The sequence below is a fragment of the Lolium perenne genome, chromosome 4 (assembly GCF_019359855.2).
Source record: "Lolium perenne isolate Kyuss_39 chromosome 4, Kyuss_2.0, whole genome shotgun sequence".
NCBI classification, from domain to species: Eukaryota; Viridiplantae; Streptophyta; class Magnoliopsida; order Poales; family Poaceae; genus Lolium; species Lolium perenne.
Genome location: NC_067247.2, coordinates 110984645 through 111056733, shown reverse-complemented (window position 1 = coordinate 111056733; position 72089 = coordinate 110984645). Strand labels below are relative to the sequence as shown.

Sequence of the window (72089 nt, the reverse complement as noted above, 5' to 3'; positions counted from 1 at the left end):
CATGGTGCTAGTACAGAAAGAACGGTTTATCTGCTGGTAAACTTACCCAAAAACGGAGCTTTCTCTTCACCTTCCAAAAAAGCAATCCAGCTTCACTTGATTCCTTTTCCGAACATAACAGCCCTTTGTTCCTACAAGGGTCACAAAGAGAATATAGTAAGCCCGCTAAATAAGATGACGTACGTAGGAACAGTTGTAACATATAAGGAGCAGCTAGGAAAAAAACAAAGTAAGGGCAGCGGTGATATACCAGACATCGCGAATGCAGCAGGTAATGACGTGCTGGATGAGGCTACGAGGACCCGGGTTACAGCCATTTAGACTGCACGTGTCGATTGGTCGAGACCAAGCACCAGTATTGAGATGGTATTGTGCAAAAGAACGATCAGTTGGATGGTTGTAGACAACAGTTTCAGACATGACAGTAGGCAGCACCTTAGAGGAGACACTGAGGCACTTGTTCGCGAGGAAGAGAGCACGGTCACCAATGCTTTTCACCGGGGTAAATGTTTCCAAGATAAGGTCCTCAAGTTTGTAAATCACAAAGTGCGACCAAGAGCTATTGTTATGGCCAACAAGCAGGATCTGCGAGTCGCACTCTACCAGATGGAAACCGCAGTAGAGCTTATCTGCCGGACATGTGGCGATCAGCTTTGGCGGCAGCGGCGGCGAACCAGGCTGCAGGGGAGGGTCAATCTGGAAAACCAATGATCCACTAGAGCTAGGATAAGATTGCGCCAAGAATAGCTTGCCTCGGAATGACAAGGTTGACCTATTAACCGGGATATCCCAGCTTGGCATGGTCCATTGCTGGTCCTGGGAGGTGGCGAAGGCCAGACGCCGCAGACGACTGAACATAAGCATGACGATGATGGATCCACCGGTGCAGGAAACGGAAGCGCATATACCGCATCTGATGTAGTACCATTTTGACAGCTCGGGATCAGGATTTGCAACAGGAAGATCATTGTCCAGCTGAGTTAGGAGGGTGGCAAGCGGTGGGAGCTCAGCAATGTCTCCTGTGAAAGGGTAGAGGAGGCGGACGGCGGTGTCTTGGTCTCTCTGGAGAAGAAGGAGGCCGTTGACAGATTCAAGAGCGCAGTGGTTCCTGAAAAGCGGGAGCTTGACTCGGACGAAGGTTCCCGTGTCAAGGTTGAAGAAACGGACATAGCCGCGCAGCTTGCCGTGCCCGGGGTAGAGACCGTGACCCTCCGGCAGCATCATCCAGCGGCGCGGGTGGAAGTGTGGATCGACGACCCCGCGGCCGCGCGGGCAGACGGTGCCGGACCTCCAACTGGTGCAAACAGCGCGGAAGCGGACGTAATCCAGAAAATCGCCGGCTAGCACGCGCATCGCTATCTGGCGAACCATATCCCCTGGAAGACGACACGCCCAGGGGGAAGAGGTGGACGGGGGTGCAACTTCATCTGAGGCCACCGCCGCGGCAAGGCGGCGCTTCCTTGCGCGCGCAGTTGTGGCCTGCGGCTCGGAAGGGCGTTTCCTAGACATCGACGGAGACACAATGCGTTCCAATCGTAGATCTGATTCGCAAATTAAGAAACAGAAGAGAGTGAATTTTACCCAGGAGAAACAAAGTTGAAGAGATAAATTACACGGAGAAGAGGTGCAGTACCACTGGAGTTGGGAATTAGAGCCGGTGAAGGCTGCTGGAAAACGTTTAAGGGGGTTCGCCGGCGTTGGCGGTTCAGTGCCATGGCTGTCTGCTGCTGACCCTGACCTGCGTCCATTCCTTCCAAAACTCTTCGGTCTCTGCCTTCATTAGAGGATTTTATGCGTCGGAAGAATCCACTCCAGCATGTTCCAAAAAAAAAACTACTGGTCTAGCTTTCTTTTTTCTGGCCCCAATTTACGGGACGATCATAAAGTTTGAGTTATGAGCATGTCCAACATGATCATTTTAGCGCCCGCAAGAGTTTTGCCTCTCCAGCTGACGCGCGCAGCATAAGGCCATCTTCAACGAGTCGATCCAAAATGGACATTCAAAATAGCCGGGCCGCTAGGCTGGAGTGCAGCGCATATTTCGACCACCCGGCCGCCAACGGTCGTTTCGCGTCCGCTTGCGTCGGCCCATTGGACATGCCCTAAAGCGGCATCGCGCGCCAAATCTCCCGCGTTGGATCCGGCGTGCGCGATATAAAAGGCGAAGTGCGCTCTCTCAACCACCGCTGAACCCTCTCCTCTTCTTTTTCCCCACCACCCCATCGCTGAATCGCCGCTCCAAATCCTTCCCATCCACGCCTACATTTCGCCGCGCCCCAAATCCTCCAGGTACCACGGCATGCGCCTCCGGTCAGTGGGCAACTTCTACGTTGAGATCTGCGCCGCTGGCTAACGCTTGACCCTCGGCAGCTTCAAAATTGCGCATGAGGCCGTGTGCGCCTACGACGTGGCAGCGTGGTGGCTCCACCGTCTGCGCCGAGACCTCAACTTCCACGATGTTGACTCCTCCACCCAAGCAGAGACGTTGGCGCCCCCACCGTGCCATCTCTACAAGAAGGAGAGGCAGTGTCACCGCCAGCGCGGCTCGCCATTGTCGAGGCAGTCGAACGCACCATGTCAGTGTGGCCCGATAACTTCCCCCAAGACGTCGTCAACGAGAATGCGTTCTTCGCGTAGCAGCGGGCGGAGCGCAAGGCCGTGAGGGAAGCGAAGCGAGCGCGCAAGGCGTTCTCCCTGGCGCACATGGACAACCCAAGCACCATCGATGCTCTAACACCTATGGGTCTTAAACCCATCTCATTTGATGCACTTTCTACCACATTATGTGAGTCCTTTCCTTAAAGGATCTACCATGTTTTTATCTGTTTGAATGTCAACACCCGGATTTTTAAGTCCAGATGCCTATTATGCCATACATCACAATCCCAGGAGTATTGTTTTTGCGAGACATAATAGATTGATATCACAGAACATCATTCATTACAACTCATAAGTGTCTTACAACAAAGGATCACATGATCCAGTCTTAATATAACATAGGGGATCTAAGGATCCAATACAAAACACACAGCGGAAATAGCGTAGTAGTAGTCCATCTGCTCCACAGGCAACTGTTGACGTCAGGAGTGGTCCTAGTTATCGTAGATGTCCTGCTGTCCTTCATCCTGGTACTGGGGCTCATCTTCATAGTCTGACGATTTGAATAGCCAGGGACACAACCATGAGTACTTTAAAGTACTCACAAACTAATACAAAGGTAAGTACTATCACTATATTAATGGGGTTCTAAGCTCTAGGTTCATTTGCATAAAGCCAGTTTTATTTCAGAAGCATTTAGTAAACAAAGACACTTCATTTGCCTAACTTAACTCAAGTGGGAACATTAGTGTCATTCCCACAACTCTGTTGTGATTCAAAGTCAAAGTCACCGTTCAAACTCAAGTCACAAGTCACCATTCAGATTTTTGTAAAGGTTCTGATGACGGAACAATATGGCCTTTCCAACTATCCATGACCGCGGACGCGGCTATTCGAATAGGTTTACACTCTGCAGAGGTTGCACACTTGTGCCACAACATTTGATTACATCCGTCAGCGATAACCCTGAATAATCATAACTCGGTATGCGGATCATCAACCATTAACCTTTCACTTACACACCCTAGTATAGGCACCTCTCCCCATGAGCTTGGCCTCCCGGTGATAGCCAACTGTTATCCCGGGAAATGCACAGGGCTTGGGTCGTACATTCACCTCATTTCACGTCATTTCACTTTCAACGGAGGCAGTCTCGGCATAACCTCTATGACGATTGTTCAGAGGGAACCCATACTAAGACACATAAATTTCCAGCTAAAGCCTTACCCCTAATCAGGTATTGCGGGGGTACTCAAAAATTGGAATGGTATCGCATCCGAACCCAATCATCAGTTTTTATCAAAATCACCATGTCATTCAAGTCACCTTCACCTTCAAAATCTTTCAATAGAATGACTCATCATTCCAAGGTTTTCAAAGTCAAGAATTCCACAAGTTCCCATCTAGAGTAGTCAATTTTATTTTTAGCACTAGCAACTAGTCATGAGGGGTGCTAACTAGCTTGTACCTCTCTAGGCTAACTTTGATGTTCTTGTACTACTCCTTATCTAGACTCAAGTTAACTATAAAAGTAAACCTTGATAATCAAATTAAAAACTTTGTAAGATAAAAGTGGGACTTGGACAGTAAAACACAAAGTAGTATGGTATTGGTGCCTTGCTCAAGTAGAGCTTGCACTAGGTAACTTGCAAGAGTATAGCTTGCCTTGATTGGGGTAGTGAGCAAAGTTCTCTTCTTCTTCTTGGTAGAATACCTCCTCCTCTTGATAGTCTCCGGTACTAGCGTCTATAAACGAATATGAGGATACAATTACCAAACAATACTTAAGTAGACTTAATTAGCCTTAATGGCTCACACAAGATGATCTAGCATCATCCTAATCATTACTCAACATTAGACTAGGGTTTCTTCTTTAAGGTTTGGAAAATGGTTTCTTCTCATTGGAAAATTCTATTAGGGTTTCTATTTATTTTCTTTAGAGAAATAATTTTCTCTCATTGAATCCTGTTAAGATTTAATCTCCTCAAATAACAAAGTATGATCACATGTTGACCAAGGTCAACACTTCACACTTATCATTTGAGCAACATGATTTAAATGAGGTTCTATTCCTCATGCAATTTAAATCCTACTTTGATTTAATATCCTCAAGTAAGAAATGATGAGGCCATGCAACTAAGGTCATCACTTTGCTTCACATTACTTGGAAAGATGATTTAAATGAGGTTGTCGACGACGGCGAAGTCAACGGTGGTCGTGGGAGCGGCGGAGGTGGATGAAATCGACGGCGGCTTATGCTACTAGCTCCGGCGAACTCTGGCTAAATTCCGGCAAGAAGGAGCTTAATCGAGGAGGGGGAGTAGTCATGGAGGCTCAGGAGGTGGAGGGGAGGCGACTGGTGTGGAGAGAGGAGGCGAGAGCGTGCTCTGTTTATAGGGGCGCGAGGTGGCCGAGGGGTGCGGGCAGGTCATCGTCGACGACGAGTCTACAGCGTCTCAGTGACGTTGGCGAGGGTGTGGTCATGTTCACGGTGTCACGGTGATCACGACGCGCTTGACTGCAGGGGAAAATGTGGACGGTGGCGTTGTGTAACACCCCAAATTTCAAAACAAAGAGAAAATGAATTTCCTTTTTCCAAAAACGAGAACCAACAAAAACTTTTCTTACATAGAGTGCTATGCATAGTGCTCATACCTAATACTTGTGTTTTGCCATGATGAGTGTTCTTATGCTTATGTGATAAACCCTAAAACCCTAAAGTGATCAAGGGAAGATCACAAACCAAATAAAATAAAAGAGAAAGAAATCAAATAAGAAAAACCCTAAACCCTAACCTTCTCAAAACTAAGTGGATCTATTTTGAGAAACCTAAAATAAAGGAAAAGACATATGTGAGCATATAGCCCTAATATGTAAATGTTGAACCCTACCTTTCTTACTTTGATAAATGGTGGTGAACCATTGCAAAACTTACCAAACCCTCAACCTCATCCCTCTTGTCACCAACCTTTGAAAAACAAAACAAAAAGAAATGATCTTAAATAAGAAAAAGGCATATGCAAGCCTATGGCTACTTTTTGCAAATGCTAAACCTTGCTTTGTCTACCTTGGTAGATGGTTTGAAATACCTCAACACACTCAACCAAGTACTTACCAACCAATTCAAGTGAGAAACAAAATAAAATCAAACATATGCAGAGAGGTATATGTGGCACTTAGCCAAAATATCAAATCTTGACCTAGGCACCCACATTGCCCCAAAATGGTTTTAACCCTTTACCCAAATCATTCTAACACCAAATAAACCTCACCCATGTCAAAGAGAAGCCATGAAGAAGAAAAGAATAAAAAGGTAGAAAATCACAAAACCCTCACATATGGTTTATGCCATTTTTCCAAATCTTTACCCTAGACCATTTTGGTCTTCACCATTAGTTGTATTATGTTACTAAACACTTATTACAACTTTTGGAATCAAAGAAACACAAATCAAATCAAATTAAAACTCAAAATGGGATCACATATGATAATGGTCAAATCTGCCATTTATAATCTGGTCCCTACTTTGAGCCTTTGCAATTCAAGTTTTTCAAACTAAACTTTCCCAATTCTTTGCACCTCATCCAAGAGCACATGAAGGAGAACAACTTTGGTAAAGACCACCTGGTAAAATTCATCTTGGATCAAATTCTATGCTCATCCAAAGTTGGAACTTTTTATCAAATGCAACAATCTCACTTTGTCAAATTTTGCTATTCTTTGATTTTTAAAATTCCACCACCACACATAGTTGTCTCTGGTCATTTGCAACTCAACCAAACTCACCATTTTCAATTTTTGAATCCATTAGAGCTCAACCAAATTTTGCAAGATTTTGAATTGGGCAAATATGGAATAATTTCAAACACTATTTGTATAGTGTTTGGCCTCACTCCACTTGCCCCATTTCACTCCACCTTGCTCCCCTGTCCCCTCTCTCCCTACACCATGCACAGAAACCCTAAGGGGACAAGCAAACCTAGCATGTGCATGGCCATGCCGGCCATGTCACAGATAGACATGCTTCCCTCCTCTCCTTCCTTCTCCAACCCTGCCCCCCATGTCTACTGGCTCCACCTCGACACCCTACTGCTCCCTAGCACTGCCACTGCCGGAGATTGACCAGATCCTCGCCGGAAAACGCGCGCCCTGGGCAATGCCGAGGACGTCGTGGGCGCGTCCACCCGCAAGCCCTGGCCACGCACCGCTCCGATGAACGCCTCCTCCCCCAGACCCCACGCCTACACGTTGAGCATCGCCGTCGCAGCGCCAACCCGTGTGACACGCGCCCGTGCCCTCGCGCAAGCTGCCGCCGACGACCACGTCGCCATTTTCCCGCAACCCTGCCGCCAGAACACCGCCGTCGCACGAGCTCGCCAGGCCGTCCCCCACCTTGCCATCAAGCGCGCTAGGACCGCACTGACCTCGCCTACCTCGTTGTGCCCTCGCCAACCCCTCTCCATCGCCGGAGCCGCCGCTCTGCTGTCGACCCTGCCGCACACCCACGGCCACCTCGCGTCCTATAAATACAGCCTTCCCCGCGCCCAACTCTTCACACCAACATTGCTCCCCTCTCTCTTCTCAAGCTCCTCGTCCACTCCTCTCACTCGATTAGCCACCGGAGCCGTCCAATTTCCTCGCTGGAGCCCGCAGAGGTGCTGAGATCGCCGCCGTTGATTTCGGCAACCTCAAGCTCCGCCGCGACTACCAGTAGACTCCCCGTCGTCGAAAACGTCGCCTCGCATCCACGCCGCTGCTCGCCGGAGCTCCAGCTCGCCGCCGACTCCCTACCCCCGCCGCGGCAGCAAGCCCTTCTCCCCGACGACGACGAGGACGCACCACCGCACGATCTTCTTCTGATCCGACGTCCCTCGATCATCCATACCGTTTCGGTAAGATTGACTCACTGACAGGTGGGGCCTGCTGTCAGCTGGCCCGCAGTGCTAGCTGGGCCAGCCCAATTCTTCTGTGCTCCGCAGCCCGTCTATTTTCCCGCCTAGGCCCAGTTTTTAAATCTTGTTAATTAATTTCAGTGTAAATTCAAATACTGACCCTTTGCCATATTTTGAATAGTTTCAAATCTACCAGTCCAAATTTAGTAAATCAAAATGTTCTGGAATCCTTATGAATTTATCTAACTAACCCCACTGGATTCAACCTTATAGCTTTTGTAGATTTTGAATAGCAAAAATAACAATCAGAGACTTTTTAGTATTCAAATAATTCTTAAAAATCAACCAATTTGAATTTGGAAGTAAATCCAATTGCTATAATTCACATTTCACTTACTCTAATTGTTTATACAAAAATATGGTATGGTTACCTTGAGTGATCATGGCCCAAATTAAATAAAGGACTATATGGCTATTCTAGTTAAGTGATATGGTCCAAAACTATTATGCAAATTATATGAAGTGCTTCACTTCATTTAAATCTTGTCCCAAGTACTTTCATATGAAGTGTTGACACTGGTCAAATACTCTCACATGAAATACTTGGTGATTTTAAATCATAATAAGCATTGTTAAATAGTATGAGGTATTCTACGTCATTTAAATCATTTTCTCAAATGATGATGATGAATAGTTGACCTAGGTCAACATGATTTCATGTATGATTGTTTGAGGAAGTTAAATCTTAAGAAGATTCAATGAGAGGAAATTATTCCTCAAGAACTAAATGGAAACTATCATTTACATATGTAATGAGAGGAAATTATTTCTCTAACCCTAAGTAAGAAAACCCTAGATTAATTCTTGGTAGCAATGCTAAGTGATGATGCTAGATCATTTGGAGTGAGCCATTAAGGCTAATTATGGTTAGTTAAGTATTGTTTGGTGATTGTATCCTCGTATTCGTGTATAGACGCTAGTACCGGAGAATACCAGGAAGAGGAAGGATTCTACCCAGAAGAAGAACAGAACTTTGACCACCTCAACAACCAAGGCAAGCTAACACCTTTGTAAGCTCTATGGTTGCAAGCTAATATTCTTGCAAAGTGCAAAGCCCTTTGGGGCAAGGCACCATTAGTCTTACCTTTCTTACCACAAGCCTATCCCAAGTTTTTACCTTACAAGTTTTTACTTGTTTATTTAAAGAGTTACTTTTATAGTTAACTTTGGTCTAAGTTAAAGAAGGTTACTAGAGTAGCAAAGTTAGTCTCAAGCTAGCCAAGCAAGATAGCACCCCTCATGATTAGTGCTAGTGCTAGATACTAAAACTTGACTACTCTAGATGGGAACTTGTGACTTGAAATGAATTTGAAACCTTGGAATGATGAATCATTCCATTGAATGAATTTTGAAGGTGAATATGACCAAGAGAAGATGGTGGTTTTTGATAAAACTGATATTGGTTTGAATGCGATACCTTTCCAATATTGAGTACCTCCACAATACCTGATTATGGGTAGGCTTAACAGGAAATTTATACATCTTAGTATGGGTTCCCTCTGAACACACATCATAGGGGTTATGCTTGAGGCTGCCTCCGTTGTTGAGAAATGATGTGAATTGAGGTGAATTGTACGGCCAAGCCCTGTGCAGTTCCCAGGTTGACAGTTGGTCTTCACTGGGAGGCCAAGCTCATGGGGAGAGGTGCTCATACTAGGATTTGTAAGTGAAAGGTTATGGTTGATTATCCGCGTACTGTGTTACGATGATTCGGGGTAATCCCGACGGATGAAATCAAATGTTGTGGCACAAGTGTGCAACCTCTGCAGAGTGTAAACCTATTCTAATAGCCGTGTCCACGGTTACGGACGGTTGGAAAGGCCATACAGTTTCCGGTGTCAGATTCTTGAAAATGTTGGTGAAATGAATGGTGAATTGGTGACTTGTGGTGAATCAGAGCAAAGGTTGTGGGAATGACACTAATGTTCCCACTTGAGTTAGTTAGCATATGAATAAGTCTTTTCTCAAATACTTGTGAACTAAAATTGGCTTTATGCAAATAGAATAGAGCTTAGCGCCCCCTTACTAGAATTGATAGTACTTACATTAGTATTAGTTTGCGAGTACTTTAAAGTACTCACGGCTGTGTCCCTGGCTATTCAAATGGCCAGACTATGAAGAGGAGCAGAACTACCAAGACGACGGCAACCAAGATGTCTACGACAACTAGGGAATCTTCTGACGTCAGACGTTGGCATGTGGACTAGCGAGTCCCTTCTACTTTACGCTTCCGCTATGAACTTTGTGTCCGTTGATCAATAGATCAACTATTTATGTAATATTGGATCATGTGATCTCTATTTGTAAGACGACTATGGTATGTAATGAATGATGACTTATGATATTCCACTGTTATGTCTCGCAACAACAATATTCCTGGGATTGCGATGTATGGCATAACAGGCATTTGGACTTAAAAATCCGGGTGTTGACAAGTTGGTATCAGAGCCATTGTTTGACCTTAGGAGACCCTAGTTAGAATGGACGTCTGCAAAACTTAGTTTCAAAATAAATGAAGTGAATATTTATGAAAACTTATTCTCACTCTTATCCTTGAGATCTTTTTCAAAATGAGAATTTCATGCTCGAGAAAGACTTGAAGCAACTAGTGGACTAGTCAGAGCTATGCAAGAAGCAATTGCCCGTCAGTGTGGACAAAATGAGAACAAGATCAAGAACACTCATTTCATCTACTACCCAAGACATGACCCCATGGGAAGACCGATGACCATGCCCCCACACACGGAGATGAACCATTATGTAGCACACCTCGACTTCATGCTGTACAAGACCCGCAAGGAGTTGGACAACGCCCTCGCCTCTCGCCAAGCATATTACCCATGAAGACGAAGAACCCACCCTGAAGAGTAGTATCACTCCAGCACTTAAGTAGGTGTGAGTTGTATCAGGATCCCCTTGTATCGTAGAGCGAATGAATGGTTCTTCAAACCGACGGTGTGTTAGAATTGTAATGTGTGATGTTTGGTATGAATGAAAAAGTGTTGCTGGTTTTTACCACCTCAACACTACTCAAGTTTTCAAGTTTTGAACTTCGTGAACTTTAATTCAAACAAACCGTAGAAATTTCCCTCTTATCTTATCATCTACTCCGATGTTTAGATGGCCCCACCAACCCGCAACGCCACCCAAGACGCCATGATGCAGATGCTAGAGATGTTGATGGCTGACCGAGAAGCCGAGAGAGCTGAACGCCAAGCCAACATTGCTGCACTGCAATAGCTCGCTCAGAACAACAACGGCCATGGAAACCACGACCACCCTGGGTCAAAACTGAAGAACTTTCAGAACACCAACCCACCCATCTTCAACAAGACCGAAGAGCCCCTCGATGCCGTTGACTGGCTCCAGACAATGGAGAACAACCTCGAAGTTACGGGAGTTGAAGCCACAGAGAAAGTACTGTTCACCACCCACTACCTGTCAGGACCTGCACGAGCCTGGTGGACAAGCGCCCACGCAATGAATGCAGGACAGATGATGACCTGGGAAGACTTCAAGCTGAAGTTTAGCAAATACCATGTGCCCCAAGGACTGATCAAGATGATGAGAGACGAGTTCCGCGAACTCAAGCAAGGAAGGATGTCCGTAGTAGAATACCACGACAGATTCCTCACTCTGTCAAGGTACGCCCCGGACGAAACCGACACCAATGAGAAGCGGAAAGAAAGATTTCTGAACGGATTACACGACGAGATGCAAACTGTACTGGTCAACATTCCCTTTGCTGACCTAGAAGCCCTGGTGGACTTCGCCATCCAGATGGAAGGGAAGCTTCACCAAGCCAACGAGAACCGCAAACGCCGGATGATGAACCAGCATGGGTCCAACAATACCCAGAAGTACCGCAACAACTCATCTGGAGGATTTACTCCAAAATACAACAGGCCCACTGCCCAGACTTACCGCCCAAACTGCACCAACAACCAAGGAGGACCCCAGAAGCCCGGAGGCAACAACAACAACAATCACACCAGCAACAACAACCCCAACAACAACAACAACGGGAACAACAACAACAACAACAACAACACTGGCCCTAGGACTGGAAGCAACGCCATCCCCGTCGCCAACAAGGACAAGGCCACCATCACTTGTTATGAGTGTGGAGTGGTTGGGCAATACTCCAATGAGTGCCCCAAAAGGTTAGCCAAGATTGCCGCCAACACCGCTGCACCTGCTCAGAACCAGCGCCGCTTTGCCGCAAGAAGGAACCAGAACAACAACAACGGCCGCCTCTACAACATGACTGCCACAGAAGCCCAAGAAGCACCTCAGGCCATGCCAAGTATGTTCCTGTTAAATCATATCGCCCAATCTCTCTTAGGAACCTAACTTTTCCTAAAATCTCGGGACGAGATTTTTGTAAGGGGGAAGGGTTTGTAACACCCCAAATTTCAAAACAAAGAGAAAATGAATTTCCTTTTTCCAAAAATGAGAACCAACAAAAACTTTTCTTACATAGAGTGCTATGCATAGTGCTCATACCTAATACTTGTGTTTTGCCATGATGAGTGTTCTTATGCTTATGTGATAAACCCTAAAACCCTAAAGTGATCAAGTGAAGATCACAAACAAAATAAAATAAAAGAGAAAGAAATCAAATAAGAAAAACCCTAAACCCTAACCTTCTCAAAACTAAGTAGATCTATTTTGAGAAACATAAAATAAAGGAAAAGACATATGTGGGCATTGATGCGTGTAGTTGACACGTCCGTTGGGAACCCCAAGAGGAAGGTGTGATGCGCACAGCGGCAAGTTTCCCTCAGTAAGAAACCAAGGTTTAATCGAACCAGTAGGAGTCAAGAAGCACGTTGAAGGTTGATGGCGGCGGGATGTAGTGCGGCGCAACACCAGAGATTCCGGCGCCAACGTGGAACCTGCACAACACAACCAAAGTACTTTGCCCCAACGAAACAGTGAGGTTGTCAATCTCACCGGCTTGCTGTAACAAAGGATTAGATGTATAGTGTGGATGATGATTGTTTGCAGAAAACAGTAGAACAGTATTGCAGTAGATTGTATTTCAGTATAGAGAATTGGACCGGGGTCCACAGTTCACTAGAGGTGTCTCTCCCATAAGATAAACAGCATGTTGGGTGAACAAATTACAGTTGGGCAATTGACAAATAAAGAGGGCATGACCATGCACATACATATTATGATGAGTATTGTGAGATTTAATTGGGCATTACGACAAAGTACATAGACCGCTATCCAGCATGCATCTATGCCTAAAAAGTCCACCTTCAGGTTATCATCCGAACCCCCTCCAGTATTAAGTTGCTAACAACAGACAATTGCATTAAGTATTGCGCGTAATGTAATCAGTGACTACATCCTCGAACATAGCACCAATGTTTTATCCCTAGTGGCAACAGCACATCCATAATCTTAGAGATTTCTGTCACTTCCCCAGATTCACGGAGACATGAACCCACTATCGAGCATAAATACTCCCTCTTGGAGTTACAAGCATCTACTTGGCCAGAGCATCTACTAGTAACGGAGAGCATGCAAGATCATAAACAACACATAGACATAACTTTGATAATCAACATAACAAGTATTCTCTATTCATCGGATCCCAACAAACGCAACATATAGAATTACAGATAGATGATCTTGATCATGTTCGGCAGCTCACAAGATCCAACAATGAAGCACAATGAGGAGAAGACAACCATCTAGCTACTGCTATGGACCCATAGTCCAGGGGTAGACTACTCACACATCACTCCGGAGGCGACCATGGCGGCGTAGAGTCCTCCGGGAGATGAATCCCCTCTCCGGCAGGGTGCCGGAGGCGATCTCCTGAATCCCCCGAGATGGGATTGGCGGCGGCGGCGTCTCGAAGGAGTTTTCCGTATCGTGGCTCTCGGTACTGGGGGTTTCGCGACGGAGGCTTTAAGTAGGCGGAAGGGCAGGTCAGGGGCCACACGAGGGCCCCACACCACAGGTCGGCGCGGCCAAGGGCCAGGCCGCGCCGCCCTAGGGTTTGGCTGCCTCGTGGCCCCACTTCGTCTCCTCTTCGGTCTTCTGGAAGCTTCGTGGCAAAATAGGACCCTGGGCGTTGATTTCGTCCAATTCCGAGAATATTTCGTTACTAGGATTTCTGAAACCAAAAACAGCAGAAAACAGCAACTGGCTCTTCGGCATCTTGTTAATAGGTTAGTTCCAGAAAATGCACGAATATGACATAAAGTGTGCATAAAACATGTAGATATCATCAATAATGTGGCATGGAACACAAGAAATTATCGATACGTCGGAGACGTATCAGCATCCCCAAGCTTAGTTCTGCTCGTCCCGAGCAGGTAAAACGATAACAAAGATAATTTCTGGAGTGACATGCCATCATAACCTTGATCATACTATTTGTAAATCATATGTAGTGAATGCAGCGATCAAAACAATGTATATGACATGAGTAAACAAGTGAATCATATAGCAAAGACTTTTCATGAATAGTACTTCAAGACAAGCATCAATAAGTCTTGCATAAGAGTTAACTCATAAAGCAATAATTCAAAGTAAAAGCATTGAAGCAACACAAAGGAAGATTAAGTTTCAGCGGTTGCTTTCAACTTATAACATGTATACCTCATGGATAATTGTCAACATAGAGTAATATAACAAGTGCAATATGCAAATATGTAGGAATCAATGCGCAGTTCACCCAAGTGTTTGCTTCTTGAGGTGGAGAGAGATAGGTGAACTGACTCAACAATAAAAGTAGAAGAAAGGTCCTTCAAAGAGGAAAGCATCGATTGCTATATTTGTGCTAGAGCTTTGATTTTGAAAACATGAAACAATTTTGTCAACGATAGTAATAAAGCATATGTATCATGTAAATTATATCTTACAAGTTGCAAGCCTCATGCATAGTATACTAATAGTGCCCGCACCTTGTCCTAATTAGCTTGGACTACCGGATCATCGCAATACACATGTTTTAACCAAGTGTCACAATGGGGTACCTCCATGCCGCCTGTACAAAGGTCTAAGGAGAACGCTCGCATTTTGGATTTCTCGCTTTTGATTATTCTCAACTTAGACATCCATACCGGGACAACATAGACAACAGATAATGGACTCCTCTTTTATGCATAAGCATGTAACAACAATTAATTTTCTCATATGAGATTGAGGATATTTGTCCAAAACTGAAACTTCCACCATGAATCATGGCTTTAGTTAGCGGCCCAATGTTCTTCTCTAACAATATGCATGATTAACCATAAGGTGGTAGATCTCTCTTACTTCAGACAAGACGGACATGCATAGCAACTCACATGATATTCAACAAAGAATAGTTGATGGCGTCCCCGGAAACATGGTTATCGCACAACAAGCAACTTAATAAGAGATAAAGTGCATAAGTACATATTCAATACCACAATAGTTTTTAAGCTATTTGTCCCATGAGCTATATATTGTAAAGGCGAATGATGGAATTTTAAAGGTAGCACTCAAGCAATTTACTTTGGAATGGCGGAGAAATACCATGTAGTAGGTAGGTATGGTGGACACAAATGGCATAGTGGTTGGCTCAAGTATTTTGGATGCATGAGAAGTAATCCCTCTCGATACAAGGTTTAGGCTAGCAAGGCTATTTGGAACAAACACAAGGATGAACCGGTGCAGCAAAACTCACATAAAAGACATATTGTAAACATTATAAGACTCTACACCGTCTTCCTTGTTGTTCAAACTCAATACTAGAAATTATCTAGACCTTAGAGAGACCAAATATGCAAACCAAATTTTAGCATGCTCTATGTATTTCTTCATTAATGGGTGCAAAGCATATGATGCAAGAGCTTAAATATGAGCACAACAATTGCCAAGTATCACATTATCCAAGACATTATAGCAATTACTACATGTATCATTTTCCAATTCCAACCATATAACAATTTAACGAAGAAGAAACTTCGCCATGAATACTATGAGTAAAGCCTAAGGACATACTTGTCCATATGCTACAGCGGAGCGTGTCTCTCTCCCACAAAGTGAATGCTAGGATCCATTTTATTCAAACAAAACAAAAACAAAAACAAACCGACGCTCCAAGAAAAGCACATAAGATGTGATGGAATAAAAATATAGTTTCAGGGGAGGAACCTGATAATGTTGTCGATGAAGAAGGGGATGCCTTGGGCATCCCCAAGCTTAGACGCTTGAGTCTTCTTAGAATATGCAGGGGTGAACCACCGGGGCATCCCCAAGCTTAGAGCTTTCACTCTCCTTGATCATGTTGTATCATTTCCCTCTCTTGATCCTTGAAAACTTCCTCCACACCAAACTCGAAACAACTCATTAGAGGGTTAGTGCACAATAAAAATTAACATGTTCAGAGGTGACACAATCATTCTTAACACTTCTGGATATTGCATAAAGCTACTAGACATTAATGGATCAAAGAAATTCATCCAACATAGCAAAAGAGGCAATGCGAAATAAAAGGCAGAATCTGTCAAAACATAACAGTTCGTATTGACGAATTTTATCGAGGCACCAGACTTGCTCAAATGAAAATGCTCAAATTGAATGAAAGTTGCGTACATATCTGAGGATCACTCACGTAAATTGGCATAATTTTCTGAGTTACCTACAGAGAATTAGGCCCAGATTCGTGACAGCAAAGAAATCTGTTTCTGCGCAGTAATCCAAATCTAGTATTCACTTTACTATCAAAGACTTTACTTGGCACAACAAAACACAAAACTAAGATAAGGAGAGGTTGCTACAGTAGTAAACAACTTCCAAGACACAAAATAAAAACAACGTACTGTAGTAAAAACATGGGTTGTCTCCCATAAGCGCTTTTCTTTAACGCCTTTCAGCTAGGCGCAGAAAGTGTGTATCAAGTATTATCAAGAGATGGTGCATATACAACGGGATGCGGAGTTTTCTCAACCAGGCATAGTATATTAGATACATAAGTTTTAGCGTCCCCCTTTTCGTTAGTCTTGGGCTTGCTACTCTCATCAAACAAATTTTCAGGAACAAGCCAAGCATAATTATTTTCTAGTGCATCATTCATCGCTAGGAGCTTACATGGTATTGGTGCTTTGATCTCCCCACCATCATTAATATTATTAGTGTACTTTATTCTATCCATATCCATCTTTTCAAGGAGACTAACAAAATTGGTATAAGACCCAAGCATATCATATTTAGCAAAGACCTTTCTAGCCTCTCTTGCTATACCACCAAATTCTCTAAGGAGGGTTTCTAAAACAAAATCTTTCTTTTCCCCTTCTTCCATATCACCAAGTGTGAGAAACATGTGTTGGATTATAGGATTGAGATTAACAAATTTAGTTTCCAACATGCGAACTAAAGCAGCAGCAGCAATTTCATAAGTAGGAGCAAGGTCTACCAAGTGTCTATCCTCAAAATCGTCAATGGTACTAACATGGTTGAAAAATTCCTCTATATTATTTCTCCCAACTATAGACCCACGTCCTACCGGTATGTCTTTCGTGGTAAAATTAAAAGGAAACATGATGAATCAAGTAAAGTAAATGCAAGTAACTAATTTTTTTTTGTGTTTTTGATATAGCAAACGCGATAGCAAATAAAGTAAAACTAGCAACTAATTTTTTTTGTATTTTGATTTAGTGCAGCAAACAAAGTAGTAAATAAAACTAAGCAAGACAAAAACAAAGTAAAGAGATTGGGATGTGGAGACTCCCCTTGCAGCGTGTCTTGATCTCCCCGGCAACGGCGCCAGAAATTTGCTTGATGCGTGTAGTTGACACGTCCGTTGGGAACCCCAAGAGGAAGGTGTGATGCGCACAGCGGCAAGTTTCCCTCAGTAAGAAACCAAGGTTTAATCGAACCAGTAGGAGTCAAGAAGCACGTTGAAGGTTGATGGCGGCGGGATGTAGTGCGGCGCAACACCAGAGATTCCGGCGCCAACGTGGAACCTGCACAACACAACCAAAGTACTTTGCCCCAACGAAACAGTGAGGTTGTCAATCTCACCGGCTTGCTGTAACAAAGGATTAGATGTATAGTGTGGATGATGATTGTTTGCAGAAAACAGTAGAACAGTATTGCAGTAGATTGTATTTCAGTATAGAGAATTGGACCGGGGTCCACAGTTCACTAGAGGTGTCTCTCCCATAAGATAAACAGCATGTTGGGTGAACAAATTACAGTTGGGCAATTGACAAATAAAGAGGGCATGACCGTGCACATACATATTATGATGAGTATTGTGAGATTTAATTGGGCATTACGACAAAGTACATAGACCGCTATCCAACATGCATCTATGCCTAAAAAGTCCACCTTCAGGTTATCATCCGAACCCCCTCCAGTATTAAGTTGCTAACAACAGACAATTGCATTAAGTATTGCGCGTAATGTAATCAGTGACTACATCCTCGAACATAGCACCAATGTTTTATCCCTAGTGGCAACAGCACATCCATAATCTTAGAGATTTCTGTCACTTCCCCAGATTCACGGAGACATGAACCCACTATCGAGCATAAATACTCCCTCTTGGAGTTACAAGCATCTACTTGGCCAGAGCATCTACTAGTAACGGAGAGCATGCAAGATCATAAACAACACATAGACATAACTTTGATAATCAACATAACAAGTATTCTCTATTCATCGGATCCCAACAAACGCAACATATAGAATTACAGATAGATGATCTTGATCATGTTCGGCAGCTCACAAGATCCAACAATGAAGCACAATGAGGAGAAGACAACCATCTAGCTACTGCTATGGACCCATAGTCCAGGGGTAGACTACTCACACATCACTCCGGAGGCGACCATGGCGGCGTAGAGTCCTCCGGGAGATGAATCCCCTCTCCGGCAGGGTGCCGGAGGCGATCTCCTGAATCCCCCGAGATGGGATTGGCGGCGGCGGCGTCTCAGTAAGGTTTTCCGTATCGTGGCTCTCGGTACTGGGGGTTTCGCGATGGAGGCTTTAAGTAGGCAGAAGGGCAGGTCAGGGGGCCACACGAGGGCCCCACACCACAGGTCGGCGCGGCCAAGGGCCAGGCCGCGCCGCCCTAGGGTTTGGCCACCTCGTGGCCCCACTTCGTCTCCTCTTCGGTCTTCTGGAAGCTTCGTGGCAAAATAGGACCCTGGGCGTTGATTTCGTCCAATTCCGAGAATATTTCGTTACTAGGATTTCTGAAACCAAAAACAGCAGAAAACAGCAACTGGCTCTTCGGCATCTTGTTAATAGGTTACTTCCAGAAAATGCACGAATATGACATAAAGTGTGCATAAAATATGTAGATATCATCAATAATGTGGCATGGAACACAAGAAATTATCGATACGTCGGAGACGTATCAGGCATATAGCCCTAATATGTAAATTTTGAACCCTACCTTTCTTACTTTGATAAATGGTGGTGAACCATTGCAAAACTTACCAAACCCTCAACCTCATCCCTCTTGTCACCAACCTTTGAAGAACAAAACAAAAAGAAATGATCTTAAATAAGAAAAAGGCATATGCAAGCCTATGGCTACTTTTTGCAAATGCTAAACCTTGCTTTGTCTACCTTGGTAGATGGTTTGAAAATACCTCAACACACTCAACCAAGTACTTACCAACCAATTCAAGTGAGAAACAAAATAAAATCAAACATATGCATAGAGGTATATGTGGCACTTAGCCAAAATATCAAATCTTGAACTAGGCACCCACATTGCCCCAAAATGGTTTGAACCCTTTACCCAACTCATTCTAACACCAAATAAACCTCACCCATGTCAAAGAGAAGCCAAGAAGAAGAAAAGAATAAAAAGGTAGAAAATCACAAAACCCTCACATATGGTTTATGCCATTTTTCCAAATCTTTACCCTAGACCATTTTGGTCTTCACCATTAGTTGTATTATGTTACTAAACACTTATTACAACTTTTGGAATCAAAGAAACACAAATCAAATCAAATTAAAACTCAAAATGGGATCACATATGATAATGGTCAAATCTGCCATTTATAATCTGGTCCCTACTTTGAGCCTTTGCAATTCAAGTTTTCCAAACTAAACTTTCCCAATTCTTTGCACCTCATCCAAGAGCACATGAAGTAGAACAACTTTGGTAAAGACCACCTGGTCAAATTCATCTTGGATCAAATTATATGCTCGTCCAAAGTTGGAACTTTTTATCAAATGCAACAATCTCACTTTGTCAAATTTTGCTATTCTTTGATTTTTAAAATTCCACCACCACATGTCTCTGGTCATTTGCAACTCAACCAAACTCACCATTTTCAATTTTTGAATCCATTAGAGCTCAACCAAATTTTGCAAGATTTTGAATTGGGCAAATATGGAATAATTTCAAACACTATTTGTATAGTGTTTGGCCTTACTCCACTTGCCCCATTTCACTCCACCTTGCTCCCCTGTCCCCTCTCTCCCTACACCATGCATAGAAACCCTAAGGGGACAAGCAAACCTAGCATGTGCATGGCCATGCTGGCCATGTCACACATAGACATGCTTCCCTCCTCTCCTTCCTTCTCCAACCCTGCCCCCCATGTCTACTGGCTCCACCTCGACCCCCTACTGCTCCCTAGCACTGCCACTGCCGGAGATTGACCAGATCCTCGCCGGAAAACGCGCGCCCTGGGAAATGCCGAGGACGTCGTGGGCGCGTCCACCCGCAAGCCATGGCCACGCGCCGCTCTGATGAACGCCGCCTCCCCCAGACCCCACGCCTAAACGTTGAGCATCACCGTCGCAGCGCCAACCCGTGTGACACGCGCCCGTGCCCTCGCGCAAGCTGCCGCTGACGACCACGTCGCCATTTTCCCGCAACCCTGCCGCCAGAACACCGCCGTCACACGAGCTCGCCAGGCCGTCCCCCACCTCGCCATCAAGCGCGCTAGGACCGCACTGACCTCGCCTACCTCGCTGTGCCCTCGCCAACCCCTCTCCATCGTCGGAGCCGCCGCTCTGCTGTCGACCCTGCCGCACACCCCACAGCCACCTCGCATCCTATAAATACAGCCTTCCCCGCGCCCAACTCTTCACACCAACATTGCTCCCCTCTCTCTTCTCAAGCTCCTCGTCCACTCCTCTCACTCGATTAGCCACCAGAGTCGTCCCCCGCCGGAGCCCGCAGAGGTGCTGAGATCACCGCCGTTGATTTCGGCCACCTCAAGCTCCGCCGCGACTACCAGTAGACTCGCCTCGCATCCACGCCGCCGCTCACCGGAGCTCCAGCTCGCCGCCTAGGCCCAGTTTTCAAATCATGTTAATTAATTTCAGTGTAAATTCAAATACTGACCCTTTGCCATATTTTGAATAGTTTCAAATCTACCAGTCCAAATTTAGTAAATCAAAATGTTCTGGAATCCTTATGAATTTATCTAACTAACCCCACTGGATTCAACCTTATAGCTTCTGTAGATTTTGAATAGCAAAAATAACAAGTCAGAGACTTTTCAATATTCAAATAATTCTTAAAAATCAACCAATTTGAATTTGGAAGTAAATCCAATTGCTATAATTCACATTTCACTTACTCTAATTGTTTATGCAAAAATATGGTATGGTTACCTTGAGTGATCATGGCCCAAATTAAATAAAGGACTATATGGCTATTCTAGTTAAGTGATATGGTCCAAAACTATTATGCAAATTATATGAAGTGCTTCACTTCATTTAAATCTTGTCCCAAGTACTTTCATATGAAGTTTGGACACTGGTCAAATACTCTCACATGAAATACTTGGTGATTTTAAATCATAATAAGCATTGTTAAATAGTATGCGGTATTCTACCTCATTTAAATCATTTTCTCAAATGATGATGATGAATAGTTGACCTAGGTCAACATGATTTCATGTATGATTGTTTGAGGAAGTTAAATCTTAAGAAGATTCAATGAGAGGAAATTATTCCTCAAGAACTAAATGGAAACTATCATTTACATATGTAATGAGAGGAAATTATTTCTCTAACCCTAAGTAAGAAAACCCTAGATTAATTCTTGGTAGCAATGCTAAGTGATGATGCTAGATCATTTGGAGTGAGCCATTAAGGCTAATTATGGTTAGTTAAGTATTGTTTGGTGATTGTATCCTCGTATTCGTGTATAGACGCTAGTACCGGAGAATACCAGGAAGAGGAAGGATTCTACCCAGAAGAAGAAGAGAACTTTGACCACCTCAACAACCAAGGCAAGCTAACACCTTTGCAAGCTCTATGGTTGCAAGCTAATATTCTTGCAAAGTGCAAAGCCCTTTGGGGCAAGGCACCATTAGTCTTACCTTTCTTACCACAAGCCTATCCCAAGTTTTTACCTTACAAGTTTTTACTTGTTTATTTAAAGAGTTACTTTTATAGTTAACTTTGGTCTAAGTTAAAGAAGGTTACTAGAGTAGCAAAGTTAGTCTCAAGCTAGCCAAGCAAGATAGCACCCCTCATGATTAGTGCTAGTGCTAAATACTAAAACTTGACTACTCTAGATGGGAACTTGTGACTTGAAATGAATTTGAAACCTTGGAATGATGAATCATTCCATTGAATGAATTTTGAAGGTGAATATGACCAAGAGAAGATGGTGGTTTTTGATAAAACTGATATTGGTTTGAATGCGATACCTTTCCAATATTGAGTACCCCCACAATACCTGATCGATTATGGGTAGGGCTTAACTGGAAATTTATACATCTTAGTATGGGTTCCCTCTGAACACACATCATAGGGGTTATGCTTGAGGCTGCCTCCGTTGTTGAGAAATGATGTGAATTGAGGTGAATTGTACGGCCAAGCCCTGTGCAGTTCCCAGGTTGACAGTTGGTCTTCACTGGGAGGCCAAGCTCATGGGGAGAGGTGCTCATACTAGGATTTGTAAGTGAAAGGTTATGGTTGATTATCCGCGTACTGTGTTACGATGATTCGGGGTAATCCCGACGGATGAAATCAAATGTTGTGGCACAAGTGTGCAACCTCTGCAGAGTGTAAACCTATTCTAATAGCCGTGTCCACGGTTACGGACGGTTGGAAAGGCCATATAGTTTCCGGTGTCAGATTCTTCAAAATGTTGGTGAAATGAATGGTGAATTGGTTACTTGTGGTGAATCACAACAAAGGTTGTTGGAATGACACTAATGTTCCCACTTGAGTTAGTTAGCATATGAATAAGTCTTTTCTCAAATACTTGTGAACTAAAATTGGCTTTATGCAAATAAAATAGAGCTTAGCACCCCCTTACTAGAATTGATAGTACTTACATTAGTATTAGTTTGCGAGTACTTTAAAGTACTCACGGCTGTGTCCCTGGCTATTCAAATGGCCAGACTATGAAGAGGAGCAGAACTACCAAGACGACGGCAACCAAGATGTCTACGACAACTAGGGAATCTTCTGATGTCAGACGTTGGCCTGTGGACTAGCGAGTCCCTTCTACTTTACGCTTCCGCTATGAACTTTGTGTCCGTTGATCAATAGATCAACTATTTATGTAATATTGGATCATGTGATCTCTATTTGTAAGACGACTATGGTATGTAATGAATGATGACTTATGATATTCCACTGTTATGTCTCGCAACAACAATATTCCTGGGATTGCGATGTATGGCATAACAGGCATCTGGACTTAAAAATCCAGGTGTTGACAAGTTGGTATCAGAGCCATTGTTTGACCTTAGGAGACCCTAGTTAGAATGGACGTCTGCAAAACTTAGTTTCAAAATAAATGAAGTGAATATTTATGAAAACTTATTCTCACTCTTATCCTTGAGATCTTTTTCAAAATGAGAATTTCATGCTCGAGAAAGACTTGAAGCAACTAGTGGACTATCTAGGACGCCCGTATCCCGAGTTCTTCGGAACACCCCTCAACAATCACTCCGGAGGACCACCTCGGTGGGAAGTTTCTGCTGATCTACGAAGAAAGCTTGGAACCCCGGTATGGGAAACCATATGGTTTTAGGTAACGGGAAACACCTGGAATGAAGGACTAGTCAGAGCTATGCAAGAAGCAATTGCCCGTCTGTGTGGACAAAATGAGAACAAGATCAAGAACACTCGTTTCATCTACTACCCAAGACATGACCCCATGGGAAGACCGATGACCATGCCCCCGCACACGGAGATGAACCATTATGTAGCACACCTCGACTTCATGATGTACAAGACCCGCAAGGAGTTGGACAACGCCCTCGCCTCTCGCCAAGCACATTACCCATGAAGACGAAGAACCCACCCTGAAGAGTAGTATCACTCCAACACTTAAGTAGGTGTGAGTTGTATCAGGATCCCCTTGTATCGTAGAGCGAATGAATGGTTCTTCAAACCGACGGTGTGTTAGAATTGTAATGTGTGATGTTTGGTATGAATGAAAAAGTGTTGCTGGTTTTTACCACCTCAACACTACTCAAGTTTTCAAGTTTTGAACTTCGTGAACTTTAATTCAAACAAACCGTAGAAATTTCCCTCTTATCTTATCATCTACTCCGATGTTTAGATGGCCCCACCAACCCGCAACGCCACCCAAGACGCCATGATGCACATGCTAGAGATGTTGATGGCTGACCGAGAAGCCGAGAGAGCTGAATGCCAAGCCAACATTGCTGCACTGCAATAGCTCGCTCAGAACAACAACGGTCATGGAAACCACGACCACCCTAGGTCAAAACTTAAGAACTTTCAGAACACCAACCCACCCATCTTCAACAAGACCGAAGAGCCCCTCGATGCCGTTGACTGGCTCCAGACAATGGAGAACAACCTCGAAGTTGCGGGAGTTGAAGCCACAGAGAAAGTACTGTTCGCCACCCACTACCTGTCAGGACCTGCACGAGCCCGGTGGACAAGCGCCCGCGCAATGAATGCAGGACAGACTTCAAGCTGAAGTTTAGCAAATACCATGTGCCCCAAGGACTGATCAAGAAGATGAGAGACGAGTTCCGCGAACTCAAGCAAGGAAGGATGTCCGTAGTAGAATACCGCGACAGATTCCTCACTCTGTCAAGGTACGCCCCGGACAAAACCGACACCAATGAGAAGCGGAAAGAAAGATTTCTGAACGGATTACACGACGATATGCAAACTGTACTGGTCAACATTCCCTTTGCTGACCTAGAAGCCCTGGTGGACTCTGCCATCCAGATGGAAGGGAAGCTTCACCAAGCCAATGAGAACCGCAAACGCCGGATGATGAACCAGCATGGGTCCAACAATACCCAGAAGTACCACAACAACTCATCTGGAGGATTTACTCCAAAATACAACAGGCCCACTGCCCAGACTTATCGCCCAAACTACACCAACAACCAAGGAGGACCCCCGAAGCCCGGAAGCAACAACAACAATCACACCAGCAACAACAACCCCAACAACAACAACAATAGGAACAACAACAACAACAACAACAACAACAACACTGGCCCTAGGACTGGAAGCAACGCCATCCCCGTCGCCAACAAGGACAAGGCCACCATCACTTGTTATGAGTGTGGAGTGGTTGGGCATTACTACAATGAGTGCCCCAAAAGGTCAGCCAAGATTGCCGCCAACACCGCTGCACCTGCTCAGAACCAGCGCCGCTTTGCCGCAAGAAGGAACCAGAACAACAACAACGGCCGCCTCTACAACATGACTGCCACAGAAGCCCAAGAAGCACCTCAGGCCATGCCAAGTATGTTCCTGTTAAATCACATCGCCCAATCTCTCTTAGGAACCTAACTTTTCTTAAAATCTCGGGACGAGATTTGTTTAAGGGGGAAGGGTTTGTAACACCCCAAATTTCAAAACAAAGAGAAAATGAATTTCCTTTTTCCAAAAATGAGAACCAACAAAAACTTTTCTTACATAGAGTGCTATGCATAGTGCTCATACCTAATACTTGTGTTTTGACATGATGAGTGTTCTTATGCTTATGTGATAAACCCTAAAACCCTCAAGTGATCAAGTGAAGATCACAAACCAAATAAAACAAAAGAGAAAGAAATCAAATAAGAAAAACCCTAAACCCTAACCTTCTCAAAACTAAGTGGATCTATTTTGAGAAACCTAAAATATAGGAAAAGACATATGTGGGCATATAGCCCTAATATGTAAATTTTGAACCCTACCTTTCTTACTTTGATAAATGGTGGTGAACCATTGCAAAACTTACCAAACCCTCAACCTCATCCCTCTTGTCACCAACCTTTGAAAAACAAAACAAAAAAGAAATGATCTTAAATAAGAAAAAGGCATATGCAAGCCTACGGCTACTTTTTGCAAATGCTAAACCTTGATTTGCCTACCTTGGTAAATGGTTTGAAAATACCTCAACACACTCAACCAAGTACTTACCAACCAATTCAAGTGAGAAACAAAATAAAATCAAACCTATGCATAGAGGTATATGTGGCACTTAGCCAAAATATCAAATCTTGACCTAGGCACCCACATTGCCCCAAAATGGTTTGAACCATTTACCCAACTCATTCTAACACCAAATAAACCTCACCCATGTCAAAGAGAAGCCAAGAAGAAGAAAAGAATAAAAAGGTAGAAAATCACAAAACCCTCACATATGGTTTATGCCATTTTTCCAAATCTTTACCCTAGACCATTTTGGTCTTCACCATTAGTTGTATTATGTTACTAAACACTTATTACAACTTTTGGAATCAAAGAAACACAAATAAAATCAAATTCAAACTCAAAATGGGATCACATATGATAATGGTCAAATCTGCCATTTATAATCTGGTCCCTACTTTGAGCCTTTGCAATTCAAGTTTTTCAAACTAAACTTTCCCAATTATTTGCACCTCATCTAAGGGCACATGAAGGAGAAAAACTTTGGTAAAGACTACCTAGCCAAATTCATCTTGGACCAAATTCTATGCTCATCCAAAGTTGGAACTTTTTATCAAATGCAACAATCTCACTTTGTCAAATTTTGCTATTCTTTGATTTTTAAAATTCCACCACCACACATTGTTGTCTCTGGTCATTTGCAACTCAACCAAACTCACCATTTTCAATTTTTGAATCCATTAGAGCTCAACCAAATTTTGCTAGATTTTGAATTGGGCAAATATGGAATAATTTCAAACACTATTTGTATAGTGTTTGGCCTCACTCCACTTGCCCCATTTCACTCCACCTTGCTCCCCTGTCCCCTCTCTCCCTACACCATGCACAGAAACCCTAAGGGGACAAGCAAACCTAGCATGTGCATGGCCATGCCGGCCATGTCACACGTAGACATGCTTCCCTCCTCTCCTTCCTTCTCCAACCCTGCCCCCCATGTCTACTGGCTCCACCTCGACCCCCTACTACTCCCTAGCACTGCCACTGCCGGAGATTGACCAGATCCTCGCCGGAAAACGCGCGCCCTAGGCAATGCCGAGGACGTCGTGGGTGCGTCCACCCGCAAGCCATGGCCACGCGCCGCTCCGATGAACGCCGCCTCCCACGGACCCCACGCCTACACGTTGAGCATCGTCGTCGCAGCGCCAACCCATGTGACATGCGCCCGTGCCCTCGCGCAAGCTGCCGCCGACGACAACGTCGCCATTTTCCCGCAACCCTGCCGCTAGAACACCGCCGTCGCACGAGCTCGCCAGGCCGTCCCCCACCTCACCATCAAGCGCGCTAGGACCGCACTGACCTCGCCTACCTCGCTGTGCCCTCGCCAACCCCTCTCCATCGCTGGAGCCGCCGCTCTGCTGTCGACCCTGCCGCACACCCCACGGCCACCTCGCGTCCTATAAATACAGCCTTCCCCGCGCCCAACTCTTCACACCAACATTGCTCCCCTCTCTCTTCTCAAGCTCCTCGTCCACTCCTCTCACCCGATTAGCCACCGGAGCCGTCCAATTTCCTCGCCGGAGCCCGCAGAGGTGTTGAGATCGCCGTCGTTGATTTCGGCCACCTCAAGCTCCGCCGCGACTAACAGTAGACTCCCCGTCGTCGACAACGTCGCCTCGCATCCACGTCGCTGCTCGCCGGAGCTCCAGCTCGCCGCCGACCCCCTACCCCCGCCGCGGCAGCAAGCCCTTCTCCCCGACGACGACGACGCACCACCGCACGATCTTCTTCTGATCCGACGTCCCTCGATCATCCATACCGTTTCGGTAAGATTGACTCGCTGACAGGTGGGGCCTGCTGTCAGCTGGCCCACAGTGCTAGCTGGGCCGGCCCAATTCTTCTGCGCTGCGCAGCCCGTCTATTTTCCCGCCTAGGCCCAGTTTTCAAATCCTGTTAATTAATTTCAGTGTAAATTCAAATACTGACCCTTTGCCATATTTTGAATAGTTTCAAATCTACAAGTCTAAATTTAGTAAATCAAAATGTTCTGGAATCCTTATGAATTTGTCTAACTAACCCCACTGGACTCAACCTTATATCTTGTGTAGATTTTGAATAGCAAAAATAACAAGTCAGAGACATTTCAGTATTCAAATAATTCTTAAAAATCAACCAACTTGAATTTGGAAGTAAATCCAATTGCTATAATTCACATTTCACTTACTCCAATTGTTTATGCGAAAATATGGTATGGTTACCTTGAGTGATCATGGCCCAAATTAAATAAAGGACTATATGGCTATTCTAGTTAAGTGATATGGTCCAAAACTATTATGCAAATCATATGAAGTGCTTCACTTCATTTAAATCTTGTCCCAAGTACTTTCATATGAAGTTTGGACCCTGGTCAAATACTCTCACATGAAATACTTGGTAGTTTTAAATCATAATAAGCATAGTTAAATAGTATGAGGTATTCTACCCCATTTAAATCATTTTCTCAAATGATGATGATGAATAGTTGACCTAGGTCAACATGACTTCATGTATGATTGTTTGAGGAAGTTAAATCTTAAGAAGATTCAATGAGAGGAAATTATTCCTCAAGAACTAAATGGAAACTATCATTTACATATGTAATGAGAGGAAATTATTTCTCTAACCCTAAGTAAGAAAACCCTAGATTAATTCTTGGTAGCAATACTAAGTGATGATGCTAGATCATTTGGAGTGAGCCATTAAGGCTAATTAAGGTTACTTAAGTATTGTTTGGTGATTGTATCCTCGTATTCGTGTATAGACGCTAGTACCGGAGAATACCAGGAAGAGGAAGGATTCTACCCAGAAGAAGAAGAGAACTTTGACCACCTCAACAACCAAGGCAAGCTAACACCTTTGCAAGCTCTATGGTTGCAAGCTAATATTCTTGCAAAGTGCAAAGCCCTTTGGGGCAAGGCACCATTAGTCTTACCTTTCTTACCACAAGCCTATCCCAACTTTTTACCTTACAAGTTTTTACTTGTTTATTCAAAGAGTTACTTTTATAGTTAACTTTGGTCTAAGTTAAAGAAGGTTACTAGAGTAGCAAAGTTAGTCTCAAGCTACCCCTCATGATTAGTGCTAGTGCTAAATACTAAAACTTGACTACTCTAGATGGGAACTTGTGACTTGAAATGAATTTGAAACCTTGGAATGATGAATCATTCCATTGAATGAATTTTGAAGGTGAATATGACCAAGAGAAGATGGTGGTTTTTGATAAAACTTATATTGGTTTGAATGCGATACCTTTCCAATATTGAGTACTGACATAGGCATCCCAAATGGGCCTGCCGAAGATAGTACCCGGGGTTTATTGAAAGCCCACAACTCGAAGAATAAGAAGATTCGGAAGCCCAAGTTGATATTAAGGAAAGTTAGAATTGTATTAGAGATGATGTTTGTAATCTTGCGGGATGAGTTGTAAATCGTCTCGGACTATGTAACTTGTACAACACGAATCCCTCGGCTCCACCTCCTATATAAGGGGGAGTCGAGGGACAAAGAAAGCATCGAATCATTGTCCCTCAAACCCTAGTTTTCATAATCGTCGAGTACTTTTCGGCTGAAACCTTCGAGATCTACTTGCCCTCTACTTCCAACTAAACCCTAGTCTACAACTCGTAGGCATTGACAAGTAAATCCTTTGTCAATTGGCGCCGTCTGTGGGAATTAGAGGCGTCAAGGATCTGATCTCGATGGCACGTTCAAGATCGTCGACTTCATCAACTGCAAGCAATGCGATGGATTGAGGTAAACAGATCGCAACTGGTCTTGTCGATTTTGTTCCTCACCCGCACTCCCGTTTGGATGCATATGCGTATCTGGAGGAGCCTATGGAGATGACGTTCGGAAGATTCCACTTTCGCGTCGAGAAAGAGGGAACGTATTGTCTCGAAGTTCCGATCTCGTCGGGATTGTCGGCGGTCGATTCCGATTTTTCAAGCTCAACATCGTCGACCGAGTCAGGCGAAGAGGAGACTTCATCGCCACGCTTCCTCAACACCAGGGCAAGCGAAAAGCTCGCCAAGATCTTCAGCGACATGTCCTTCGAGTCATCTGCGGACTCCTATATAAGCGATGACTCGAGCAGTGTCGACAGCTTCAACTTCATCGACAAATCCACTACAGTGGGCAAGGTCTTCACCAATCTTTATGATGGTGTCACCAAACCCAGCACAGATCTGAATAAAAAATACCATCAGATTTATGCCATCGGAGAGCCAAGCCGCGACCAGGAGGAAACATCTGAGGCTTTCGACGATTTGGGAAATCCATATGTCGATCCCTCTGATTTATGACGAGGTCTAGGCAACAAATATATCGGATCTGAGCCTCGTGATAGAGTTCAACTCCCGCAAGCAGCATGGGATAGAGCCGCAAGAGCTATGGATGGCTCAGAACCAATGGCCACAACAGCTACGCCAGAAGAGTTGCAAGCATATCAATATAGGCTCGCACGGGCTGCGAGGGAATTGGAAAAACAGACAGCTGCCCTAAACAGAAGAAAGGAGGCAGCCTCTGCGTCAAGCAGGCGAAGGGCAGAGCTGAGTCGACAATCTGGAACCTCGGGAGATAGCCACAGGGAAGCTTGAAACAGAGCAAGGTCGAGGTTGCAACATATACCCGAAGGAGAAAGAGAACACTTGGTTCAAAACCTCGACATGTCTTTTATGTCGATAGACACAAGAGGGAATATTATCCCCAAGACACCAGAAGCTAGGTATATGGCGACACAAGCCTTTATCCTTGCGTCCAGGCCACCTCCAGGAGATCCAAGGGAGGCACTGTACAACATGGCAATGGCAGGAGTTGGAGCCATGTGAACGGCGTTCGTATCAACACCTCCCGAAGGAACAGCAAGGCAAAATAGTCCACGACCTGCGGCAGCAGCAGCAGCGACTCCCGAAGGAACAAGTGGAGCAAGAGACACGGCAGCGCAGGCAAGGGTGGACAGAGCACGGCAAAGTAGAAGGGAGCATCGGCACTCCCCAGAACTAAATGACGAGGATTTGTGCGGTTTGCCATGCTTCACGAGGAGAGTACGAAAAACTCGAGTCCCTTCGGGATTTAAGTTGCCTGATAGCTTCAAGAAATTCGACGGCCTGCAAGATCCAGAGGATTGGCTATTGATTACCTCGAGACGGTGAAGCTCACTAGAGGGACCAGAGCAACAGCTATGCAAAGCATCCAGGTGCATTTAAGCGGAGCTGCGCGATCTTGGATCAAGAAACTTCCTCCAGGATCTATCGACAGCTGGGATAGCTTCGAGGACATATTCGTCGAGAATTTCTGGTCCACCTGCAAAAAACCCGCATCGCTAGAGGATTGCGGGCATGTCGGCAGAAGCCAGGCGAATCAATGAGAAAATATATCCAGAGGTGGAATATCATCAAAAACTCGGCAGACAATATATCTGACGAGAGAGCGATAGATGCGTTTGTCGCAGGAATCAGGCGAGGAGATTTTGTCGAGGATTTGGGGAGAACCAATTCAAAGACAGTATCATCATTGATGGAGATTGCAAACAGATGGGCAGATGGAGAAGATGTTGTTCACAACAAACGGCATAGGTCACCAGAGGAGGACCGCGGCTGAAATTATCAAAATAGGCGACGATTTCCTCGGCAGTACTCGGGTTATGATGCACCTGGGCAAATTTCGGCTGGCTTCCGAGCGAGCGCCGGAGGAAACAATAGAGATGATTACCAGAGGAGCAGCGAGCAGCGAGGCGACAATAGAGATGACTCTCGAAACAACAGGCAAAACACCGGGTCGAGGTTTCAGAGGCCTTTCGTGTCTCCCGAGGAGATGATGAACGGGCCGTGCCAAATGCATTTTTATCTTGACAACAACGGGAAAAGACAGTCGGGACACTTGCAGAAGGATTGCCGAAATTTTCAGGCAATGTTACGATGGGCTGGGCATGCCAATGCTCAGGCAGCACCCAGAAATCCTCAGGGGCCCAGGAGTGAAATTCACCTACCACCCCTCCCGCAATTACGGACGATAATCGACACCAGCTCATAATTGCGGCAGCACCTGCACCACCGCCTTATGTTGATCCCAATTCCAATGGAGCGGTCTCGATGATTCAGAAAGGCAGGCCATCCAATAGAGCTCAGAAAGTAATCTCGCAACAGGTGTTCATGGCAGAGAAGATGCCTCCACCAACAGTCGAGTATCTTAATTGGTCAGGGCAAGATATTGGCTTCACAATAGCGGATCATCCACAGCAAGTTCCTCGACCAGGGCAATCAGCAGTCATCTTACCAGCAGTAATTGCAGGATTCGACGTATCTCGAGTGTTCATAGACGGCGGCAGCAGTTTAAACCTTATGTATGCAGATACATTAAGGAAGATGAACATATCCCTAGCAAATCTAAAACCAACCGACACACGATTCCACGGCATTACACCAGAGAAGCCAAGTTATCCGTTGGGGAAGATTAATCTCGATGTTCAGTTTGGCACCTGAGAAAACTACAGAATAGAGAGGTTGGAATTCGAAGTCGTGGATTTCCAATCACAATACCACGCTTTGTTTGGACGACCATCATATGCTAGGTTTATGGCGGTACCACATTACACATACTTGTTGTGGAGGATGCCTGGGCCTAAGGGACCAATCACAGTCAAAGGAAGCTTTGCGTTAGCCGATAAGTGCGATAAGGATTTTCATCGACTGTCAGAAACTTTCGGGATGCAAGCAGAATATATGGCGTCAAGACTCGCGACTGATTATGATGTGCTACCAGATGTAGGAAGGCCAAACAAAGAATCAACTTTCAACACTGAGAAAAATTCTAAGGAGGTGCAGATTCACCCGACAGACCCGAAGAAGACGACGTCCATCGCAAAAGACATGGACCTCGCATAGGAAAGTGCACTCGTCGAGTTCCTCCGTGAGAACTGGAAAATCTTCGCATGGTGCACAGCTGACATGCCAGGAGTACCCAGGGAACTTGCCGAGCACCACTTAAACTTGGATCCACTAGCGAGACCAATCAAACAACCTTTGCGGCTTTTTTCGGAGCCAAACCGCAAAGCTATGCTATCAGAAATAGATCGGCTAAGAGAAGCTGGTTTTATAAAAGAGCTGCATACAGAGGCCACATGGGTAGCAAATCCAGTGTTGGTGCCGAAGAAAAACACTAAAGTCCTTCGCATGTGCGTCGATTTTACGTGTCTCAATAAACATTGTCCAAAGGATCACTTTCCCCTCGCGAGGATCGATCAAATCATCGACTCCACGGCAGGATGTGAACGTCTTTCCTTCTTGGATGCATACTCTGGTTATAACTAGATCAGATTGAAAGAAGATGATGAGGTCAAAACAGCGTTCATCACACCTTATGGCGTGTTTTGCTACAGAACAATGCCTTTTGGTCTGAAAAACGCGGGAGCAACATACCAGAGGATGATGCAAAAGTGCTTGGCAACACAAATTGGGAAAAACGTACAAGTGTACATCGACGATGTCGTCATAACATCAAAGAAGGGAACGACGCTAATTGAGGATCTGAAGGAAACTTTCGACAACCTTGACAAATTCTGCCTCAAGTTGAACCCGACGAAGTGTTCCTTTGGCATCCCTGCAGGAGAACTTCTTGGCTTTCTAGTATCAGCGAGAGGGATTGAAGCAAACCCCGAAAAAATCCAAGCGATCGTAACCATGAGGAAGCCAACAAAGTTAAAGGAAATACAGCAGTTAACTGGGCGAGTCGCAGCTTTAAGCAGATTTGTCGCCAGGCTAGGAGAAAAAGCGCTACCGTTCTATGCTTTAATCAAGCAAGGGGAGAAATTCCAGTGGAACGAAGAGGCCGATAGAGCTTTCGAGGATTTGAAGCGCACAATTTTGACACCACCAATCCTGGTGGCGCCGAAAGAGAAGGAACCTCTCCTGCTATACATCGCAGCCACACCCCAGGTGGTTAGCACGGTGCTACTCGTTGAAAGACAAGAAGAAGGAAAACTCCATGGAGTGCAAAGGCCGGTATATTTTATCAGTGAAGTTTTATCTCCTTCAAAACAGCGGTACCTGCAGTACCAGAAGTTAGCATATGGAGTATTCACGACAGCAAGAAAATTGCGCCACTATTTTTCGGCACACCCGATCATAGTGGTCAATGAAGCACCTCTATCACATATACTGAACAATCCAGAAGCTACAGGACGTGTCTCCCTTTGGGGAATAGAACTCTCCCCTCGGGACATCACGTATGAAAAAAGAAAAGCAATCAAGTCGCAAATTCTGCCAGATTTCATTGCAGAGTGGATGGAGCTACAAAATACAGGACCCCCAGATTTATCGAGAACCTGGACCATGAACTTCGATGGATCTAAGAGAGTAGAAGGAGCTGGTGCAGGGGTGATACTCATATCACCTGAAGGCGACAAATTAAAGTACGTCCTACGGATGACGTTCCCGAACGCATCTAACAATGAAGCAGAATATGAAGCCCTTATACACGGGATGAAGATGGCGAAAGCTTGCGGCGCAACTTGACAAAAAATCTTTGGCGACTCACAATTGGTAGCTCAGCAGGTTATGAACCAATGTGATGCAGTCAACGACAGTATGGTGGCGTATAAGGAGGTATACAACGAACTCGAGAAGCTGTTTGATGGATGCGAAGTAAATCACATTAGTAGGCTGAGCAACGATGAAGCCGATGTTCTTGCAAACATCGGGTCGCAATGCCTTGCAATACCGCCAGGAGTGTTTTGGGAAGAAATAGCTGAGAGATCCACAAAGCCAAAGAAGGCGCAGAAGAAAACGAAGGAAGAGAAAAATTCGGCGCCCTTCAAAGAAGCTCCGGACGAAGAAGAGGACCAAGAGCTGGTTATGATGGTAGAAGTTCCATGGATGCAAGCGTACGTATCGTATATCCTAAGAAAAGAAATACCCGACGATCCAGTTGAGGCAAGGCGAATTATTCGACGATCCAAAGCCTTCACAGTGGTCAAAGGGGAGTTATACAAGCGAAGTATTTCAGGCGTCCTGCAAAGGTGCATTACACCCGAAGAAGGAAGGATAATCCTAAAGGATGTACACGAGGGAATATGTGGTCACCACGCGAGCAGTCGAGCTATTGCCGCCAAGGTTTTTCGGGCAGGATTTTATTGGTTGACAGCAATCGAGGATGCAAAAGAGATAGTACGAACCTGCGACGCGTGCCAAAGATTCGCCGCAAAACCTCACTCTCCGGCAGCAGAGCTGATGCCAATACCATTGTCTTGGCCCTTTGCCCAATGGGGACTCGATATGGTGGGAAAATTGCATAAGGCTTCGCCAGGAGGATATGAGTACATGTTGGTTGCTGTCGGCAAATTCACCAAGTGGGTAGAAGCAAAGCCAATAAACTCACCAGACGCAGCGTCGGCAATAAAGTTTGTGAAGGGCCTCGTTTTTCGGTTTGGAGTACCTCATAGCATCGTCACAGACAACGGCAGTAACTTTACAGCTAAGGAGTTCAAGGCATACTACGCAGAAGTAGGCATCAAATTGCACTTCGCGTCAGTTGGGCACCCGCAAACCAACGGCCAAGTCGAGAAAGCCAATGGTATCATCTGCAACGGCATTAAAAAGCGCCTGCTAGGACCGCTTGAAAAGGCTCGACATACCTGGCCAGAAGAATTGCCAAGTGTTTTGTGGAGCATCCGAACAACACCAAATACGGCGACACAAGAAACTCCGTTTTTTCTCGTCCACGGAGCCGAGGCGGTACTACCAATTGAAATAGAGCATGACTCCCCAAGAGTGACAGAGTATGACGAGGAAACCTCAAGAAAAGCTCGGGAGAACGATGTAGATGCACTCGATGAAGCTCGAGATGAAGTACTATCACGAGTCACCAAGTACCAATAGGACCTGAAAAACTACCACAGTCGACGATTGCGGCCAAGATCTTTCCAGGTCGGCGATTTTGGTCCTACGGCTCAACCAGTAGAGTACTGAAAAGCTCGAGTCACCATGGTTGGGCCCTTACGTCGTCACGGAAATAATCGACGGAGGAGCATACAGGATCAAGGACAAGAAGACAAGGGTTCCCGAGAAAAACCCCTAGAATGTGGCACAGCTCAGGCGGTTCTACGCTTAGAGTCGAAATATAGTCCTCCTCTGTAAAAATACAATGTACTGAAACGCCTGCGAGTTTTCAGACGCACTCTTTTCCTTTTCAGGGCACCGAGTGGGGCTGGAAAGGTTTTTAATGAGGCGGGCTCGCGGTGCTGCAATATAATAAAAATAGTGGAGATATACTTCTTGTTCTTCGACATGCTCGGGGGCTAAATGCCTTCAAGGTTACAAAATATACACAATATAGATGAACTAGACTTACAAAAATATTTCGCCTTGGTACAAAATACCTCGCCAAATAGAAAATCAGGGGTTAACACCCATAAATACAGTATACTCGTTCAAATTCTATTGCTTTGGTCTGAAAACCTCGCAACAAAAATATAGAACGTCGCCACCAAGACACTCGAGGGCTCATAACCCGTCGACAGCAAAAATATATATATTCTCGCAACAAAGAAAAATCTTCGAGATAACAAAATAGTATAAGCTCCAGCCAAAGGCTCGGGCTTTACAATATAGACTACAGTTTACAATATAAACAATTTCATCAATACAAAAGAGTTCGACAAAAATATAGACATAACTTCTTGCAATATAGTACAACTCAGTCAAGGCCTAATATACTATCTATGGATAAACCTTTGGTTGTCTTGTGCTCAGCAATGGTCCCTTTGACGAAGAATTCTGAATCCATCCGAAGAAGTTCATCCATCATCGCCTCAGCCACAGGAGTCACCATGTCATTGATTGCGTCAACGTTATTTTTTCGCCGTGATTTCTTGGCCAAGCAGTCAGCGACAATCTTCGTCAGGTCTAATTTGGGATGGCAAATATGTATCATGATCATGGCGAATCTTGCTCCAGCAGTTAATTGAGCTCGCACAAAGTTATGAATACGGGGGGCATCTCTGAATTTCTCCATCAATCCAAGAAGAGTTTCGGGAGCCTCGTCTCGAGGGAACAGAGTCTTATAAACAAGGGTCAAGGTTCTCGTGCAGAAGTTAAGAAATTCGCGAACCTGACAGGCGCAATCTTGGAACCTAACAATCTGTTGGGTTTGCTCGGGAGTGGCCCAAAACAGACAGCCATGGTTAAGTGAAAGATTGACGAGGAGGTTCGTTCTCACATTCACTCTCTCATCTTCAGCAGCAGTGTCGAGAACCGAACCTATTGAGCGACAGAGCAAGAAATTTAAGGAGAGGTACAACAAAAAGCAGAAGCAGTGTTGAGTTGGAAAAACATACCTAACATATCCACACTAGCTTCAGTCATTAGCTCGAGCATACTATTTTCTCGAGTAGTTGCTTTCTCCGTTTCCGAAACAGCAGCGTCCTTAGCAGCTATGGCTTCTTTAGCTTGTTGAAGAGCAATCTTCTCTCTTTCGGATGCTTTTCGAGATTGCTCCATCATCGCCAGAGTTTGTTTTTTCATGGATTGAAGTTGTTGGCGAAGTTCTTGCAAATCTTGCGAGAAGTGCTTACCCGAAGAACTTTCGATAAGGTTATCTTCGACGAATGTTTTCTTCGAGAAGGAGGAAGCAGGAGAAGTATCGGTAGGATGAGGATTCACAGAGTAGTTATCAAATATCAACTGGAAAAGAAAATTTCAACATCAAATGATCGCGCAAGATAAGAATTCCATTGATCTTCAGGAAATTTACAAGGATATTACAGGAGGAGTTCTTCAAAAGGACTACTACGACTATTGTCGCCAAAGCTACTGTGGCGACAACATCTAAAGAAACAGAAAATAAAGAAAGGAAAATACAGGGCATTCAACTAGACCTCCGGCTTCGACGAGCTAGGAGTTGAAGTTGGCTTGATTCCAAGATAGGCAAGGATTTTCTTCGTGTTGGGCTTCGCAGCCTTGATCAGCGATCGCCACTTCGTGGTCTCCATCTCTTGTGTGTCGCCCACTTTAGTCCAGTCAATGGTTTGCTGGCTGTCTGCAACCAAGGTGACAGTGCTTTCGACAGCAATTTTCATATTCTCTTGGCGCATCTTCAGTCCAAGATCTTCTGGTGGATTGAAGTCCTTGGCAAGAGCAAGGAAAGTAGCGGGTTCCTTTTTCTTCGGGAAGAAGTAAGGGAATAGCCGTGACAATCCTGTTTCGGCCTGTTCAATGCCTTCACGAGTTTCTGTTCCATGAAACTCAAGAACAGAGAGTGCGTCGAGAAGAGGATCGTTGTCGGGATCTTCAAGCTCAAATTCTTGGTTTGTTTTATCTGTCAAGGAAAATATATGTTGTTCGACAAGCAAGTAAGGAAAAGCAAGTCTAAAGAAGACAAAATAGATCGAAAAACTTACTGACAAAGCGCCGATTCTGCGAGTTCAAGCGCTTGAGGATCGCTTTTTCACGAGCAGCCTGCGCGGCTTTATGCTCGCTCAAGGAAGTTTCGGCATCATGAAGTCTCTTCTCGAGATCTTCGACACCAGCAGCTTCTGCCTTGGCCTTATCAGCCTCTGCCCTAGCTTTGCCAGCATCAGATTCAGCCTTCTTGCGAGCCGCCTCACTTTGCTCTAATTTCTGAGCAAGCATGTCGGCAAGTTTGTTGGCCTCCGCAAGTTTTTCTGCCAAAATAAGTTAAAAATAGTCAAAATTGCGATAAAACAAGAGCAAGAAGTCATGAACAAAGGCAAGCAGGGAGTCATTACCTTCGGTCTTGCTGGCATACTCGCGGTACCCAACGAATTGGGCACCAATGCGAATAAGTTCTTTGATCATAGGCTGTCAAAGAAGGATAAAGAAAGAGAGCGTCGGTATGGGAAAAAACATGATGGCACAAAGAAGCAAACAGAGAAAATATAAACAATGACAAAAAGAAATTAAGGACTTACATCATCCAAAAGAGGACTCGAGGAGCTACCCAATTGTAGGGTAGGCTCCGTGATTGTTTCAACCCTTGTCCTTTTTGGTGAAGGGACAAGGGGGCTTGCAGGAGGAGTGGGAGCGTCGATGTTTTGTTGAGGAGGCGAAGATTCTTCTCCTTCAGCTTGCACCTCGGAAACAACTAGAGTATGCGACGTACTCGTTCGAGCAGTCACATCAGTAGCTGGAATTTCTTCCTCGTCACCACTACGATTAAATGGCGGCAGCATAAAAAAGCAAGATAGATAAAAATCTTCGAATAGCAAGAAAAGGAAAAATAAAAGATGACTTACGAGCTGACGAGGGCTTCAAGGTATGGATCAAAAGCTGCCTTCTGACGTGAAGGAGCAGCTTCTTCGGCTTTGGAGGTGCCGGAGTCTTCGACTTCAGTCCTTTTCCTTTTGTTCTTTGGAGAAACATCAGGAGGAGGAGACTGTGCCGATGTAGTACCTTTAGAGGCAGCCTCCTTTTCAGAAGATCCCGCAGAATTTCGAGAACCTGCGGGTTCGTTATCAAAAGAAGGGGCATCTTGGTTGTCATCCGTGACAACAGCTCGTTCTTCGACTTCTCCACCTTCAGGTAGGGGAGGAAGCGAGACAAGATTTGGATGGTTCTATACAAAAACAAGGGGAGGTGTCAATAAAAGAGTTACGTAAAGGATGGCAAAACAGGAACAAATTAGTCGACAAAGGATACCTTGGGAAGCGCATTGGTGGCGCTATATGGTTTTACGCGACAGGAAGAAGGGACAGGATCTTTCTTGCTGAGGGAGGAGATTTTCTGGACAAGTTTCTCTAAGTCCTTAACCTCTAAATCCACCGACAATCGATCCGCATCCTTGTCGCCAGCATACTTCCAGAGAGGGTATTTGTGAGCCTGAAGAGGCTGCACTCTGATTCTAAGGAAATACGCTGTGATTTGGATACCTGATAGCTCTTTGCCGCGAGTGTTTTGCAACTCGTGGATGCGAGTCATCAATGCCTCCGTCGACATTTTTTCTTCCTCGGTAGCCTCTGCATCCCAGGAGCGGCGGCGATAGATTTTCTCGGCACCGTCAAAAGGAGGAATATTGTCTTCAGCACATCCATGGTTCTCCTCATGGATGTACAGCCACTTCTTGCGCCACCCTTGAACTGAGTCAGGGAATTTGACGTCGAAATACTCGACATCGGGGCGAACGCAGATAACAACGCCACCTATATTATAGGCGACATTGGAAGAGCCATTGCGGCGACAAAAGAAAATGCGCTTCCATAGCGCCCAGTTAGGTTGGATGCCAAGGAAGGCTTCGCGGAGGGTGATGAAAATGGATATGTGGAGGATAGAATTGGGCGTGAGGTGATGAAGTTGCAGACCATAAACAAAAAGCAATCCTCGGAGGAAAGGGTGAATGGGGGCAGAAAGGCCGCGGATGAGATGGTCGACAAAACTAACCCGATACTCCATTGGAGGGGTTGGGTAGCTTTCTTCGCTGGGGAAGCACAGCGCCTTGGGCTTCTTGCTGATCCCCAGTTTCTTCAGGAGGTTGATATCTTGGGTGGAGATTTTGGATCTCTCTCACTCGGCGCTTCCCAGATCCACGGAAGCCATCGTCGATTCTGGCGTGCTGTGTCTGGTCAATCTACGCGGTGGCATTAACAATGGCGTAGGAATGCAGCTTGGGAGAAGATGAGCTCAGGGAACTATGGGGCGCAAGAGGAGTTTTTGCAGAGGAGAGCAGGAGAACGGCGCGAGCGGAGGTGCTCGAGGAAGAAGAAGGGGATCTTATATAGAGGTGCGGCGAAGCGGCGTACCGTTGGATGGAAAAAGTGTGCGGCAGATGATGACCACGTGGAACAGGGGTACAAAAGTAATTTAACCCTGGAGGAGTTACAGTGCGTACGCCAGGAAAAGCGGAGGACGTGTGTCCCCCACTTGCACGACGTGTCAATATGATGTGTAATTTGGGCCCGCAAGGCAGCGGGAGAGGACTTCTCGCGATTTCAGAAAATTGCAATCGTGGCTATCGTCAGCAATAACGTCACTTTGGTAGGAGAAAAATTCGACTTCACAGCTTCATGAAAAAAGGCGACAGTAAAAAAATATATTGGAGAGCCTTTGATCAAATAAAAGTTTTTGATCAAATGCTCGGGGGCTACTTTGGAAAAATAGAAAATTTGAGAAAGACAAAATAGAAATAGCGAGAGCCTATGATCAAATACAAGTATTTGCTCATAGCCTCGGGGGCTACTCCCATCGGGAGCGCTGTTCGCGCACCCGAGAGATTTTGACAAAATATGTGACAGGAGAAAATATAGCGACATAAGGCGTGGAGCCTACACCCAAGCACAAGTCCTTGGCTGTAGCCTCGGGGGCTACTCCCATCGGGAACGCTGTTCGCGTGCCCGATGAAATTATAAAAAAAATGGAAGAGAGATAGAGAAAAAGAAGAAGAAAAAGTGAGCATATTTCGAGTTATATACATAACTCTACATATACTCCCATCGGGAGAGCAATATAAGTCATCCGTTGACTCAATAAAATGTGCCATTCCAACAGCCGAATAAGCACTCGACAATATATTCTCAGAACGCCAAAGTTGCGAACAATTTCTGAATGCCGCAAAACTTTGCGAAGGTAAGACCCCAGATCCGTTCTGTGTGGCGTGGCGCCGTCTCTGACGTCGGTTTGCTACTTTTATCCGTATCAACAGATACGAAGAAAAATCCTAACGGACACGTTAGGTACCCGATAAAATATGACTGGGACTCGATAGAATGGTAAGACCTTAAGCGGCACCTGTCGAAATTTACACCAATATCCCGAGATCATGTCCAGGGACGTGATCTTGAAGTAGGTTTTTGTGGATTGCCACTAGAGCAGTTAACTAGTACCTGATCCGTCAGATGAACTAGCCCCAACTACCATTATCCCTGTACAATATAGAAATTCATATGAAGAAATATAGAGAAGTTTAAAGTTGTCGAATAAATATAAACAGTGGAGATTTTCCCTGACTCTACGATTCAAGCAAAATCTCGGGGGCTACTGACATAGGCATCCCAAATGGGCCTGCCGAAGATAGTACCCGGGGTTTATTGAAGGCCCACGACTCGAAGAATAAGAAGATTCGGAAGCCCAAGTTGATATTAAGGAAAGTTAGAATTGTATTAGAGATGATGTTTGTAATCTTGCGGGATGAGTTGTAAATCGTCTCGGATTATGTAACTTGTACAACACGAATCCCTCGGCTCCACCTCCTATATAAGGGGGAGTCGAGGGACAAAGAAAGCATCGAATCATTGTCCCTCAAACCCTAGTTTTCATAATCGTCGAGTACTTTTCGTCTGAAACCTTCGAGATCTACTTGCCCTCTACTTCCAACTAAACCCTAGTCTACAACTCGTAGGCATTGACAAGTTAATCCCTTGTCAAGTACCCACACAATACCTGATTATGGGTAGGGCTTAACTGGAAATTTATACATCTTAGTATGGGTTCCCTCTGAACACACATCATAGGGGTTATGCTTGAGGCTGCCTCCGTTGTTGAGAAATGATGTGAATTGAGGTGAATTGTACGGCCAAGCCCTGTGCAGTTCCCAGGTTGACAGTTGGTCTTCACTGGGAGGCCAAGCTCATGGGGAGAGGTGCTCATACTAGGATTTGTAAGTGAAAGGTTATGGTTGATGATCCGCGTACTGTGTTACGATGATTCGGGGTAATCCCGACGGATGAAATCAAATGTTGTGGCACAAGTGTGCAACCTCTGCAGAGTGTAAACCTATTCGAATAGCCGTGTCCACGGTTACGGACGGTTGGAAAGGCCATACAGTTTCCGGTGTCAGATTCTTGAAAATGTTGGTGAAATGAATGGTGAATTGGTGACTTGTGGTGAATCACAACAAAGGTTGTGGGAATGACACTAATGTTCCCACTTGAGTTAGTTAGCACATGAATAAGTATTTTCTCAAATACTTGTGAACTAAAATTGGCTTTATGCAAATAAACTAGAGCTTAGCACCCCCTTACTAGAATTGATAGTACTTACATTAGTATTAGTTTGCGAGTACTTTAAAGTACTCACGGCTGTGTCCCTGGCTATTCAAATGGCCAGACTATGAAGAGGAGCAGAACTACCAAGACGACGACAACCAAGATGTCTACGACAACTAGGGAATCTTCTGACGTCAGACGTTGGCCTGTGGACTAGCGAGTCCCTTCTACTTTACGCTTCCGCTATGAACTTTGTGTCCGTTGATCAATAGATCAACTATTTATGTAATATTAGATCATGTGATCTCTATTTGTAAGACGACTATGGTATGTAATGAATGATGACTTATGATATTCCACTGTTATGTCTCGCAACAACAATATTCCTGGGATTGCGATGTATGGCATAACAGGCATCTGGACTTAAAAATCCGGGTGTTGACGCGTTGGCAGCGTGCTCGTGTAATGGCAGTACCCGGCGGACGACGTCAGCGAGGACGACGGCGACAGTGCTAGCGCGGGCAGGTGAGGATGTCTACGGTGTTGCTGACGTCGAGGTGAGTACGTGGGGAGAAAGAAGAGGACGAAGGATGTTCGGAGTCGATGGGGGTAGATGGTGTCCTGGCGCGTCCAGGGACGTGCCAGTGAATGCTCTGGCGCGTCTGGATGTGGTGACCATGTTGCGTTCTGGTGGTTGCACACATCTCCTCGAGCAATGGCCATGTCCAATGGGTTCAAGGGAGTGAGAGGGAGATCCAGGACATACTGACATACATCAGAGGTGAAAGGTGAAGGGAGTGGCATGGTGGTGAGCAAGTGGCCGGCATGGCTTAGCATTGGGGGGGTGTAGGGCTTCTCTAGGGTCAACTCCTGCATGGTTGGGTTCAGTAGCCTAAGGTGAGTCTATTTGACAAGGTGAGGTGACCAGAGAGGGGTCTAGGGTGTGCACATTGGATTAATGCCCAAGTATATGTGACACATTCCATGTACTAGGCATGGTTGTGTGTGAGGGTGATCATGGCAAGGCTAGGTGATGTCATGGTGGGTGGTTAGAGGTACAAGGCACTATAGATGAGCACAATAGAGAGAGAGGAGGTGGTACATAGTGGTTGGGAGTGGTTGTACCCTAATTTTAATCTATGTGCTCACATATATGACAAGGAATGGTTTTAGGTGTGTTGAATTTTGACCAAATTTCTTCATTGGGTTCTAAATAATGTTTGGCATCTATTGGTGGTCTTGGTTTGAAATTTGGAGTTGGTTGTGAAATTTCAAAAAGTGGAGGGAATCTAGAATCTGATTTGAGGTTGCTACTTTGCATGCTTATATTTAGAGTTTGACTTTGAACCAGCAAGGTTGACTTTGACTAAGTTGTTCAATTTCATGAGGTCTTGGATGAGGTGCAAATAGTTGAGGTGGTTTAGTTTAAGAATCTCTTGATAAAAGGGCTCAAAGTGGGTAAGATATTAAGAATGGCACATGTGACCATTATCACATGCAATTTGGAATTTGCATTTCTTTGATTTTTGATTCGATTTTTCTTGATACAAAAGATGTTGTTGAGTGTTGAAATGGTATAACATAGTATTACAAGCATTCATACCAAGTCTTGAGGTCATTTGCTCAAATTTGCCTTTTTGCCATTTCCTCTCATATGCCTCTAGGTATAGTTTTATTTTCTTTTTATTTTCTTTGGTTTCACCTTGGATGTGATTTGTTAAGTACTAGATAGGGTTTAGTATTGTTTTCAAATCATTTTCACCATGTAGAATGGCTTAGGTTAGAGTTTTGCAAAAATAGCCATAGCCTCATATGTGAAGCTATTTGCATTTTCTCCTTTTCTTATTTGTTTCTCTTTGATTTAAAATGATCATGGTTTAGGCTTTAGTGGGGTCTAACCATGGTTCAAAACCATGTGGTAAAGTAACTAGGGCCAAGGTCAAGATTTGCACATAGGGCTATAATGCTTACATATGATTTCTCTTTTATTTTTATTTTCTTATTAATTTATCCTCCTTGGTTTTGGGGAAAAAAAGGTAGGGTTTAAGGTTTAAGGTCATTTTCAAAACAACAAACAAACAATCATGGCAAAGATCATCTCATACATGCATGAGCACTATGCATCTTGAATTATTAAAATAAAGTTTTTGTTGGCTCCAAAATTTGAAATAAGTGAAATTCATTTTCTTCTTTGTTTTAAAATTTGGGATGTTACATTGAATATACGTAACAATTATTATTTTTGAGTTTCATAATTTCCTTAAAGACTTCAAATGTCTCTTTACATGTCTTGATGATTTCGCGTTATCCTTAGAATTAGACAAAATTACTGCCACAATTTAAAAAGATTTTCAAAACAGGTGAAAGTGCACAGAGCCTCATGTGTGATTTTGGTAATTATTGAAATCACTATGGACTAATATTTCCTTTAAGCTCTTTTTGTAAGATTTGTTCATAGATAATGCTTGAGCCATATGTTGGCTTCAAGTTTGAAAGAAGAAGATCAAGTGTTGACCAAGGCTTTATTCAAGGAGTGATCCTAATATTGACCATGAGAAAGTTAAGCCTATGGCAAGTGTCTTGAATAAGAAGGTTGAGTGAGCTCTCATATTCTTCAAGACATCAAAATGATGAAGAAATAAGCAATGAAGTGGAAGGCAAGGTGGGGTATCTAAAAGAGATCATATGCTTCAACCTTGTCATCCATATGGTGATCATGGATTTATGAATATATGCAGAAGAAGAGGCTCTCCTATAGTGGATTGAGGGAGCAATTCGAAAACACTTCATCAACAAAGCACAATCAAGAAAGACATTCCATCTTAAAGCGATCAAGATCATCATCTAGATCAAGTGGAATGCGCTAGGTTAAGACTAGTTATTTATAGGCTTTCTCTTTTACCGTCCTCTTATTGTTGTTCGAAGATATGGTTTTAGGATCGATAATCGTACTATCAAGAGAGCTCTCGAATGTGTAACTTAATCATATCTTTCGTAAGAGCTTAAACCTTTGCATCCTTCCCAACATAAGATCCACAAGTTTGTATACTATGTGAGAAAAGGAACCGTCTCTATGATCAACCACGAAGATCTCCGAGTCACATTCTACCAGATAGAGGGGGTAGTGGAGAATGTCTGGCGGACATGTGGCAATTAACCTTGGTGGTGACGGCTCCCGAGAGCCTAAGCCCATCTCATCCTGCAGGGGGTGATCTATCTGGAGAACTCTTGATGTAGCAGCAATTGCAGGGGTTTGGTTATGAACCGCATATAGCTTGCCACGGAATGACAAGGGTTGAACACTCTGTGGGACCTTCCAGCTTGTCACAGTCCAATGCATGTCCTGTAAGGTAGCAAAGGCTACCCGAGACTGATAATGGGATGCAAGCATGACAAAAGTGATCTCAGCATTGCAGGAAACAGAAGCACATATATTGTATCTGATGAAGAACCACTTCTCACACTCAGGTTCTTCGTTGTGTTCACCGTCTAACTGAGTGGGGAGGGTCGACAATGGTGGGAGCTCTGCAATGTCACCGGTGAACGGGTGGAAGACTTGGATGACGGTGTCTTCATCCCTTTGGAGTAGGAGCAGGTCGTCGACAGTGCGCGGTGATTTCTGAACAACATGAGCGAAGGTTCCCGTGTAGAGGTTGAAGAAGCGGATGTACCCACCCAGATTGCAATGGCCGGGGTAGAGGCCGTGACCCTCGGTCAGCATCATCCACCGGCGCGGGTGGAAGCGCAGATTGGTGACGCCGTGGCCGCGCGGTCAAACTTCTGGCGCGTTCCAAATTCCTTTGGGGTGACGCGGCTGGAAACTCTTAGTTAGACATTAAGTGCCGAAATGTTTACTTTGAAGGTTCTTCGTCACCTCGTGTTGAGGCCAGGAACATAACAGATGCAGACTTTATAGTTCTTTTCGCTGGCCTTTGACAAAAATATGACACTTCTTTCTTCGGTGAAGAGTCGTCCTCGATCATGTTGAGAGGACCATGCATTTCCAGTCGATTCCAATGTTGTATTTCACTTGCCCATGATGCACTTACTTAGCCATTGGGCACACGGAGTACAAATGTACAATTCAAGCAGTTTCAGATTATCACGTCGTCTGCTAGCATGTTTCCCTGCAAATCAACTCTCCAATCGGCAGTCACATTCCTCGGAGCATATTGATACGTCACTATTTACGTGCGTCAGATTAACAAGACCGAAGGCATAGCGTCTGCTCTCCAGTTTGATAAACACAATGCCAGGTCAGATCTTCTAAGACACAGATAACGCCCGCGTGAATCAAAGTGTCTGAACAATTAGTGAATTCATGTCAGTCTTTTAAAAAGAGAAAATTCAGATCTAAGAATCTACAATGACTGGACTCACTAACATCCGAACTGCTTAAAGGCACTGGCAGCCCACATATATAAGCTGAACACAAGACAAACGAAACGAACTCAATGTCACTGACCTAACTGAAAATTTGATAGTGCCGGACTTATAAAAGTTACATTACTGCTGAACACAAACGAGATAAATAGTTCAACAGCTCAGTGTAGAGTTGCAGACCATGACATAACAGCACAGTGCAGAAGGATCGAGCTAGTATCCTGAGTAGCCTCTCTAGTTCATGGTGGTAAGGATCTCGGATGATGCAGGGGAATTTTCGTGCAACCAGGTAGCATCTCCACGCAAGAAGGGTCCTTCAGGACTAGAAAAAGGAACATACAAGCAGACAACAAGATGTTATGTGGGTGATCATACAGCTATGCCAAAACGATCAAACAAATAAAATAAGACAAAACCACATATATACTGTTTGATCTCGGTAATGAAATCAGTCAGTGTAAGTTGCTAAATCTACAATTATAGTGAGGGAAAAACACATGATCCTTTAGTTATTTTTGTGTGTACAACTAATATATTGTGTGAAAAGTCCAGATTATTCACATAACTTTTAAAACTGGATGATTTAATCCCTACTTTTGCTGCCACTAGCATGGATTAGAATATTTAATTATAATTCACTAGATATTGATTAAATCCACATAACAACAATTTAGAAAACCACGATTTGAACTCCATTTCACTTTCAAAAACAGTTAGGGGTTTTAGAGCCGAGTATATTTCAACTGAGACTGAACAAGGGGCAGACACATTCTACTGTGAGGCTTAATCATTTGAAAATAAATCCCAACCTAGAACCAGTATAAATTGGTAGTAAAACAATGTACAAACTGTGAGCAAGGTTTTACCCCACTGCGAAACTTTCTTTTGACCTTCCAAACAAGCCATCCAGGCTTCTTATATTCCTTTGTAGAATATATCAGTCCTTTGTTCCTACACAACAATTAATAACATATTAGCTCGTCGAAAAATAAACTGCTACAGGGAACAGCAAATGAGATCTGCAAGGAACCTTAAGAGTAACTAGGTATGTACCAGACGTTGCGAATGCAGCAGCTCAGGACATGGTGGATGAGGCTACAAGGACCCGGGGCAAAGCCATCAAGCCCCAATTCGTCGATGGGCCGAGACCAAATGCCAGTACCAAGCTGAAATTGTGCAAAATCATGTGTTCTTGGATGTGTGTAAATGACAGTTTCAGCCATGATGGTAGGTAACGACTTAGTGGAGACACTCAGAGACCTTTGTTCGACGAAAAGGGCACGGTCTCCAATGCTTGTTACAGGGATAAACCTTCCCAAGATAAGATCCGCTAGTTTGTGTACTAAAATGTGAGAAAAGGAACTGTCGCTATGACCAACCACCAAGATCTCCGAGTCACATTCTACCAGATAGAGGGGGTAGCGGAGAACATCTGGCGGGCATGTGGCGACTAACCTTGGTGGTGGCGGCTCCCGAGAGCCTAAGCCAATCTCATCCTGCAGGGGGTGATCTATCTGGAGAACTTGTGATGTAGCATCAAGCGTGGGAGTGGGGTTATGCACAACGTACAGCTTGCCGCTGAATGACAATGGTCGAACGTTATGTGGGACTTTCCAGCTTGTCATAGTCCAATGCCGGTCCTGAGAGGTAGCGAAGGCTACACGAGACAAATTATGGAACGCAAGCATGACCGTGGTGATTCCGGCATTGCAGGAGACTGAAGCACATATAGTGTTTCTGATGAAGAACCACCTGGTACTCTCAGGTGCTCCGTTGAGATTGCCACCCAGCTGATTGAGGAGGGTGGCTAGTGGTGGGAGCTCGGCAATGTCGCCAGTAAAAGGATGGAGGACATGGATGGTTGTGTCTTCGTCCCTTTGTAGTATGAGCAGGCCGTCGACACTATCAAGCGCACAGTGGTTCCTGAACAACGGGAGCTTGACACGGACGAAGGTTCCCGTATAGAGGTTGAAGAAGCGGACGTACCCACCCAGTTTGCCATGGCCGGGGTAGAGGCCGTGACCCTCGGTGAGCATCATCCAGCGGCGTGGGTGGAAGCGCAGATTGGTGATGCCGCGGCCGTGCGGACAGAGGGTGCCGGACCGCCAACCGGTGCAGACGGCGCGGAAGCGAACGTAATCCAGGAAATCGCCCTCCAAAACAAGCCCCGCTATCAGGCGAAGCAAATCTCCAGGAAGGATCGACGCCCATGGAGAGAGAGAAGAGGGCGCCGGCATGGCACTGGCAGCATCCGAAGTTTCCACCGCGGAGCGCCGGCACTTCCTTGTGCACGAAGTCATGGCCAGAGGGCGCGGAACCGGATCCGGGAGATCACGACGGTGTCATCACCGCGTGCCAATGTGCAGGTCTGATGAGACAGATAGGGAGGTAGAAGCTGAACCAACATTTCTGGTAGGAGAAGTAATCAATGTACCACCAAAAATGGGAAGGAATATCAATCAGAGATTTTTGTTTGTGATTTGATTTGCATGGCTTTCCTGATGCAATCCTCTGCAAGTTACCCTGTGTATTTGGCAAGTTCTTCACCAAAGATTTGCATCCGTTAGAAGTGGAAGCCTGAAAATCAGTATCGACGGATTAGATGCTTAATTCAGCTCATGGGGATTGTGGTACTGGGTTCAGGCGTTGGCTTCTGAAACCGAAGTACCGGACACTACGAGTTTCTTCAGGATGAGCAACTCTTCTCTGCCTGCTCCTCGATTCTTCTTGGTAATGGCGAAAGGGCTTTGTTCCGGCGTGATGCTTGGCTGAATGGGAATACCCCGGCTTTGATTGCTCCAGACTTGTTCAAGCTGTCATTCAGTAAGAAGCTGACTGTACGTGTGGCCCTAAATATCGGGGCCTGGATGCCAGAATTGCAAAGGATGAGCAATGAAAGAGAATTGGACCAGTTCATCGAGCTCAGAACGCGGTAAAACCCTTGAAGATGTTAACCTTCTGGCCCTCCCTTTCCCTTTCGCTAAGTAAGTCTGGAGTGGTTTCTCTGTTGCCTAACCAAGGTTATGCCAGGCCAGCCTCTTAGCTAATCTATTTGCTGTCAGGTTTAGAAATTCAGTTACAAGTGTCGTTTTCGTCAGTAGAGTGCTGCAGTTATAAAAGCAGCCTTATCTGTATCAAAGCCTCACCTATGTAGCAATAGATACCTCGGGAATAAACAGTGCTGCAGTTGCGAGGCCGACCAGTGTGAGGTGGTTGGACGAAACCAAGCTTCGTCAGTTCGTCACGATCTCAGATCATCACAAGAACCGTACAACGCGCCTCTAAAGAACTAGCTAATAGTGACCTAGTGTATCATCATTCAATTGCCATCACGATACGGTATTAGTATAATGCCACAAATCTCACACGTCTAAAAGGCACTCGCCGCCCCACTGCACAAAAGCCGCCAAACACTAAAACTTCGGTGTCGCTGACGTAACTAAAACATTTTGCCGGATATAGCAATGCTATATTAGTACTGAACAACAAACAAAACAATAGTTTAACAGTACAGGGCAGCAGGGGCTGCAGGACTTGCATATGTGCATAACACAGAGTACCACAGATTTTGTCAAAGCTAACTTAGTGCGGCGCACCAGGACGAGTCTCTCTACTTCATCGTGGACGTCCACCAGCTCCTCCACGCAACATGGGTCATTCAGCTCTAGCAAAAACAACACAAGCACACGAGGAGATGTCATATATAGGTGGCCATATGACTACACAAAAATGATCAAACAAACATCATAAGAGAAGCATCGATCTAGGCAGGAAATCATCGTGAGCAAGCTACCAAATCTGCAATGACTTAAGTCAATAGTATATAGTGCAGGGGAAAACTTTAATACAGTACTTCAGATTTTTGTGTACAACCCGCAACAAAAAAAAAAGTTTTTTGTGTACAATTAATACATTGTAGGAAAAAGTCCACATTACAATGAACTTTCGGTTTAACCCGACAGCATGGATTTAAATGGTAGTAAATTCAATTCACCCAACAATGATTGAAAGTTCACCTAATAAAAATTCAGAAAACCAAGAATTTGTAGTACTCCGGTTCACTTTCAAATGCAATTAGCGGTTTGAAAAGTGTGTTTATCCAATTGGGATCTGACCGAGGGAGGATGGATAGTATTATGAGGATTAAGTATTTGAGAACTGAAACACATATACTTTGATCGATCTCGGTAACAAACTCAGTTAGTATAACTGCTATATGCAATAATTTTTGTCCATACATAGTGATGAAAAAAATATGATCATTTAGTTTTTTGTGTGCAACTAATATATTGTGTGAAAATGTCTAGATTGTTCACATAACTTTCAGAACTGGATGATTTAACCCTATACTGGTGTTGCCAATAACATGGATTCAAATATTTTAACCAAATATTGATTGAAACCCACCTGAACACAATTCAGAAAACCACGAATTTTAACTCCATTTATTTTTCAAAGTCCAAGATATTGACCTCACTAGTATCATTGTCGCTTATTTTGGGCGTTTGAAATCACCACTTCTATAGCCGAATTTCGTTTAACTGGGACTGAACCAAGGGCAAACCCATTCTATTGTGAGGTTTAAGTATTTGAAATATAAATCCTAACTTAGAACCTGCTCGTTAGAAATTAGTAGTAAAACGAAGGGACTAACTTACCCCAGTGCGGAACTTTCTTTTCACCTTCCAAAGAAGCCATCCAGATTTACTGTATTCCTTTTTAGAATATATCAGCCCTTTGTTCCTACACAACAATAACCAATTAGGTCCTGGAAAAAATATTGTTACATATTCCTGTAAATAAGATCTGCAAGGATCCGAACCAGACGTTGCGGATGCAGCAGCTCATCACATGGTGGATGAGGCTACGAGGACCCGGGGCAAAGCCATCTAGCCCCCATTCGTCGATGGGTCGAGACCAAGTGCCAGTACCAAGCTGGTATTGTGCAAAATCATGCGTTCTTGGATGTGTATAGATGACAGTTTCAGCCATGACTGTAGGTAACGACTTAGAGGAGACGCTCACAGACCTTTCTTCTATGAAGAGGGCACGGTCTCCGATGCTTGTTATGGGGATAAACCTTCCCAACATAAGATCAGCAAGTTTGTATACTAAAATGTGAGAAAAGGAACTATCACTATGACCAACCACCAAGATCTCTGAGTCACATTCTACGAGATAGAGGGGGTAGCGGAGAATGTTTGGCGGACATGTGGCAATTAACTTCGGTGGTGACGGTTCTCGAGAGCCTAAGCCTATCTGATCCTGCAGGGGGTGATCAATCTGGAGAACAGTTGATGTAGCATCAATGGCAGGGGTTTGGTTATGAACCACATATAGCTTGCCACGGAATGACAAGGGTCGAACACTCCGTGGGACCTTCCAGCTTGTCACAGTCCAATGCCTGTCCTGCGAGGTAGCAAAGGCTACACGAGATTGATAATGGGATGCAAGCATGACGGAGGTGATCCCAGCATTGCAGGAAACTGAAGCACATATATTGTATCTGATGAAGAACCACTTCTCACACTCAGGTACTTGGTTGCGATCACCATCCAGCTGAGTGAGGAGGGTAGACAGTGGTGGGAGCTCTGCAATGTCGCTAGTGAAAGGGTGGAGGACACAGATGACGGTGTCTTCATCCCTTTGGAGTAGGAGGAGGCCGTCGACACTGTCAAGCGCGCAGTGATTTCTGAACAACGGGAGCTTGACACGGACGAAGGTACCCGTGTAGAGGTTGAAGAAGCGGACGTAACCATCCAGCTTGCCATATCCGGGGTAGAGGCCGTGACCCTCGGTGAGCATCATCCAGCGGCGCGGGTGGAAGCGCAGATCGGTGACGCCGCGGCCGCGCGGACATAGGGTGCCAGACCGCCAACTGGTGCAGACGGCGCGGAAGCGAACGTAATCCAGGAAATCGCCCTCCAAAACAAGCCCCGCTATCAGGCGAAGCAAATCTCCAGGAAGGATCGACGCCCATGGAGAGAGAGAGGGGGCCGCCGCCATGGCAGCATCCAAAGTTGCCACCGCGGAGCGCCGGCGCTTCCCTGTGCACGAAGTCATGGCCAGCGGGCGCGGAACCGCGTGCCAATGTACAGGTCTGATGAGGCAGATACAGGAAGGTAGAAGCTCAACGATCATTTCTGGTAGGAGCAGTAATCAAGGTATCATCAAAAAAGGGAAGGAATATCAATCAGAGATTTTTGTTTGTGATTTGATTTGCATATGTTGACAGCCGCTGCTTTTCAAGGATTTCCTGATTCGCTTGGCTCGTTGGCGTGCCAACAAAAATATCAGATGCCATTATACAAACGGATGCAATCCGCTCCAAGACACACTTTGTATTCAGTTCTTCACCGAAGATTTGCAGCAGTTAGAAGTGGAAGCCTGAAAATCAGTATCGACGGTCGTTAATGATGCTTAATTCAGGTTATGGGGATTGTGGTACTGGGTTCAGGCTTCAGCCTGATCGTAAACCACAACGTAAGCTTTATTTATCTGTAATCAAAGCCTCAACTACGTAGCAATAGATACGGCGGGTATAATCTGTGCGCGTCGATTGCATGGCCAACCAGTGTCAGTTGGTCGGATGAAACCAAGCTTCTTTACAATATCAGATCACCACAATAACCGTACAACGCGCGTGTATGCATGAAAGTGTTTGAAGAATTAGCTAGTGACCTGTGTATCATCAGTCAATACGATTCAGTACTAGTATCATGCAGTTCCTTGAAAATGAAATGAATCCACATCTAGAATCGCGATCCTTTTACAAAGGAGTTTACACGGTTGGAAGATACAACGTGGGATTCTCAATATGGGTAGCAGTGTGATCTATGGATTAGTACTCCTTCATCGACGTGTTTCACTTTCTTTTTTTTTCAGTACTTAAGTCAATAGTATATAGTGCAGGGGAAAACTTTAATACTACCTCCGTCTCGGTTTAACAGCACGCAACCCAAAAATTACTTTGACCTTATTTTGGTCAATACAATATGAAATAGATGTTGAAAAAATTATATCATTATAAACCTTTTTTTCAATGCGAATCGAATGATATAAATTTTCTAGACATATAACTTATATTTTGTTGAGAAAATTAATGGTCAAATTTTATCTTAAACTACGTGCGTGATTGTTAAACTGAGACGGAGGAAGTACTACAGATGTAGGAAAAAGTCCACATTACAATGAACTTTCGGTTTAACCCAACACCATGGATTTAAATGATAGTAAATCAATTCACCCAACAATGATTGGTTCACCTATTAAAAGTTCAGAAAACCAAGAATTTGTAGTACTCCGGTTCACTTTCAAATGCAGTTAGCGGTTTTAAAAGTGTGTTTGACCAATTGGGGTCTGGTCGAGGGAGGATGGATAGTATTGTGAGGAATAAGTATTTGAGAATTTAAACACATACACTTTGATCGTTCTCAGTCAGTGTAACTGCTATCTGCAATAGTTTTCGTCCATACATAGCGAGGGAAAAAACATTATCAATAGTTTTTGTGCAACTAATATATTGTGTGAAAATGTGTAGATTGTTCACATAACTTTCAGGACTGGATGCTTTAACCCTATACCTGTGCTGCCAATAACATGGATTCAATATTTAATTTTAATTCATCAAATATTGACTGAAATCCACCTGAACACAATTCAGAAAACCACGAATTTCACCTCCATTTCTTTTTCAAAGTACAAGATATGGACCTCACTAGTATCATCCGTCAGTTATTTAATTTGGGCGTTTGACATCAGCACTGCTAGAGCCGAATTTCGTTCAACTGGGACTGAACCAAGGGCAGACCCATACTATTGTGAGGTTTTTAAGTATTTGAAATATAAATCCTAACCTAGAACCTGCTCATTAGAAATTAGTAATAAAACAAAGGGACTAACTTGCCCAAGTGCGGAACTTTCTTTTCACCTACCAAAGAAGCCATCCAGATTTACTGTATTCCTTTTTAGAATATATCATCCCTTTGTTCCTACACAACAATAACAAATTAGCTCCTAGAAAAAAATTGTTACCTACTCTAGTAAATAAGATCCGGTAGGATCCGAACCAGACATTGCGGATGCAGCAGCTCATCACATAATGGATGAGGCTACAAGGGCCCCGGGCATTTATTGATGGGCCGAGGCCGAGTGACAAGCACCAAGCACCAAACTGGTATTGTGCAAAATCAAACGTTCTTGGATGTGTGTAGACATGGCTGAGCTGGGAAAGTTTTAGGGGGCCTCCTATACACCGACCGGGTCGGTGCGGACGCGGTGCCGCACACCCCCGACCCAGCGGTTGTCCAGTGGGCCGGCCTATCAGGTAAGGTCATTTCTATTTTCCTTATTCTATTTCTTTTTTTCTTTTCTGTTTACATACGTTCCTTTTTTAAAAAGAAGAATATTTTGAATCCGTTTTTAAATCTGGAAGTTTAAATTTTTTGTCTTTTTAATATAATTTTTTCGAAAAAATATTTTTTTAGAATATCTTTTTTTCGAAATTTGAATATTTTTAGGATTGAACAGTTTTAAAATTTGAACATTTTTTAGAATGAACATTTTTTTCAAAAATTCGTTTTTTCCCAAAATTTGAACGTTTTTAAAAAATGAACATATTTTAAATTTGAACATTTTTCGATTATGAACATTTTTTGATACGAACAATTTTTAGCTTTGAACATTTTTCTTTTTGAACACTTTTCAAATTTGAACGTTTTTCGAATTTAAACTATTTTCAAATTTGAACTTTTCGGTTTTGAACAGAAATAAAAATAAACAGAAAATAAAAGGAAACAAAAAAGAAAACCGAAAAAAGAAAAAAGAGAAAACAGAAAGAGAAAACGAAAAAAAATGAAACAAAAGGTTAAAATGGGCCAGGCCCAATACCCGACCAGGGTGTGCGGTGCCTGGTAGGCACCGACCTGGTCGGTGTATAGGATTTCCCAAGTTTTAGGGCCTGTGTGAAATTCGAAAATAGGCCATACCTCGCTAAAATATACAACCAACGAGAAGTTATAAATGTATAGATGTTTTAAATGGGCGTTTAAAGTAAGGAATTGTTCTCCACACCCATATATATTCTAAATTTGAGGTAGAATCATTTTTAAAACCGTTTTAAGAGGAAAAATATACTTCAAAAAAAAAGACCGGATGGGTGGCCAGACAAAAAAAGAACTAATCTGATGGTTTTGATACATTTGAATTGTCCAGGGTTCAAAAACTAGGAAAAAGCTTTCAAAATCTGAAAATCCTATAGCATGTAAAGTTACCGCAACAAGTACATATGCATAGACGAGCACATTATAAGAACTGTATGCCCATTAGAGGAATTCAACGATACCCAACCAAACTTATCCCACAACCAAACTTCTCATATTCATATTTAATATTTAATCATTGCAATTTTAATCTATAGATTGAACCAAACTTCCCATATTTAAATTTAATATTTAATCATTGCAATTTTAATCTATACTTTGTGGTTTCATGCCAGTCTCTTCTAATATATCATCTATGGTTATCATCATTGGCGATTGTTGCTACTCTGCTCCTTTGGTGTCTTAGCACTACCACGACAAGCTTCGCTCGACTCTGCTGGTGGAGGGGCGAGGACAGCGGCGCGCATTCATCTCATGCTAGTGTCGCAAGGTGGTCCGAGTACCTATTTATTATTTTTAGGCTATTTGTACGTACTACAATTGATGATTAGATCGGCGGAGTTTAGTAAAGAAAAAAAAAACGAAATCGCCTTGTACACTCTACCGTTGCTGAGCTAGCTATGGTTAGCTGCAGGTGGCACGCACGTTTGCTGGTCCGGCAGGAACATGCTGATGTTGCTCACCGTTGGTCTCTGCTGGCCGTAGCACGTGAGAAAGCCACAACCCGGCCGGCCGGCCCAACAACGCAACGTGAGTCGTGAGGTCGACGCTGTCAGCTCCGCTCCGGCGGATGAACCACCCCTACCTCCATCGCCTTTTTCTATCTATCTACCAATACCAAAATCCTCCAAACAGTTTGGTCCCGCTCGGTTACTTGGCTGCCGGATGATTTGGTGCTAATATATAGCGCATTGTTTCCATGCAAATTCAATCGTTTTGTTCACTGCACTTCCGCCTTCTTTCGTGTTGGCACACCATTAGGCGAGCGCGAGGTGCCAAACATGACCAATGCTGTAGTCGTCGAACGTGCCACACCGGCAGGTCGTTGGTTAAAGTGACCAAGAAGCCCAGTATTCAGGTCCAACGAACCCGTGCATCCACACTGGAGAAAAAGAAAGACCCAACGTGACCGACCAACCGTATTCTCAGCTAAAAAAGGGAGAGGGTTAGAGATAGCCTCGCCTTGTCGCCGTTCGTACTTTACCATTGATAACGTTGCAGCATTTCTACGAGGAGCAGCAGATTATGTTTCGCAAAAACTTAGAAAATAGGTTTCTGCTTTGGCGTTTATGTTTGGCAGCCTTTAGAAAATACAAGATTATATCATCATGGAAGAAGAAAGAGTTTAAAGACCTGAAAATTTTGCTTGTATCATTTAGACTCTATTTTACAATTGCTATAGACAATTCATGTATCTCTACTGTGTACTAGTACCTCTAACAAAAAAAAGTTTTTTTCTAGAAAGCTAAAGAGAGTGAATTTTGTAAAAATATTTACATTTCGGAACGGAGGTAACACTCTTTGCTACACACATCGATGCATTTTCAGAATTTCATTCGCAAGAAACTAGCACAGTCCATCTTTTAACTATCTTGTTCCAAGCAACATAATTTATATTACAAAATATGTTCCATATACTCAATCTATAAACATCAATTTATTAGTGGTGGTTAATATTTTCATATTAAGGGTGGAACTTAACTACTTACTCATAAAATGGTGTACAACTTGTTGCCAGAAGGTGCAATGCCTTGTGTTGGTTGTGTATTTCTCACTTTTGTCACGCAAGGTCGTCTGGAATTCGTGTGAGTTCCACTATAAGGCCTCAACACACCTTGTTCGCTATCATGAATACCTATTTTCTAAACTTTTTGGTGATTTTTTTTTCTGATTGTGCGCACAAAGTTATGGGAAGAAAGCCTAGTTACATTCCACAAATTACACTATTTCTTCATATTAGACTTTGATGGAGTGACTTCTTGATTAATCATATGCAACCACATGCATTCTTATTAATGAATGTGTGTTGCTTCTTATCAGCGAACGATGGTTCCTATGACCGGCTTCGATCAAAAAGCATGAACATGATATTGAAATCCCCTTCGCGCCAGGAACTAGATCATCTCACATCTTTCTGTTCATTTTTCTCAGTCTTCCCCTTTTCCTTCTCCATCTTGTTGGGCAAACAATTTTCAAAGCTTGAATAGAAATATAACTAACTTTCAATAATAAACTGAACCGCAAAATTGAAGCTTTCCGCTGGAGAAGTAACAACTTCCAACTCCAAAATCCTCAGCTTCCAACTAATAAATGGAAGCTTTTCACCAAGGATCGACAACTCAACTCATGTGTGTCAGAGGTTTTCGCTCACAAAACCACTAACATTCAAGAAATAAACATAACTACTATCTTCGTGATTACTAAGGGCTTATAACTTGTACGCTTCTTTTCATACTTGTGAGAAAACAATAATCCCAAAATAGCTACGTATGGCGCCCCTCCATACGTCGGGCTCGCCACCACAGGAATGAGGGGGAGGGGGGCATAAATGGTACCACTCCTAGCAGCGAGTCCACACAAGCAAATGAAAGTTATGGTAATGTGTTTACTGGACACTGCGGTGGAGATTTGGACTCACATAGGTGAGAGCGATTGTTCGAATGATTGATATAGTGGAAGGTCTTTCGTTCACCAATTATGATTGCCATTTTTTTTTTGAGAGCAACCACATATTTCGTTAATCAAATACCAGATTACATGAAGCAACACATGTGGAAATTAAAAGACAAATCGGGATAAAATGATTATCCTGAATTTGCAGATAAAATCCTAAAAGATCGAGAAATACAAAACGATCCCTAGGGTTTCCTGCAACCACCGTAGCCAGCGGCCGCCGTCCAATTCCAACGTCGCCGAGACGAACGCAAGAAGAGACGTCGAGCCTCCACCTTTGCAAGATCCAAAAAAAACACCATCACCAATTATGATTGCCGTTGTACAGGGCGTACCCAGCAAATTATGCAAAGTATACCCCAAGAATACACAAAGTACCTCTTCTTCTCATATTTAATTCGGCGCCCCATCATACGTCCGGCATCATGAAAAGGGGATGGAGGGAAGAACAACGCCCCCTCCCCCTCCCCCACCAAGCGAAACATTCTAGTGGGACCGATAGGAAAGATGAGGCAATATGCTATGTGGACACTGCTTAGAGTTCGTGCAGGCGAAGTGTTGTTCGACAAGGATTGCTATAGTGGTCGACCGCTCACCAATTACGATTGTCTTTAAACAGGGTGTGCCCGACAAAATTATGCTAAATATCTCCCCAAGAAAGCAACGCAAATTAAACGTTATGGGTGTCCCAAATCATTTGAGACAAATGCCTTGTTCCTTGTCGATAACCATGGGAGCCAACAGTGTTAGGGTGTGTTCGGTTCTAGAATCAGAGGGAACGGAATGGAATGGTTCCATTCCAATGTCATGGGATGGTTCCGACCCCATGTTCGGTTCAGAAAAAGTCGAGGAACTGAATGATTCTGTTTTATGTTCGGTTCTAGAATCACACAGTGGAACAAAACCAGTTAAGCATGATTTTTTGTCCAAATTAAAATCTACACAAGCCTAAACATGATTTTTTTTGTCTAAATCAAAATTAAAATCGTTGCATGCGGGCGTGCGCCGCCACGGGCGTGTTTGGCCGATGCTGCTGGCCGTGCTGGCCGCCGTCGCGGGCGTGCGCCGCCACCGCGCGTGCTGGGCCGCCATCGCGGGCGTGCTTGGCCGATGCCGCTGGCCGCCGCCGCGGGCGTGCGCCGCCGCGTGATACGTCTCCGACGTATCGATAATTTCTTATGTTCCATGCCACATTATTGATGATATCTACATGTTTTATGCACACTTTATGTCATATTCGTGCATTTTCTGGAACTAACCTATTAACAAGATGCCGAAGTGCCAGTTGCTATTTTCTGCTGTTTTTGGTTTCAGAAATCCTAGTAACGAAATATTCTCGGAATTGGACGAAATCAACGCCCAGGGTCCTATTTTGCCACGAAGCTTCCAGAAGACCGAAGAGGAGACGAAGTGGGGCCACGAGGTGGCCACACCCTAGGGCGGCGACCCCCCCCCCCTTGGCCGCGCGGCCCTGTGGTGTGGGCCCCTCGTGCCGCCTCCTGACCTGCCCTTCCGCCTACTTAAAGCCTCCGTCGCGAAACCCCCAGTACCGAGAGCCACGATACGGAAAACCTTGCAGAGACGCCGCCGCCGCCAATCCCATCTCGGGGGATTCAGGAGATCGCCTCCGGCACCCTGCCGGAGAGGGAAATCATCTCCCGGAGGACTCTACGCCGCCATGGTCGCCTCCGGAGTGACGAGTGAGTAGTCTACCCCTGGACTATGGGTCCATAGCAGTAGCTAGATGGTTGTCTTCTCCCCATTGTGCTTCATTATCGGATCTTGTGAGCTGCCTAACATGATCAAGATCATCTATCTGTAATTCTATATGTTGCGTTTGTTGGGATCCGATGAATAGAGAATACTTGTTATGTTGATTATCAAAGTTATGTCTATGTGTTGTTTATGATCTTGCATGCTCTCCGTTACTCGTAGATGCTCTGGCCAAGTAGATGCTTGTAACTCCAAGAGGGAGTATTTATGCTTGATAGTGGGTTCATGTCTCCGTGAATCTGGGGAAGTGACAGAAATCTCTAAGATTATGGATGTGCTGTTGCCACTAGGGATAAAACATTAGTGCTATGTTCGAGGATATAGTCACTGATTACATTACGCGCAATACTTAATGCAATTGTCTGTTGTTAGCAACTTAATACTGGAGGGGGTTCAGATGATAACCTGAAGGTGGACTTTTTAGGCATAGATGCATGCTGCATAGCGGTCTATGTACTTTGTCGTAATGCCCAATTAAATCTCACAATACTCATCATAATATGTATGTGCATGGTCATGCCCTCTTTATTTGTCAATTGCCCAACTGTAAGAGCATCTCCAGTCGCGTCCCCCAAACCGTCCCCCAAAGGGCGCCGGATCGAGCGTTTGGGGGACATGTTTTGTTCGTGCCGCGTTTGGGGGACGTCGCTCCCCAGCCGCGTCCCCCAAACGCCGGCCCCAATCAGAAATTCAAATAGATGCATTCAAAAGAGATCGTTCCTGCCGATTCGTCGCGATCAGAGTAGCGGCGATCGATCAAAGTACTGGGCGCGCGATCATATTAGAAGAAGGGGTTGGTCGACGGCGTCGTGTCCTGAGTCGACGCAGGCCCGTCGAGCACGACGACCTCGTCGCGATCTGCCTGTTCCTGTGCATGGTGCGTCTGCTCCGTCGCCGACGCGGAGGCCGACGCAGGTGTAGCAGTAGAAGACGCGTCAGCCTGCTCTTGCTGCGCTGCTGCTGCCGCCGATGCCGATGCCGCTGCCAGGGCCGCCGCGTCCGCCGCCGCCATTTTGGCTTCGATCTCGTCGAGGATCTGGCCTTTGAAGAAGTTGTGCGCCGCTCGCGTCCGGGGAGACATTCCCTCTGTCGACGTTCTCAGCAGGGACATGTCGTCCCTGCGTTTCTTGAGCTCCAGCTTCTCCTCTTGCCTCTTGAGCAGCTCGGCCCACCTTTGGTCGGCCTTCTTGTCGCGGGAGATAAAGGTCGAGGAGACGTCGGCGAGGCATCTCGTGATCGACGCCTGCGTCTTCTCAGACGACGCAGCGTCGGCCAAGGCGGCCTTGGCAGCCTTGTTGCCAGTAGGACGCCCTGTCGAAGTTGCCAGCGGCGCGTCCAGATCAATGGCGTCCTTCCCCTTGGACAGCGACAGGCGCGTCAGCCTCCATTTCTCATTCACTTTGAGCTTGCCATAGCAATGCATCAGCGCGAACGGCTTGTGACCTTCCGAGTTCTTGGCGTACATTTCCATGGCCCGATCAAACTAACCAAAGGAAGCAGAGTCATTTCATCGAACACAATGTGGGCGCTACGGATTATGGAAGAAACAGTCGTACCAGTTGGGCGACGTCGGCGCCGCTGTCGCCTCTGGTCTCTAAGTCCTGATGGTACCCATGGAAGGAGTTCACCGACGCCTGGATGATGGCCCATCGCGTCGACATTGCCTTTTGGCTCCTCTTCATTGTCACTTTCTGGTAGTCGCTGTTGATGAGCTTGCGCTCATCGAACTCGGTCTTGATCCTCGCCCAATACTTCCCGCCTTTTTGGTTGGCGCCGATGATGGAGTCATGGCTCACCGTCGCCCACGACTCGCACAGGCAAAGATCTTCCAGAGGCGTCCACTTCGGGCCTCGTGTGCCCGACGCCTTCTTCTTCTTCTTCTTCGTCCTCACGCCGTCCGCGTCTACCTCCACGAGATCATCGTCACCGGCACCCTCGTCGTCCTCTTCGTCGCCGCCCTCTTCGTCCTCATCGTCGTCCTCCTCGTCGTCCTCCACCCCCTCCTCTTCCTCGTCGTCCTCCTCAACCCCGTCGTCCTCCTCAGCACCGGCGCCGTCGTATTCGAGCGGACCCCTGCGGCCGGTGAAAGGGTCGCCGTCCGGACCGGGGCCTGGCTCGCGCTGCTCGTACGCCGGGGAGTAGAGGTTGTTGGGGTTGAAGCCGCCGTGCGGCAGCGCATCCTGGTAGTGCGGCGACAAGTTAGGCGTCACGCACCCGGGAGTGGCGGAGGGGCCGTCGTTGTAGAAGGCGGCTTGCGACGGAGAGATCACTCCGGGAACGTACACCGGCATGGACGTACTCCATGGGCTCGCGTTGGTGGCTGCGATACACCCGGCCATTACGTCTTGGTCTTTGGCGCGCCGCCTGAGCCTTCTTCTCCAGCTCCACCGCCCTCCGTCCTTTCCGCTCCGCCGTCGATAGCTTCCGGCGCAGGCAATCTTGCTGCCATTCATCGTCGGTCATTCCTTCAGGCTTCTTCTTCGCAGCCGGCGCCTTCCGCGGCTTCGCGAACGGCGCTTTCGCCCCTATCGTCGCATTGCCCGGCGGCTTCTTGGCCGCTTTCTTCGCCATCTTTTTGGGGGCTGTCGGCGGCGCCATGGAATGGGGAGAGGGTAGCGGCGGCGGGTGGACGGCGGGAGGGAGAAAGAAATCGGCGGGATAGGAGAAATGAATCGGCGGTGGGATGTGTTTTGGGAGGCCTGTGCGCGGCGGTATAGGCGCGATTTGGCGGGAGCGGCGGGATTTGGCGGGAGTGTGAGACGAATTTTCCCTGTGCCGCTGACGCGTCGGCCCCGCGCCTCCTCGCCTCTCATTTCGTTGTGTCCGGCGTCCCCGGAGCGTCCCCTGTGGGACGGGGACGGGCTCGGGGCGCCGGACACCATATGGGGCCGCGCCGGACAAAAATGGGCTTTGGGGGACGCGGCTGGAACGCTTTTTTTGTCCGGCGCGCCCCAAATCCCTTTGGGGGACGGTTTGGGGGACCCGACTGGAGATGCTCTAATTTGTTCACCCAACATGCTGTTTATCTTATGGGAGAGACACCTCTAGTGAACTGTGGACCCCGGTCCAATTCTCTATACTGAAATACAATCTACTGCAATACTGTTCTACTGTTTTCTGCAAACAATCATCATCCACACTATACATCTAATCCTTTGTTACAGCAAGCCGGTGAGATTGGCAACCTCACTGTTTCGTTGGGGCAAAGTACTTTGGTTGTGTTGTGCAGGTTCCACGTTGGCGCCGGAATCCCTGGTGTTGCGCCGCACTACATCCCGCCGCCATCAACCTTCAACGTGCTTCTTGGCTCCTACTGGTTCGATAAACCTTGGTTTCATACTGAGGGAAAATTTGCCGCTGTACGTATCACACCTTCCTCTTGGGGTTCCCAACGGACGCGTGTTGTGCGCGTATCAAGCTCTTTTTCTGGCGCCGTTGCCGGGGAGATCAAGACACGCTACAAGGGGAGTCTCCACATCCCAATCTCTTTACTTTGTTTTTGTCTTGCTTAGTTTTATTTACTACTTTGTTTGCTGCACTAAATCAAAATACAAAAAAATTAGTTGCTAGTTTTACTTTATTTGCTATCTTGTTTGCTATATCAAAAACACATAAAAAAATTAGTTACTTGCATTTACTTTATCTAGTTTGTTTTATTCACTACTGCTAAAATGAGTAATCCTGAAGTTGAAGTTCGTACGTTTAAGCAACGAGGGGGAGAATGTTTAAGAGATGCTTGGTATAGAATTAGTGATGCCCATAATAGGTGCATTAAGAAACACTGCACCACTATCTTACTCAGGAATTTTTATGTTGGTATCTCTAGCTGGAATAGGTATGTTCTTGATAGTCTCGCGAAAGGTAACTTCCTAAGTACTCCTGCATTAGAAGCTAGCTGCATTATTGAGAGTCTATTTGGAATACCCCCTGTTGATGAAGTTAAAACTGAAATCTCTCTTGAAGATGTTATGAAAAAATTGGAAACCTTAGAGAAAAATTTTCCAAGTATTGAAGCTAAATTGGAAATGTTACTTGATAAAACTGATGAACTTGATAAATCCTTAGGAGGAATTGATGAAAGAATTAGTGTCCTAGGAACTTGTGGTGTCCATGACGATCAAAGCAATAGGATTGACGAACTTGAAAAAGCTATGGGAACCTTGGGTTCAACATTTTCTTCTCTTAAATATAAGGAGAAAGCTTATGTGGGTAAGGAGCAAAAGTTTATGTATGTCTCTAAAGTGCCTAAACCAAAGAAGTATTATTATAGTCCTAAAATTGACAAAGCCCTTAGAGCCACTACGGATGGGGGAGCTCATAATAACGATGCACCACCCTCTGATAATACTTGATATACACTTTCTGCGCCTAGCTGAAAGGCGTTAAAGAAAAGCGCTTATGGGAGACAAACCATGTTTTTATTACAGTACTTTGTTTTTATTTTGAGTCTTGGAAGTTGTTTACTACTGTAGCAACCTCTCCTTATCTTAGTTTAGTGTTTTGTTGTGCCAAGTAAAGTCGTTGATAGTAAAGTTCATACTAGATTTGGATTACTGCGCAGAAACAGATTTCTTTGCTGTCACGAATCTGGGCTGTTTTCTCTGTAGGTAACTCACAAAATTATGCCAATTTACGTGAGTGATCCTCAGATATGTACGCAACTTTCATTCAATTTGAGCATTTTCATTTGAGCAAGTCTGGTGCCTCGATAAAATTCGTCAATACGAACTGTTCTGTTTTGACAGATTCTGCCTTTTATTTCGCATTGCCTCTTTTGCTATGTTGGATGAATTTTTTTGATCCATTAATGTCCAGTAGCTTTATGCAATGTCCAGAAGTGTTAAGAATGATTGTGTCACCTCTGAACATGTTAATTTTATTGTCACTAACCCTCTAATGAGTTGTTCTAAGTTTGGTGTGGAGGAAGTTTTCAAGGATCAAGAGAGGGAGATGATACAACATGATCAAGGAGAGTGAAAGCTCTAAGCTTGGGGATGCCCCAGTGGTTCACCCCTGCATATATCAAGAGGACTCAAGCGTCTAAGCTTGGGGATGCCCAAGGCATCCCCTTCTTCATCGACAACATTATCAGGTTCCTCCCCTGAAACTATATTTTTATTCCATCACATCTTATGTGCTTTTCTTGGAGCGTCGGTTTGTTTTTGTTTTTTGTTTTGTTTGAATAAAATGGATCCTAGCATTCACTTTATGGGAGAGAGACACGCTCCGCTGTAGCACATGGACAAGTATGTCCTTAGGCTTTACTCATAGTATTCATGGCGAAGTTTCTTCTTCGTTAAATTGTTATATGGTTGGAATTGGAAAATGATACATGTAGTAAATTGCTATAATGTCTTGGGTAATGTGATACTTGGCAATTGTTGTGCTCATGTTTAAGCTTTTGCATCATATACTTTGCACCCATTAATGAAGAAATACATGGAGCATGCTAAAATTTGGTTTGCATATTTGGTTTCTCTAAGGTCTAGATAATTTCTAGCATTGAGTTTGAACAACAAGGAAGACGGTGTAGATTCTTATAATGTTTACAATATGTCTTTTATGTGAGTTTTGCTGCACCGGTTCATCCTTGTGTTTGTTTCAAATAAGCCTTGCTAGCCTAAACCTTGTATCGAGAGGGAACACCTCTCATACATCCAAAATCCTTGAGCCAACCACTATGCCATTTGTGTCCACCATACCTACCTACTACATGGTATTTTCTGCCATTCCAAAGTAAATTGCTTGAGTGCTACCTTTAAAATTCCATCATTCACCTTTGCAATATATAGCTCATGGGACAAATAGCTTAAAAACTATTGTGGTATTGAATATGTACTTATGCACTTTATCTCTTATTAAGTTGCTTGTTGTGCGATAACCATGTTCACTGGGGGCGCCATCAACTACACTTTGTTGAATTTTATGTGAGTTGCTATGCATGTTCGTCTTGTCTGAAGTAAGAGAGATCTACCACCTTATGGTTAAGCATGCATATTGTTAGAGAAGAACATTGGGCCAATAACTAAAGCCATGATCCATGGTGGAAGTTTCAGTTTTGGACATATATCCTCAATCTCATATGAGAAAATTATTAATTGTTCTTACATGCTTATGCATAAAAGAGGAGTCCATTATCTGTTGTCTATGTTGTCCCGGTATGGATGTCTAAGTTGAGAATAATCAATAGCGAGAAATCCAATGCGAGCTTTCTCCTTAGACCTTTGTACAGGCGGCATAGAGGTACCCCTTTGTGACACTTGGTTAAAACATGTGCATTGTGATGATCCGGTAGTCCAAGCTAATTAGGACAAGGTGCGGGCACTATTAGTATACTATGCATGAGGCTTGCAACTTGTAAGATATAATTTACATGATACATATGCTTTATTACTACCGTTGACAAAATTGTTTCATGTTTTCAAAATCAAAGCTCTAGCACAAATATAGCAATCGATGCTTTTCCTCTATGGAGGACCATTCTTTTACTTTCATTGTTGAGTCAGTTCACCTATTTCTCTCCACCTCAAGAAGCAAACACTTGTGTGAACTGTGCATTGATTCATACATACTTGCATATTACACTTATTATATTACTCTATGTTGACAATATCCATGAGATATACATGTTACAAGTTGAAAGCAACCGCTGAAACTTAATCTTCCTTTGTGTTGCTTCAATGCTTTTACTATGAATTATTGCTTTATGAGTTAACTCTTATGCAAGACTTATTGATGCTTGTCTTGAAGTACTATTCATGAAAAGTCTTTGCTATATGATTCACTTGTTTACTCATGTCAAATACATTGTTTTGATCGCTGCATTCACTACATATGCTTTACAAATAGTATGATCAAGGTTATGATGGCATGTCACTCCAGAAATTATCTTTGTTATCGTTTTACCTGCTCGGGACGAGCAGAACTAAGCTTGGGGATGCTGATACGTCTCCGACGTATCGATAATTTCTTATGTTCCATGCCACATTATTGATGATATCTACATGTTTTATGCACACTTTATGTCATATTCGTGCATTTTCTGGAACTAACCTATTAACAAGATGCCGAAGTGCCGATTCTGTTTTTCTGTTTTTGGTTTCAGAAATCCTAGTAACGAAATATTCTCGGAATTGGACGAAATCAACGCCCAGGGTCCTATTTTGCCACGAAGCTTCCAGAAGACCGAAGAGGAGACGAAGTGGGGCCACGAGGTGGCCACACCCTAGGGCGGCGCCCCCCCCCCCCTTGGCCGCGCGGCCCTGTGGTGTGGGCCCCTCGTGCCGCCTCCTGACCTGCCCTTCCGCCTACTTAAAGCCTCCGTCGCGAAACCCCCGATGCGAGAGCCACGATACGGAAAACCTTCCAGAGACGCCGTCGCCAATCCCATCTCGGGGGATTCAGGAGATCGCCTCCGGCACCCTGCCGGAGAGGGGAATCATCTCCCGGAGGACTCTACGCCGCCATGGTCGCCTCCGGAGTGATGAGTGAGTAGTCTACCCCTGGACTATGGGTCCATAGCAGTAGGTAGATGGTTGTCTTCTCCCCATTGTGCTTCATTGTCGGATCTTGTGAGCTGCCTAACATGATCAAGATCATCTATCTGTAATTCTATATGTTGCGTTTGTTGGGATCCGATGAATAGAGAATACTTGTTATGTTGATTATCAAAGTTATGTCTATGTGTTGTTTATGATCTTGCATGCTCTCCGTTACTCGTAGATGCTCTGGCCAAGTAGATGCTTGTAACTCCAAGAGGGAGTATTTATGCTCGATAGTGGGTTCATGTCTCCGTGAATCTGGGGAAGTGACAGAAATCTCTAAGATTATGGATGTGCTGGTGCCACTAGGGATAAAACATTAGTGCTATGTTCGAGGATATAGTCACTGATTACATTACGCGCAATACTTAATGCAATTGTCTGTTGTTAGCAACTTAATACTGGAGGGGGTTCGGATGATAACCTGAAGGTGGACTTTTTAGGCATAGATGCATGCTGGATAGCGGTCTATGTACTTTATCGTAATGCCCAATTAAATCTCACAATACTCATCATAATATGTATGTGCATGGTCATGCCCTCTTTATTTGTCAATTGCCCAACTGTAATTTGTTCACCCAACATGCTGTTTATCTTATGGGAGAGACACCTCTAGTGAACTGTGGACCCCGATTCAATTCTCTATACTGAAATACAATCTACTGCAATACTGTTCTACTGTTTTCTGCAAACAATCATCATCCACACTATACATCTAATCCTTTGTTACAGCAAGCCGGTGAGATTGACAACCTCACTGTTTCGTTGGGGCAAAGTACTTTGGTTGTGTTGTGCAGGTTTCACGTTGGCGCCGGAATCTCTGGTGTTGCGCCGCACTACATCCCGCCGTCATCAACCTTCAACGTGCTTCTTGGCTCCTACTGGTTCGATAAACCTTGGTTTCATACTGAGGGAAAACTTGCCGCTGTACGCATCACACCTTCCTCTTGGGGTTCCCAACGGACGCGTGTTGTACGCGTATCACCGCGCGTGCTGGGCCGATGCCGCTAGCCGTGCCGGGCCGCCATCGCGGGGCGTGCGCCGCCGCCGATGGCCGTGCTGGGCCGCTGCCGCGCGTGCTGGCTGTCCTCGCCGCCGCGCATGCTTGGCCGCCATCGTGAACGTACGCCGCCGTCGATGCCCCTGGCCGTGCTGGTCGCCGCCGCGGGCGTGCGCCGCCGTCACTGGCTATGCTGGGCCGCCGCCGTGGGCGTGCGCTACCACGCGTGCTGACCGTACTATGTGGTTAACGTGATTTTTTCCATTTTTCTTTTCATCTGCTCGGTGGTTAGTGTCTCGTTCCTCCGCATTCTGCCAAATCGGCCGGACGAGTGCATTCCGCATCTACATTCCGCATCTACGCGGTATATTCTATTCTAAAGAACTAGTTGGTTCCGTTCCTTCTACCCAACCGAACACGAGAATGGGTACTGGGTGCGGAACCATCCCGTTCCATTCCTCCTAATTTCAGAACCGAACAAACCCTTAGTGTAATCCATTCAGCGTTTATCGATTATCGTACATGCACGGGTCCCATCCGTGGCCGTCTTGCAACGTCGCCGGAACAGAACGGCCGTCGACCGACGATGACACCACTATATCCGCTCCGGGCCGAAATAAATCGATCGGGCACGTACGTGCTGACTGCTGACCCACATCTATTCGACGGACACGGCCGCACGGCGACCGCCAGCCATCGCTCCGTTGCTGCTACTCGCTACCAGGCAAAACGTACGTGCAGGGCTCAACTCAACGGCTCTGTAACCGCAAAAAATTAAAGGAAATATCAACAGCTGTGTGAAAGTAACCGTAACATGACAGTTGCTGCTCATTACGCACGCTCCTAAATTCATTGACTTGGCCGTGCGTGCTCCCGGCCAGAGGGAAGATCCGGTCAGATCGCGTGTTTGATCGCTATCGGCGATTAATTACATGATTTGATATCAGCGTTTGAAACGGTATTTTGAAGCGTTTCTTCTGCAGAGGATGAGTACGAAAATATTCTCGAAATAATTATTCACGTTCCAATTAAGTTTGTCGTCTGTGCTAGCCGGGAGAAGAACAGGATTATTCTGAATTCTCTAATCGTTAAGTACTATTTCCATCCCAAGGCTTAAGATCTATATTTTTTTTAGAAAGTCAAACTAGGTTAAGTTTGACTAAATTTTTATCAAAAAACCATTAACATGAAAAGTACAAAATCAATATCATTAGATAGATAATGAAATGTATTTTCATATGATACCTACAAAATATCATATTTATTTATAAATTCTTCTAAAAGTTTGGTCAAACTTTACTTTATTTATCTTTCTGAAAAAATTAAGCCTTAAGTCTTGGGATGGAGGTAGTAGACATTTCAGCTCTCTACGTCCATAAATATCTCAAGAACATCGTTCTCCAAGAAAAACAAAACATTGTTAGGCGAGGTGCCAAACACAAGTTCGATATGGATTGATACTTGGCTGCCGGACGATTTGGTACTGCTAGCGCATTGTCTCCATGCATTTCCGATTGTTTTATGTGCCACTGCAGTTCCGGGTTATTTCGAGTTGGGGGCGAAGCATAAGGCAAGCTACTGAGGAATCTCCAGCGACTCGAACTAAAACATCGATCTTTTTGTCCAATTTTATTCCTTTGGTTGAGTTGCGGATAGAATTTAGGCCACGGTTTGGCCTACTAGACCAACGCCGCAGCGACCAAATCCATTTGGTCTAAGATGGTCATTTTGGCCCGTTGGCCAAGGCCAAATTAAATACAAATGAAAACTAAAAGCACGCAAAATTTTAAAAAAATCCAGTCATTCCAACATAACTTACATAGAAATTAAATAAAAGAAAAGAATAACTACTTCTGCCTCCATGCGGGCGTCGACGACGGTACCTACTCATCTTCCTCATTCTCGACGGGTTCAACGAGCATGGGCGGTGTCCATGGCCCATGTTGTGCCCACATTGGTGGCGGTGGTGGCAGTGCGACGGTGTGCTCTGCCAACCATGGCAGTGAGCCAGACGACATCGTCCTCCCACACTGATGTCTACGCACGCTTCTATTCCTGTAGACAGTGTTGGGCCTCCAAGAGCAGAGGTTTGTAGAACAGCAGCAAGTTCCCCTTAAGTGAATCACCCAAGGTTTATCGAACTCAGGGAGGTAGAGGTCAGAGATATCCCTCTCAAGCAACCCTGCAATTACGATACAAGAAGTCTCTTGTGTCCCCAATACACCTAATACACTTGTCAGATGTATAGGTGCACTAGTTCGACGAAGAGATAGTAAGATGCAAGTGATATGGATGAATATGAGTGGTAATAGCAATCTGAAATAAAGATGGCAGCGAGTAAACATGCAACAGAACAGTAAATAAACGGAGTTTCAGTGCTTGGAAACAAGGCCTAGGGATCATACTTTCACTAGTGGACACTCTCAACATTGATCACATAACTGAATAAACAAATACTACTTTCTCTACACTCTCTTGTTGGATGACAAACACCATTCATTGCGTAGGGCTACAAGAGCTCCCTCAAGCCAGAGTTAACAAGTTCCACAACATTCAGTGTTCATATTTAAGTAACCTTAGAGTGCATAATAGACCATTGCAATTATACCGAGTACTAACATAGCATGCACACTGTCACCGTCAGGCTATGAAAGGGGGAATAGATCGCATCAATACTATCATAGTAACAGTTAACTTCATAATCTACAAGAGATCACAATCATAGCTTATACCAAGTACTACATAATGCACACACCG

At 44.7% G+C, this 72089-nt stretch overlaps 4 protein-coding genes across 4 annotated transcripts in view; all 4 read right to left on the bottom strand.

Annotated features, from left to right (window-relative positions):
• Positions 1 to 1567, bottom strand: part of LOC127302973 (uncharacterized) — a 2793-nt gene extending 1226 nt beyond the window's left edge. Inside the window, exons 1-2 of the mRNA XM_051333709.2 lie at positions 251 to 1567; positions 47 to 131 (exon numbers count right to left, since the gene is read on the bottom strand). Coding sequence (XP_051189669.1) covers positions 47 to 131; positions 251 to 1509 — 1344 coding nt within the window. The 5' untranslated portion in view covers positions 1510 to 1567. The remainder of the gene's footprint in view (positions 1 to 46; positions 132 to 250) is intronic.
• Positions 1568 to 47337: 45770 nt separating this feature from the next.
• LOC127304418 (uncharacterized) lies at positions 47338 to 49484 on the bottom strand. Its single transcript, XM_051335108.1, has 3 exons — positions 48238 to 49484; positions 48051 to 48135; positions 47338 to 47506 (listed from the first exon to the last, which is right to left on the bottom strand). Exons 1-3 carry the CDS (start codon positions 49482 to 49484, stop codon positions 47501 to 47503), a joined length of 1338 nt encoding a protein of 445 aa, XP_051191068.1. The 3' UTR covers positions 47338 to 47500.
• Positions 49485 to 49515: 31 nt separating this feature from the next.
• Positions 49516 to 53325, bottom strand: LOC127304417 (uncharacterized). Its single transcript, XM_071829123.1, has 3 exons — positions 52564 to 53325; positions 49967 to 50047; positions 49516 to 49761 (listed from the first exon to the last, which is right to left on the bottom strand). Exons 1-3 carry the CDS (start codon positions 53323 to 53325, stop codon positions 49516 to 49518), a joined length of 1089 nt encoding a protein of 362 aa, XP_071685224.1.
• An 8101-nt stretch (positions 53326 to 61426) lies between these two features.
• LOC139830893 (uncharacterized) lies at positions 61427 to 63100 on the bottom strand. Its single transcript, XM_071819662.1, has 2 exons — positions 62348 to 63100; positions 61427 to 62274 (listed from the first exon to the last, which is right to left on the bottom strand). Exons 1-2 carry the CDS (start codon positions 63080 to 63082, stop codon positions 61573 to 61575), a joined length of 1437 nt encoding a protein of 478 aa, XP_071675763.1. The 5' UTR covers positions 63083 to 63100; the 3' UTR covers positions 61427 to 61572.
• Between the last annotated feature and the right edge of the window lie 8989 nt (positions 63101 to 72089).

What these genes read in the sequence shown, in the direction of transcription:
- LOC127304417 (XM_071829123.1), bottom strand. Translation starts at nt 53,325, where the DNA reads ATGATCGTTGAGCTTCTACCTTCCTGTATCTGCCTCATCAGACCTGTA. An exon ending in GGACTGTGACAAGCTGGAAG is followed by an intron (nt 50,048 to 52,563) that starts GTCCCACGGAGT and finishes TCTGGCATCCAG; the next exon opens with GCCCCGATATTTAGGGCCAC. An exon ending in CTGGAGCAATCAAAGCCGGG is followed by an intron (nt 49,762 to 49,966) that starts GTATTCCCATTC and finishes ACTGATTTTCAG; the next exon opens with GCTTCCACTTCTAACGGATG.
- LOC127304418 (XM_051335108.1), bottom strand. Translation starts at nt 49,484, where the DNA reads ATGACTTCGTGCACAAGGAAGTGCCGGCGCTCCGCGGTGGAAACTTCG. An exon ending in TGCTGCATTCGCAACGTCTG is followed by an intron (nt 48,136 to 48,237) that starts GTACATACCTAG and finishes ATTGTTGTGTAG; the next exon opens with GAACAAAGGACTGATATATT.
- LOC139830893 (XM_071819662.1), bottom strand. Translation starts at nt 63,082, where the DNA reads ATGCCGGTGTACGTTCCCGGAGTGATCTCTCCGTCGCAAGCCGCCTTC. An exon ending in GCGCCGACGTCGCCCAACTG is followed by an intron (nt 62,275 to 62,347) that starts GTACGACTGTTT and finishes TCCTTTGGTTAG; the next exon opens with TTTGATCGGGCCATGGAAAT.